Source organism: Mangifera indica, unplaced genomic scaffold, assembly GCF_011075055.1.
Source record: "Mangifera indica cultivar Alphonso unplaced genomic scaffold, CATAS_Mindica_2.1 Un_0075, whole genome shotgun sequence".
Lineage (NCBI taxonomy): Eukaryota > Viridiplantae > Streptophyta > Magnoliopsida > Sapindales > Anacardiaceae > Mangifera > Mangifera indica.
The window spans coordinates 39,022-111,110 of record NW_025401167.1 but is presented as its reverse complement, the minus strand read 5'-3'; the positions used below and the strand labels follow the sequence as shown (position 1 = coordinate 111,110).

The 72,089-nt window shown below is 31.8% G+C and overlaps 5 protein-coding genes and 2 long non-coding RNA genes across 21 annotated transcripts; 4 read left to right on the top strand and 3 right to left on the bottom strand.

Annotated features, from left to right (window-relative positions):
• Positions 1-11,781: 11,781 nt before the first annotated feature.
• LOC123207389 (glycerol-3-phosphate acyltransferase RAM2-like) lies at positions 11,782-14,186 on the top strand. Its single transcript, XM_044624781.1, has 2 exons — positions 11,782-12,396; positions 13,287-14,186. Exons 1-2 carry the CDS (start codon positions 11,785-11,787, stop codon positions 14,184-14,186), a joined length of 1,512 nt encoding a protein of 503 aa, XP_044480716.1. The 5' UTR covers positions 11,782-11,784.
• Positions 14,187-17,514: 3,328 nt separating this feature from the next.
• Positions 17,515-19,657, top strand: LOC123207401 (probable leucine-rich repeat receptor-like protein kinase At1g35710). Its single transcript, XM_044624797.1, has one exon. The coding sequence runs from the start codon at positions 17,562-17,564 to the stop codon at positions 19,521-19,523; it is 1,962 nt and encodes a 653-aa protein (XP_044480732.1). The 5' UTR covers positions 17,515-17,561; the 3' UTR covers positions 19,524-19,657.
• A 350-nt stretch (positions 19,658-20,007) lies between these two features.
• Positions 20,008-24,997, bottom strand: LOC123207402. Of its 4 annotated transcripts, none has more exons than XM_044624798.1 (9): positions 24,336-24,997; positions 23,062-23,145; positions 22,489-22,950; positions 22,158-22,323; positions 21,782-21,944; positions 21,535-21,663; positions 21,028-21,222; positions 20,309-20,431; positions 20,008-20,178 (listed from the first exon to the last, which is right to left on the bottom strand). In XM_044624798.1, exons 1-9 carry the CDS (start codon positions 24,505-24,507, stop codon positions 20,071-20,073), a joined length of 1,602 nt encoding a protein of 533 aa, XP_044480733.1. In that variant the 5' UTR covers positions 24,508-24,997; the 3' UTR covers positions 20,008-20,070. The 4 variants fall into 4 exon arrangements, with proteins under 4 accessions (XP_044480733.1, XP_044480734.1, XP_044480735.1 ...); XM_044624799.1 differs by having other exon boundaries at positions 23,062-23,142; XM_044624800.1 differs by having other exon boundaries at positions 22,158-22,293; positions 24,336-24,994.
• Positions 24,998-30,733: 5,736 nt separating this feature from the next.
• LOC123207390 lies at positions 30,734-37,386 on the bottom strand. 10 transcript variants are annotated; one of them, XR_006500325.1, is made up of 11 exons: positions 36,767-37,386; positions 36,591-36,691; positions 36,397-36,507; positions 36,084-36,236; positions 35,885-35,941; positions 35,013-35,484; positions 34,479-34,552; positions 33,127-33,229; positions 32,945-33,031; positions 32,364-32,533; positions 30,734-31,131 (listed from the first exon to the last, which is right to left on the bottom strand). It is a non-coding gene; the product is annotated as an uncharacterized LOC123207390 (long non-coding RNA). The 10 variants fall into 10 exon arrangements; XR_006500321.1 differs by lacking the exon at positions 30,734-31,131 and having other exon boundaries at positions 32,267-32,533; XR_006500322.1 differs by lacking the exons at positions 30,734-31,131; positions 33,127-33,229 and having other exon boundaries at positions 32,267-32,533; positions 36,767-37,384.
• A 711-nt stretch (positions 37,387-38,097) lies between these two features.
• Positions 38,098-39,558, bottom strand: LOC123207395. 2 transcript variants are annotated; one of them, XR_006500333.1, is made up of 2 exons: positions 39,357-39,558; positions 38,098-39,265 (listed from the first exon to the last, which is right to left on the bottom strand). It is a non-coding gene; the product is annotated as an uncharacterized LOC123207395 (long non-coding RNA). The 2 variants fall into 2 exon arrangements; XR_006500332.1 differs by having other exon boundaries at positions 39,378-39,558.
• Positions 39,559-43,324: 3,766 nt separating this feature from the next.
• Positions 43,325-46,761, top strand: LOC123207392 (transcription factor BHLH089-like). Its single transcript, XM_044624782.1, has 6 exons — positions 43,325-44,281; positions 44,562-44,756; positions 44,857-44,922; positions 45,169-45,237; positions 45,338-45,409; positions 46,205-46,761. The coding sequence occupies exons 1-6, from the start codon at positions 43,997-43,999 to the stop codon at positions 46,328-46,330; spliced, it is 813 nt and encodes a 270-aa protein (XP_044480717.1). The 5' UTR covers positions 43,325-43,996; the 3' UTR covers positions 46,331-46,761.
• A 1,302-nt stretch (positions 46,762-48,063) lies between these two features.
• On the top strand, positions 48,064-61,558 carry LOC123207396 (phospholipid-transporting ATPase 3-like). 2 transcript variants are annotated; one of them, XM_044624787.1, is made up of 27 exons: positions 48,064-48,476; positions 50,317-50,382; positions 50,583-50,644; positions 50,934-51,015; positions 51,217-51,327; positions 52,351-52,428; positions 52,563-52,659; positions 53,268-53,374; positions 53,748-53,813; positions 54,158-54,279; positions 54,405-54,501; positions 54,578-54,655; positions 54,743-54,859; positions 55,702-55,851; positions 55,945-56,049; positions 57,080-57,222; positions 57,429-57,530; positions 57,617-57,680; positions 57,767-57,979; positions 58,703-58,868; positions 58,982-59,061; positions 59,175-59,414; positions 59,630-59,851; positions 59,932-60,099; positions 60,202-60,564; positions 60,682-60,788; positions 61,114-61,558. In XM_044624787.1, the coding sequence occupies exons 1-27, from the start codon at positions 48,303-48,305 to the stop codon at positions 61,415-61,417; spliced, it is 3,684 nt and encodes a 1,227-aa protein (XP_044480722.1). In that variant the 5' UTR covers positions 48,064-48,302; the 3' UTR covers positions 61,418-61,558. The 2 variants fall into 2 exon arrangements, with proteins under 2 accessions (XP_044480722.1, XP_044480723.1); XM_044624788.1 differs by lacking the exon at positions 48,064-48,476 and having other exon boundaries at positions 50,318-50,382; positions 50,588-50,644.
• The last annotated feature ends 10,531 nt before the right edge of the window (positions 61,559-72,089 follow it).

Below are 72,089 nucleotides of genomic sequence, written 5' to 3'. Positions count from 1 at the left end.
ATAAGTTTATTAAAAATTTACCTTAAAAAAATTTAAACATAAAATTTTATGTATATTTTAATTAACATCCCAGCCAGTGTTTGTGTTCTGTAAAACCTTGATTAATTGTTTAGTTGTTGATGCTCTGATTTGGAATTAATGTAATTTAAGACTTAGTCAGTGGTGAGATCACGTCGTGTGCGTCACGCCATATAACCTATGAACCATGTAATCAGTTTCTAAAACAAATAAATGAATAAATAAATAAATAAATTTATTTATTTATTTATAATTTAGTGCAAATATATTTGGACATTGACCGATAGATATTGATGTTTCCTGATCTTAATTAATAGCGAATTCGATTCAACGATCACTTGTAATTATTACCTCCCTTGTGTCTTGCATAAATAAATAAAAAATTTGCTAACAGGTTTTTCTTATGGAAAAAATAGTAAGTGTACCGAAATTTCAGCCAATTGGTTGACACTTAAAATTTATGATCATTCACAAGTCCCTTTAAATTCGTAGATATAATAGTGGTAAAATAAAGGGAAAACGACTGTTTTTCATCTAAATTTTAGATCATTTTTAAATCTATATTCATAGGAGATAAAAAATCTCAATTCACACTAATAGTCAAACTTTTATTAATATTTTTTGTTAAAGGTAAGGGTAAAATAGTTATTTTACTATTTATATTAAAAAATTTTAAAGTTTATTACTCTCCGTCTCCTCAGATTTTAGAAACTAACATTTCACTTTTACCTAAAGTTTTTAAACTTAAAAAAGTAACATTTTCACCCTCAAACCTAGGGTTTTCATATTTTTTAAAACTCAACCGTCCCTCCATAACTTTTAAAAATAGCAGTTTTATCCTCATTATTCAACTTCATCTTCTGATGTCATCTTCGACCTGCTTCTTCTGGTGTGACGACGATGGTGCAATAAAGAGATCTTCATCTCCTCGTCACAGACGTCCTTTTCTGGGAGAACGATCGTCTTCTTAGACAAAGACAAGATCTTCATCTTTGTCCAGGAAGACGAAGAGCTTTGTCTTTCCAACAAAGCTCTTTGTCTCCTAAGCTTCATTTGACACCGATTAGATATCCAATTGAGTAGAAATAGATCGTCGGAGGGAGAGGTTGCCAACAATGGTGTCGGAGTTTAAAAACTAAACCCTAGAGGTAAAATATCATTTTTTAAAACTTGGCCTATGGGAAAATGGTTAGTTCTTAGAGTTTAGGAGAGGAGAAGTGATAAAATTTTAAGAGGTTAGAGTTTCGTTAATTTTAACCACCCATAAATAAAAAAATATAATTTTTAAAGTTAAACGAGTTAAAATTTACAATTAGAGGATACTTTACGTAAGACATAGTCCTTTGGCCTATTGATATATATTTGCTTATTTTTTGACATGACTGATAGATATTGATAATATGTGTATATATTTGCTTTTTTTAAGACAATTTTATATTTAAAAAAAATGTCATTATTTGTCTATTATTGATATATATATTTACTTATTTTCGGATAATATGTGTCATTATTTGTGTACTATTGATATATATATATATATATATATATATATATATATATATATATATATATATATATATATATATATATATATATATATATATATTTGCTTATTTCTGGACATTGACGGATAGATATTGATGTTTCCATGTCATAATTAATAACAATTTTAATTCTACGAACACTAGTAATTATTACAGCCCTTGTGTTTTTCTTATGGAAAAGATTTTGGTAACAGGTTTTTCTTATGGAAAAGACAGTATGCCGAAATTTCAGCCAATTAGTTGACCCTTAAAATTTATAATCATTCATGGATCTAGCAGTTTGAGAGGTCGCAATTGTAAGAGACCCCAAAATACCTCTAGGATTATGAGTATCCCACTTTTTCCACTGATTTGTATTGGTTGACATTACACAATTGATATGTTGCATGTTACATATGTACAAATCATGTAATTATTTCGAGCTAGCATCTAGGCTTGGTTAATTATCGTTATGATTATCATGCATACAAAACATTGTTGAATGAGGAACTTTTAGTTCAAAGAATATTTTCGAAATAAGATTGGATGTTGATTTGATAAAAAAATGGTTCAATTCAACTTATGGGTGGATTAGTTGATCAATGGTTGAACCAATTAATCAATTAAAACTAATATTTAAAACAATTTTGAATAAGTTATTATGGTATACATGCTCAAATTTGATAAATGAAGTTAGAGGTGTTAACAGGCTATGTCAAATTACATTAGACGGACTATGTCAAGCTGGGTCGGACCGATATTGATGCGACCCGTCATGCTCGCAGGTTGAGCCATGCCTAATCCCGTTACAATGTGGACCGAGTTAGCTCGCTAAGATTTGAAGGCTAGTGGCATGATCTAAGAGTTCTTGGGTTATGTTATCTCAATCCCTTAACAACTGTCCATGGGCTTTTGATGAGCCAACCCATTACTTTTTTGATAAAAAATATATTTTTAATATATAATTTAATAAAAATAATTTATATTCACTTTCGAAGTAATATAAATGTGGACAACACTTCTAAATTTTTATTTAAAATCTCTCATTTATAACAGAAAAATATTGTGGTTATATGATATAACGAAAAAGTCAAATATAATGAAAATAAATTCAACTATAAAATATATAAATTCCAATTCTTACTAGTGTAATTTTTTATTTACATACAACGTCAAAATTCTTGAATTGATAAAAAATATCCTTTGCTATCTAATTCTACAACTTGAATTTTGTAATCATCTAATCTTTCATGCACATTATTGTTTTCAACTATATTAGGGTATAAATTTGATCGTCTATCATTCAACATATATTCACTTATATTAAAAGCTAACTCCAATGCTACAATAGACATCTGAAGTGTTAGTGCATCACATGTCATGATAGAAAGCACAAGATAACTGCTTTGATGTGCTTTCCACCATGACAGAACATTAAAAGAGTCACCTTCTCGATTCATAATTTCAGAAAAATGATCAATATTAATAAAATTATAAAAGTCAGTATAACTGAAACTTAAACCTACTTATTGCTTATTTTTGCGGAGAATAGATCATATACACAACTTATCTTTATATAAACTATTTGAACTTACTTAAAGTTTGAGAGTCTGTGACGTTTTTCCATATTTAATTTAATAAACAATATACACTTTAAGTAAAAAATTTTAAATATCATATATTTTATAAAATAAAGGTTCTAATAAATTCACGTTTATAACTTCTAATAAATTTTGTGCTTCTAAAAATTTTTCTCTAAGGTCTAAAATGGTGGCTGCAAAAATAGTAATAGTGTTTCTTTCCAATATTTTTAAAAATTTTCCTCCATTTCTCTTACAAAATCATAAAAAACAATATCAAATCTATATTTTTTAAAAATAAAACTAATTTCTACTATATAATATAAAATTAAACAATAGGTGGGATAATAAACACATAAGCATTGATCGATGGCCGTTTTAAGGGGTCTAACATGTTTATTAGAGTATTAACTGTGTCTTAACATACTTAGTGAAAAAAATTGGATTTTCAAGATCTTTTGGTTAAGTATGAAAAAATTGTGTTATAGTTGTTTCATATAATTTACATAATTTAAATATAAGATATATTGAATTTCACTTACTTTTGACATCAATCTTTAATTTTTTTTGTCTACATATTTGATGATATATTTGTACGTGTTAGAGAAAATAAAATATAATCAATGACATGTCTAATTGTTTCTATATGAGTTTTTGTTAAACTCAATCCATCTTACGCTATTAATTCATAATAAGTTATGTGCGTCTAATATGAAATAATTTGCCACAAAACAGTAAATTTAAATGATTCGTCATTAACTCAATTATTTTTTTATTACTTTTGGCATTAAAAAAAAAGTAATTATAAAAATAAAATTATTTATTCTATATTCATTAAAAATGTTTATTAATGTTCGATAAATTGTGATACCAGAATGAAGATATTTTAACACCTTAAATATAATAATTTTTTTGCACAATTGTCAATCATAATTAATATAATGAGCAGGTGCATAAATGTATACTATGTCTTGATTACAGGTTGTTCATAAATCAAAAGTAATAAAAATAATATCATTAAAATTAAGTAGTTCTTTCATAATTTTTATAAGTAGTTCTTTCAAAATTTTTAATGATATCAGATCTAGGTATAGACTTATCAATTTTTAGAAGTGTTGATTGAACACTATTTTGTAGCATTCATTTTAATATTTCATCATCAACATAAGTAAAGGTTTGATCAAATGTGATAACATACCTAGTCATGTACTTGCACATTTTTTATTGATCGTATGTGAAGTTTGTCGTTTCCCCCACACTTGAAGCCCTTGGATTACCTATTTCTCAATTGATCGTGATCTAGTAAAAACAATTTGTTGTTATCCTCTTAAATGGTGTGATATTTATTTACAATATTCATTGATATGACAATGAAGATAATCGGTGTCATCTGAATTTGACATATGTTAAATAAGAAAATTCATGAGTTAGAGTTTGATATATTTAGATTGAAATGAAAACCAGAACAAAAGTAAGTGTAAGTGCAAAAAGTGTGAGAAATGCAAATCCATGCGGATATAAATATATGTATACATGAGTCTGAGAGCATTCTCCCACTCATGTATGTATATATATATTTTATTATTTTTATAATATAAATATATTTATTTAATAAAAAATATAAATATTTTTATATAAATATTATATTATATATTATATTAAATTTTATATATATATATACACACACACACACACATACATACATACATGAGTGCTTGCATTCCTGCTATAATATAAATATATAAAAATATATTTATAATAAATAAAGCATTTGTCATACTTCTTATATTTCATGTACCCTTTGTAGTCACACTCATATTTGTTCCACTTTTTGTTTGGATCTAGACATATCAATAATCAAATTAAAAATTAATCTATTTTCAAACAAGTTTATAAATGTTTTTATTCGTAAATTATCAAACTTATAATTAATATGATGATATTAGAGTATACTATTGATAGAAATACTGTTAAAGAAAAAATATGGCTAAAAGAAGATCATTACCAAAAAAAAGTATTATTAAAATAAATAAATTTATTAAAAATTTACCTAAAAAAAATTTAAACATAAAATTTTATGTATATTTTAATTAACATCCCAGCCAGTGTTTGTGTTCTGTAAAACCTTGATTAATTGTTTAGTTGTTGATGCTCTGATTTGGAATTAATGTAATTTAAGACTTAGTCAGTGGTGAGATCACGTCATGTGCGTCACGCCATATAACCCATGAACCATGTAATCAGTTTCTAAAACAAATAAATGAATAAATAAATTTATTTATTTATAATTTAGTGCAAATATATTTGGACATTGACCGATAGATATTGATGTTTCCTGATCTTAATTAATAGCGAATTCGATTCAACGATCACTTGTAATTATTACCTCCCTTGTGTCTTGCATAAATAAATAAAAAATTTGCTAACAGGTTTTTCTTACGGAAAAAATAGGAAGTGTACCGAAATTTCAGCCAATTGGTTGACACTTAAAATTTATGATCATTCACAAGTTCCTTTAAATTCGTAGACATAATAGTGGTAAAATAAAGGGAAAATGACTGTTTTTCAGCTAAATTTTAGATCATTCTCAAACTTATATTCATAGGAGATAAAAAATCTCAATTCACATTCATATTCAAACTTTTATTAATATTTTCTGTTAAAGGTAAGGGTAAAATAGTTATTTTACTATTTATATTAAAAAATTTTAAATTTATTACTCTCCGCCCCCTCAGATTTTAGAAACTAATATTTCACTCTTACCTAAAGTTTTCAAACTTAAAAAAGTAACATTTTCACCCCCAAACCTAGGGTTTTCATATTTTTTAAAACTCAACCGCCCCTCCATAACTTTTAAAAATAGCAGTTTCACCCCCATTATTCAACTTCATCTTCTGATGTCATCTTCGACCTTCTTCTTCTAGTGCGACGACGATAGTGCAATAAAAAGATCTTCATCTCCTTGTCACAGACGTCCTCTTCTGGGAGGACGATCGTCTTCTTAGACAAAGACAAGATCTTCATCTTTGTCCAGGAAGACGAAGAGCTTTGTCTTTCCAATAAAGCTCTTTGTCTCCCAAGCTTCATTTGACACCGATTAGATATCTAATTGAGTAGAAATAGATCGTCGGAGGGAGAGGTTGCCAACAATGGTGTCGGAGTTTAAAAACTAAACCTTAGAGGTAAAATGTCATTTTTTAAAACTTGACCTATGGGGAAAATAGTTAGTTTTTAGAGTTTAGGGGAGGAGAAGTGATAAAATTTTAAGGGGTTAGAGTTTCGTTAATTTTAACCACCTATAAATAGAAAAATATAATTTTTAAAGTTAAAAGAGTTAAAATTTACAATTAGAGGATACTTGATGTAAGACATAGTCCTTTGGCCTATTGATATATATTTGCTTATTTTTTGACATGACTGATAGATATTGTTAATATGTGTATATATTTGCATTTTTTAAGACAATTTTATATTAAAAAAATATGTCATTATTTGTCTATTATTGATATATATATTTACTTATTTTCGGATAATATGTGTCATTATTTGTGTACTATTGATATATATATATATATATATATATATATATATATATATATATATATATATATATATATATATATATATATATATATATATATATATATATATATATATATATATTTGCTTATTTCTGGACATTGACGGATAGATATTGATGTTTCCATGTCATAATTAATAACAATTTTAATTCTACGAACACTAGTAATTATTACAGCCCTTGTGTTTTTCTTATGGAAAAGATTTTGGTAACAGGTTTTTCTTATGGAAAAGACAGTATGCCGAAATTTCAGCCAATTAGTTGACCCTTAAAATTTATAATCATTCATGGATCTAGCAGTTTGAGAGGTCGCAATTGTAAGAGACCCCAAAATACCTCTAGGATTATGAGTATCCCACTTTTTCCACTGATTTATATTGGTTGACATTACACAATTGATATGTTGCATGTTACATATGTACAAATCATGTAATTATTTCGAGCTAGCATCTAGGCTTGGTTAATTATCGTTATGATTATCATGCATACAAAACATTGTTGAATGAGGAACTTTTAGTTCAAAGAATATTTTCGAAATAAGATTGGATGTTGATTTGATAAAAAAATGGTTCAATTCAACTTATGGGTGGATTAGTTGATCAATGGTTGAACCAATTAATCAATTAAAATAATATTTAAAACAATTTTGAATAAGTTATTATGGTATACATGCTCAAATTTGATAAATGAAGTTAGAGGTGTTAACAGACTATGTCAAGTTACATTAGACGGACTATGTCAAGCTGGGTCGGACCGATATTGATGCGACCCGTCATGCTCGCAGGTTGAGCCATGCCTAATCCCGTTACAATGTGGACCGAGTTAGCTCGCTAAGATTTGAAGGCTAGTGGCATGATCTAGGAGTTCTTGGGTTATGTTATCTCAATCCCTTAACAACTGTCCATGGGCTTTTGATGAGCCAACCCATTACTTTTTTGATAAAAAATATATTTTTAATATATAATTTAATAAAAAAATTTATATTCACTTTTAAAGTAATACAAATGTGGACAACACCTCTAAATTTTTATTTAAAATCTCTTATTTATAACAGAAAAATATTGTAGTTATATGATATATCGAAAAAGTCAAATATAATAAAAATAAATTCAACTATAAAATATATAAATTCGAATTCTTATCGGTGTAATTTTTTATTTACATACAATGTCAAAATTCTTTGAATTGATAAAAAATATCCTTTGCTATCTAATTCTATAACTTAAATTTTGTAATCATCCAATCTTTCATGCACATTATTGTTTTCAACCATATTAGTATATAAGTTCGATCGTCTATTATTTAACATATATTCACCTATATTAAAAACTAGTTTCAATGTTACAGTAGACATCAGAAGTGTTAGTACATCACATGTCATGATAAAAAGCACAAGATCACTGTTTTGATGTGCTTTCCACCATGATAGAATATTGAAAGAGTCATCTTCCCGATTCATAATTTCAGGAAAATGATCAATATTAATAAAATTATAAAAGTCAGTATAACTGAAACTTAAACCTACTTGTTGCTTATTTTTGTGGAGAATAGACCATATGCGCAACTTATCTTTATATAAATTATTTGAATTTACTTAGAGTTTGAGAGTCTGTGACGTTTTTCTATATTTAATTTAATAAATATTATACACTTCAAGTAAAAAATTTTAAATATTATATATTTTATAAAATAAAGGTTCTAATAAATTCTCGTTTATAACTTCTAATAAATTTTATGGTCCTAAAAATTTCACTCCAAGGTTTAAAATGGTGGCTGCAAAAATAGTAATAATGTTTCTTTCCAATATTTTTTAAAAATTTTCTCTGCTTGTCTTACAAAATCATAAAAAAAATATGAAACCTATATTTTTTAAAAATAAAACTAATTTCTACTATATAATATAAAATTAAACAATAGGTGGGATAATAAACACATAAGCATTGATCCATGGCCGTTTTAAGGGGTCTAACATGTTTATTAGAGTATTAACTGTGTCTTAACATACTTAGTGAAAAAAATTGGATTTTCAAGATCTTTTGGTTAAGTATGAAAAAACTGTGTTATAGTTGTTTCATATCATTTACATAATTTAAATATGATATATGTTGAATTTCACTTACTTTTGACATCAATCTTTAATTTTTTTTGTCTACATATTTGATGATATATTTGTACGTGTTAGAGAAAATAAAATATAATTAATGACATGTCTAATTGTTTCTATATGAGTTTTTGTTAAACTCAATCCATCTTACGCTATTAATTCATAATAAGTTATGTGCGTCTAATATGAAATAATTTGCCACAAAACAGTAAATTTAAATGATTCGTCATTAACTCAATTATTTTTTTATTACTTTTGGCATTAAAAAAAAAGTAATTATAAAAATAAAATTATTTATTCTATATTCATTAAAAATGTTTATTAATGTTCAATAAATTGTGATACCAGAATGAAGATATTTTAATACCTTAAATATAATAATTTTTTTGCACAATTGTCAATCATAATTAATATAATGAGCAGGTGCATAAATGTATACTATGTCTTGATTACAGGTTGTTTATAAATCAAAAGTAATAAAAATAACATAATTAAAATTAAGTAGTTCTTTCATAATTTTTATAAGTAGTTCTTTCAAAATTTTTAACGATATCAGATCTAGGTATAGACTTATCAATTTTTAGAAGTGTTGATTGAACACTATTTTGTAGCATTCATTTTAATATTTCATCATCAACATAAGTAAAGGTTTGATCAAATGTGACAACATACCTAGTCATGTACTTGCACATTTTTTATTGATCGTATGTGAAGTTTGTCGTTTCCCCCACACTTGAAGCCCTTGGATTACCTATTTCTCAATTGATCATGATCTAGTAAAAACAATTTGTTGTTATCCTCTTAAATGGTGTGATATTTATTTACAATATTCATTGATATGACAATGAAGATAATCGGTGCCATCTGAATTTGACATATGTTAAATAAGAACACAGTGTTTACACATTGTCTATCGAATTAATTTACCTTCAATTATTTCTTCGATTTAATCGAAGTGTTCCCACACCGTCAATTTCTTTTTTCTTTTTTATCGTATGACCTCCACGTGCCTATGTTTGAGATTATTTATTGAAAACATATTAAGTTTTTTTATTATCAAAGTGTTTAAACGAATTAAACTAATGTGAACTTGAATCTATTTGTATTGAATAAAAGAAAAATGGTTGACAAAATTGTAAAAACAAATGGAAACAAAGTTGTTGGAGAAAATAAAAAATTTATTAAGAGAGTTTAAGATTGAGATTGAGAGAGTTGAAGAAAGTTTAGACCGTGGAGTAATGGAAAATCTGTGTGTGCATGGGATGTTTATATACGAAATTAAGAAAAAATAAAAAAGTTCAACACCTACCGGCACTTTCAATAGTCGTTGCTTGGGTGTAGAACATCTTGACCCGTTACAATAGCGGGTTGTGTTATTGCCGGGCAAGCTGAAGAAAGGGTTCGAATCGGGTTTCAGACCAGCCTGACCCCTTATCCCTCTAAGTAAGGTTATGAGTTTAACTGTTTAAATCTTAATAATAAATTTAAAAGAATTATTTTTTATACTGATAAAGTTAAACTCGGTCTTCATTTCTCCAATCGTAACTATTTTGAATTAATCTAATTTTAAAAATAGTTTTTAAATAAAATGAAACTATTTTGATTAGCGATAGATGATTCAACCAATTGGACCAACTCCCTGAACCAGTTTCCAAAACCATGGCATGGAGACTTTCTTTTTCATGTTCATTTCATCTGCATATAATTCACTCTGTCTCTTCCTGTGCATGTAACCTGACATGGAATTTACCTTAATTACCTTGATATTTTGACCTGCGGAATTAGCTCGAAACAAAGGAAATCTAAAATTTTTCATCCTTAAGTTTCATGAAATGAAACCAACACCTTAATTTTCATTAGAAGATTTTTAAACTATAGCTAATGCCTTGGTTCCTATAAACAACAATCCGCAGGATTTAATTTTTCCATCCAATAAAGTTACGAAATTTTAAATTTTCAGTTTAGAAAAAAGTGATATATATAATATAATAAAACTATACGTATATATTTTTTATACATAATATTGGTATATAGATAACGTATTATCATGTGATTGGATGATTTTGAATTAAATAAAAAATAATATTTAATTATATGATGATACAATATCTATGTATCTAAATTATGTATAAAATATATATATATATTTTACACATAATTTAGATACATAGATAATGTATCATCATATAATTAAATATTACTTTTTATTTAATTCAAAATCATCTAATTACATGATAATATATATATATATATAATATTGCTCTATATTATCGAACATCATCACGATTTCATAGTTTAAGTGATGATAGAATAGAAATTAATACCTCTAACTACTAGAATTAACCTGGATTATTAATGTTAGTTTCACAAGTTTGCAAAATAAAATTGTTATTTTCAAAGAATTTCAAGAATGGAAATATTAAAATTTCAATAAAATTATGTAAACCTATTTTTGGTACACAATTTGTGTACACAGATGAGGTATTATCATGTGATTGAATGTTTCTTTATCATATGATGACACATGTTTTAAAATCACCTAATTACATGATGACACATTACTATATATATAAATTATGTATCAAAAATATATATACATAGCATTGCTCTTAAAATTTTACCCACGACCAACAAAATCAATGTTTTGGCAGGAGCTCCTTCTTCTACGCATGATAAAGACAAACCAAAGACAACAGAAGAACGGCGGACTAAGCAATAAAATTATACCAAATGCGTATAAACCATTGTTGTTTTTCCCCTGAAAACAAGAGTGGCAAACCCTCGGTTACACCCATATGCATGCACTGCCCCAAACAAACCTTTTGTCCATTCATATTTTCCTTCCTAATGCAGCTTCCATTTGTCTCACTATACATATTTTCCTCTATATGTAGCTAATGAACACCAAGAATTCTCTCAAAACCTAACACTTTTCTCTTCGAAATTAAGTTAATATCTAGGCTCGGCTACCTCCTAACCATGGATTTTAATAAATATCCAACTGTCTATCAATGTTTATCAGTGGGTCGAGAAAAGCACACGGTTGTTGCCGATATGGACGGGACTTTGCTAAGAGGACGTAGCTCTTTCCCTTACTTTGCTCTTGTTGCATACGAAGTTGGTGGGGTTTTGAGGCTTCTTTTCTTGCTTTTGGCTTCGCCAATCGCTGGTCTTCTATATTATTTTGTCTCAGAATCAGCGGGGATCCAAGTTCTTATCTTTGCTTCATTTGCTGGAATGAAGGTGAGTGACATTGAGTCAGTGGCTCGTGCGGTACTGCCGAAGTTTTACTCTGCTGATATCCATCCTGAGTCGTGGCGCGTGTTCTCTTCGTGTGGGAAACGGTGCGTTCTAACGGCGAATCCGAGGATTATGGTGGAAGCATTTCTGAAAGATTTATTGGGAGTTGACATGGTTGTGGGTACTGAGATTGCAACTTATAAAGGTAGAGCAACTGGGTTTGTTCGTCGTCCTGGGGTGCTTGTGGGAGATAAAAAGGCTCAAAGTCTTCGGAAGGCGTTTGGAGAGGCTCAACCAGACATTGGCCTTGGCGATAGGCACACTGATATTCCCTTCATGGCTATGTGTAAGGTTGGTGAATCCAATAACCACACACTTATATATATAAATAAATGACTGGCTGATATTTTATTATCAATTTAAAATCATATAATCATATAATAATATATTATATAAATATATAAAAGTGTGTATATATAATATTATTCTAACGAATATCATATAATTTTTTATCTATCATAATTATGGTTATTATTATACTGTGATCCACGATATTTGTTATAATAAGATATAATAAAAAAATGATTTGATTTTAAAGTATATCAAATTAATATAATATAATAGATGTATCTTATAATAAGATACATATCACTGGATTCAAACCGAACCCGTTTGAACTTGAGCTACTCGTCAAATTTATCAATTAAAAAATTATGATACAAAATAACATAGTTTCGATTAATATGTATTAAAATGACATCATTTTAATAACGAAATAGTTAAAAACTTGAGCTCGAAATGAATCAAACTGAGTTCAAATCGAGTTCGAACTTATCTTCCACGAGCTCTACTACATACAAACTAAGCTGAGCTCGAGTTTGGCTCGACTCGAGTCTAACCCTAATATCATATAATACAATACAATATATATTGATAATCTGAATAATTGATTACCTTTTAAGAGAAACAGCTAGTTAATAAAAGTGCATACGATAAATTTTAAATTTTTAGGATTTATTTGTAATATTTTTATATTATAATATGATAATTATAGTTTTTTTTGTTATTTTATTTTAAACAAATGCACTCTAATAAAAAATAAAATAAAATATTATTTTATAATATATAAAATTAAGTTTTTAAAATATAATACGATTCAACTATCCCATTCGAAATATATGAAGTATTTTTACCGGTAAGCACCATCTAAACCTTAATTACTTCTATTTGAAAACTTGTAGGAAGGCTACATCGTGCCATCCAAACCAGAAGTAAGGGCAGTGCCAAGCGAGCAGCTGCTGAAACCAATAATCTTCCACGATGGTCGACTAGTCCAAAAGCCAACACCACTCATGGCGCTGTTTATCGTTCTCTGGATCCCCATCGGCTTCCTCTTAGCCTGCTTACGTATCGCCGCCGGTGCTCTCCTCCCGATGCAGCTGGTATATTACGCTTTCTGGGCGCTGGGTGTTCGTGTCACTGTCAAAGGCACTCCACCTCCTCCAGCCAAAAAATCAACCGGTCAATCGGGTGTCCTCTTCGTATGCTCCCACAGAACATTACTCGACCCAGTTTTCCTCTCCACAGCTCTCGGCCGTCCCATTCCCGCGGTGACCTACTCAGTCTCGAGACTCTCAGAGTTCATCTCACCCCTCAAAACCGTCAGGCTGACTCGAGACCGAGCCAATGACGCCTCCATGATAAAGAAGCTACTCGAAGAAGGTGACTTAGCGATATGCCCAGAGGGAACCACCTGTAGGGAGCCATTTCTCTTGAGGTTTTCAGCATTGTTTGCGGAACTAACAGACCAGCTTGTGCCGGTGGCGATGGTGAACCGGATGAGCATGTTTCACGGAACCGCAGCTCGAGGCTGGAAAGGGATGGACCCCTTTTACTTCTTCATGAACCCCAGCCCGGCTTATGAAGTAACTTTCTTGAATAAGTTGCCATTGGAGTTAACTTGCAGTTCAGGGAAGTCTAGCCATGACGTAGCGAATTATATGCAAAGGGTGATTGCTGCAACTCTTTCGTATGAATGCACTAGCTTTACCAGGAAAGACAAGTATAAGGCTCTGGCTGGGAACGATGGCACTGTTATTGAGAAGCCTTTGATTTCACCCAACAAAGTAATGGGATGCTGATTTTTGGGTTTTTATGCACAAATGGAACTGTATTATTAATAAGGGGATTAATTACCAGAAGATGTATGATTTGGAAAGATGAGAATTTGAGGGAGTTAATATTGTTCATAATAAAATTTAATTGCGATTATTGGAGAAAATGATCCTGTTCTAGTGTAAACAATTTGAGTTCTTTCTCATTTGTATATGTATAATGCTTCATTTTAAAGAGGAATTTAAATGGTTTTTGTGAGATAGTAAGCAATACTATTTGGCTAAAGCCATTTTTAGAATCAGATTATCTCTGTTACCTATATGCATTACTGGGAAAAAACAGAAGCTCCAAAACAAGTGCCATTACATTTGGAATATCTAAAAGTTTTTATATTGAACTGGGCTAACTTATTTAGTACCAATGTTACTGTTATACTGACAAGAATTTTTCGATAATTAGATAGATATTTTTTAAATTTTTATTGAACACACAGCGGTGAGCATGCAGACAACTCATGCCCCGTGTATATGGATGACTCACGCTGATAAGATACCAATAAGCGAGGCATCCCCAAGTTTGTGGATGTGACCTCTGGTCTACGTGCAACGAGTAAGGTATTCCCATCTTTAGTATAGAGAAAACATAGCCGCTTAGATGTGCCTACGTGTCCCCTTTGAGTAAGATGCATGACCTGTGACCAGTTTACTTACTGAGAAAGAATTGTCACCGTAATGATTCTGTGATCCGAATCACCAAAAATACAGAATGTCAACATTATTTCTTAAATCCAAACAATAACATCCAGAGGAAATTGTTTGAAAATTTAAAGACCAGAAGAGAATGATAAGACAAGAGAGATAACAATTGATAGTTAGAGATAATGAATCATTGTTTATGAAAAAAAGAAAAATTTAAGGTATAATGATTATTTTTTAAATTTTAGATTAAAAAATTATAAATTTTTAAATTTAAAAAAGAAAATATGATAAAATTTTAATTTTAAAATTTTTTTTAATAAATAATAATTTTATTTTTAATTTTAACTATAATTTTTATAAAAAAAAAATTGATTTTTATTGTGTTTTTAAAATTAAGGTAGTAAAACTGAAATGGAAACAAGTCTTTTGGCCTTTCCTTAATCCTGATGGAACATGTGTCGTTCCTATCGGCAAAGGTGTTGAGTCCCATGTGCTTCAATAGTTGCATATTTGTTCTCTTCTCCTTGATCTATAAAAGGACGGTCACTTTGTAAGTTTTGGGGGGGCCGTGGGGGGTGGGGTGTGTGGTGGACTTTTTTCTTCTTTTCGGTCCAAATATGCAAGGCAACATCTTTGGAGCAAGCCAACCATCTTTGGATCTTTTTCTCTGGCGCTCCTTTAGGCAGTCTTTTATATAATTTTCAAAACAAAATCAACATTTGGAATTCTCTCCAAAATTCTTCTAAATATTCTCTTTATAAAAACACCCCTTGTAATTATTTCCAATAAACACATTATAAACAAAAAACTATTATCATTACAGTAAAAATAAGTATTGGCCAGACGGTTTAACCACTTAAAAACTCTTTTTTTGCATTATTTGTTTGATTGGTTTGTGTTTCACACAGATACGGATGGTCTCCATTGCAATCTCATCACATTCAGTCACACTTAACATTATCGGGTTGGTGCAGATTCACACATCAATAATTACTAAATCCATTAAGGAACTATTTTCCAAATTGAGTAGGATGGCAAACATTGCAACTGAGATGTCTGTGGGCGGAGAAAGGGTTGCAACTATTCTTTTTAACGACATTAACAGAAACAGTGGTTCCACTGTTTCTTTCTAATGACTAAAACTTCTGGGTTGAGATAAAGGAAGGGCCAAGGCCTCTGGGTCCTTATGGACTATAGCAGGTACAGAGGGAAACACGTATTTCGGCTCATCAACTGGCTTATTGTAGGTATTTAAAGTTTGGAATAACTGTTTGCCTTGTATGCAATTTTATCTGGATATGCAGTTTGAGATGCTTTTTGCATCCCTAGCCAAGGCCACTTACATCAAGTTATTATTAAAACCATTATAGCTAGAGCCATTGATGCTGTAGCTGCCATTGGATAAGATCTCTACTGGTAATTCATGCTTAGCAGAAAGACTGAGAGCATCATTTGCTCTGTTTGCTTATGAATTAGAATTGCAACAGAGCAAATGATGCGATGCCACGCCATGCCAAGAACTCAACATAAATTTAGTTTTACTTAAAGTGCTAACTGCACTAAAAATCAGCTCAATTAGATATCTAGCAAACTTTTCTCATGCGCATTCAACAAACACATGCTTCACATCTTCAAATAGATTCCAAAGCCTGGAGGTAATTTGTTGCATTGCAGAAATCGTTGATGATTCTATATTGTTTGACAGGTCTACCAATAAGACCTATTTATTTAGATGATAGCAGAATACTAGTTCAAAGACTAAAATATGGACATAAATACATTGGTTCGAGTGCTTGGAGGGGCATCAAAATTGACCATTGAATCTCAATCTTTAAATTTTTTTCTCTTCTGTTTAATGTTTATTAGAATAATACTTACAAATTACCCGATTATATGGATCAGAGATCTCTTCCTCTGTTCAAATTTTTGTCCAAACTCCCCACGGAAATCAAGAACTTTGTTCTTTTCTTTTTTAACAATGCTGACGACTATAAGAACCTTCTTGAAGTTCCTAAAATATACATACATGTCAGTTCCTGGGGTGAATAAAAATGGTGGAAATCCATTTTTTAAGCGCTAGGACCACCAGGAATCTAAGAAGATGAAAGTTTCCTTGAAAGAACAAAAGAGTATCAACTCATGTGCATCTAAATTGTCAAACTCGATGGACTGAAGGCAGGCAGTGGATTAGATATTTCGGAGACCCTAGAAAATGTTAGAAAATTTGAACTCTTACTCTCTACTTAGAATCCCTCTCCTTTGACACTTAAATTACCCATACAGACTACTTGGGCTTGCTTGTAGTTCAGTTGAATAATAGCAACTTCTTAGGGAAAATGTTTTGGACCTTTTGAACATCATGAAAAGAAATGAGGATTACTTTAATCATTATGAAACTTGGGTGAAGAAATTTCTTCATTTTTTTACGAATTAACTTAATGGGCAAAACTGTGATCTCCATTGACTCCTTTAACCACAAGCATGGACATCATGATTCAGACATATTAATGCAAAAGAGAAAAGAGAAGTTAAAAAAAAAAGAAACAAACAAACAAAGAAAAAGCAGAAAGCAATATATCTTTGACATCTCTGAGTTGTTCCCTTTATTTCAGTCCTTAACATGCGCAATCAATTTCAAATCCAAATATCAGAAAATTGTACCAGTGAGAGTAAGCAAGAATCTCATTCAGCAATTCGGAGAAAATGGGTTATCAGTTGCTGTTAATAGTTGCAGTGTTCACTGTCATAGCAGCTGGAGAGGGAAACATCAATGGAGGTGATGTATGCAACTCCAATGATCTGAATGGGCTAACTAGCTTCAAGGTTGGAATTCAAATTGACACATCCGAGCGTTTAGCCAAGTGGGTTGGGCAAAGTTGTTGCGGCTGGGAAGGCATTTCTTGTGATAATATGACTGGTAGAGTGACTGAAATTCATCTTCCAGGATTCATCTCCACGGATGATTTTGTCTTTCAGTCGCGGATGGAAGGCTCGCTGTCTCCTTCATTAACACTTCTCACCTCTCTTGAAGTCCTTGATCTTGGAGGACTCATCGGTCTTGCTGGAACAATCCCAACATCTATTGGTTTTCGCCTTCAAAAACTCCGGAAACTCCATCTCTATGGCAACAAGTTAAGTGGCCCAGTCCCGGAAAGCATTGGGAATCTTTCGAAACTTGAAGAACTTCACTTACACGAAAATGGATTATCTGGAGCCATCCCTTCAAGTCTGGGCAATCTACAAAATCTCAATGAGCTGTTTCTGTATTCAAATCAATTCACTGGTAAGATACCGGATTCATTCGTTAACTTGACAAATCTGGTACGTTTGGATCTTCATAGCAATAATTTCTATGACCACATGCCAGAAAAGATTGGTGAATTACAGATATTGGAAGAACTTGATTTCTCAAGCAATCTCTTAGGAGGAAAAATTCCAACTTCAGTGAATAATCTGTCTGTTATTTCAGTCCTCTACTTGGATGATAACTATCTTGAAGGGGCAATTCCATTTCCATCTAGCTATGGCCTAATGCGTTCCCTCAGCTTCTTAAGACTGAATAATAACAACCTTACAGGACGGATACCACCGAATTTCGGGTCTCTTGTATCCCTCCAGAGAGTCTCCCTGGCGAATAACAAGCTTCAGGGAGCGATTCCAGCTAGTTTGGCTTACCTACAAGATTTGACAGAGTTATATCTTTATGGAAACCAGCTATCTGGCCACATACCAAAATCAATCGGTCAACTCTCTAGACTCTTGATTTTTAGTATTTCTCATAACTTGATTAATGGGCCACTGCCTAACAAGATGTCTTCCCTGCAAAATCTTCAAACAATTGATCTATCGTTTAACCCATTAAACCTCTCTTCAATCCCAAGATGGTTAGCAGAATTGCCATCTCTTTCCCGAATACTCTTGGCAGGAGTTGGAATCGAGGGAAAAATTCCTGAGTTCTTAAGAAATACTGCCAGTCCAATACAGGAACTGGATTTATCAGCTAACCATCTGACGGGAAGCATACCGGCATGGCTTGGAAGCCTCACTCAGCTCTACTCTGTGAATCTCTCATGGAATTCACTTGTTTCAGAGATCCCCAATACAATTACTAACTTACAGGACTTGGGTGTACTTGATCTCCACTCGAATAAGCTAACCGGTCCAATAAGTCAGGTTTTTGAGATAGGGCAAAGGTTTTCTGGTGGTTCACTGACATACATAGATCTCTCAGCCAACAGCTTTTCAAGTGGAATAGAGATGATGGGTGAAGGACAAATTGGGATTCAGTTTCTCAACTTATCACATAATTTTCTCAAAGGGCGGTTACCCATTTCCATAGGGAGATTGAGATCACTGAGAGATCTAGATTTGAGCCACAATAAATTAGGTTTTGAGTTGCCCAACACTCTTGCAAATGAAAGCTTATTAGAGACACTGAAGCTGCAGAAAAACCAGTTTAGTGGAAAAATACCGCGACAATTTTTGAATTTGAGAAAGTTGAAGGAATTGGATTTATCAGACAATCTTTTGGTGGGGGAAATTCCTGCAGGCACTCCACTGAGTAACTTTCCTGAAAGCTCCTACTCTGGCAACAAATTATGCGGCAGGCCCCTTTCTCCCTGTAAAGCTAAAGCTTTAGTAAAATCCGTTGTCCCCACAAATTGATGTATTACCTTCTCAAGTTATAGCCTTTATCTTAGAACGACCTGTTCTTCATTCTTCTTCATATCCTGATATCACAACTGTATTACATGTAACCGTTTTGCAAATCATTTGATCCGACTAATCTTCTTAGTCTACTAATTGTGTACAAACAAGCAACTCAAAAGATGTTAATCATGCATCACTTGATTTTTTCACTAGCACGAACGTGAAAATTAGTATTCAATTACAGAGGGAGATACTATGCGAAGGACTATGTGATAAGCTGTGATTGGGTTCTCTCTTCGAACATACATTCTTTTAGACATTCCTTTTACGTGCCTGTTTCTGGGTTATAAGCCGATACTTATCAATGTACTGTGAAAATATTATCAGGCGATAAACCTGACTTCAGTGTGTGCAAGACTGGCGTGCAGTTCCCACTGACCCCCCTGATTATTGGATTGAAAAATTTATCCAGTACCAAACAAAATGCAAAAGAAATATCTGTGGAAATTAATTTTTCATTGAATGCTGCTTTCATCCTTGCATTGTTTTCGCAAACTTATAATCAGAGGGCCTCTTCACTGTGCCCCAGTTGTTGATAATTACTGTAGTCAATACCATTTAACCGTATACAACACAAGATCTGCTCTGGCAACTCTTCAACTTTGTTCCCCTGGTTTAAGATTCAGATATCAGTACAACAAGAAGAAAAAGAAAATTTAAAGCTAGCAAATAAAAGTAATATTAGTTTTATGAGCCAAAAATCTATTTATCTTGCTTTTGACAAAAATAAAATGTCATGCCTGAATTGTGAGGCCAACATCCAGGACGCACAGCTTCAGTCTGTCCAAAAATGCTTCAAAACCTTTCCTAGAAATGTAACTAAATCTGTGCATATCTATATCGATCTCGAAGTAATTTTCTCCCTGTAAAAAATTAATAGTGAGTAGTCTAGTAAATAGTGACCCCATAGACTAAAAGAAAAGGACTATGAAGGAGATTATAGAAAAACTATGTCAGTACATCTTTTATTCATCCCTCACAACAAAAATTATGCTGCTAGGACTTGATGCATTATTGCAAATCATCCAAAAGGTTAATTTGCTCTGGTTAAGTCAAACTCATCCATTTAGTAGCTGAATAGGTATATGCTGGCAAGCAACAACTTGTTGCCAAAAAAACAGATAAGAATCATCAATAATTTAGGTACGCATCATTAAAGCAATTCAAACTTCAGAAGAAATTATGTTTTTTTTAAAACAAGGCACCCAACCCAAACCTAAAATTAAATGACACTTGTCTAAAGTTGGTATGAGAAGGATTACATCACTAAACCTTTTGCCCCATCACAAGAGATCTAACCAACTAGACTAAATACTGATGCATTTGACTCATTTTAAAAAGGAGTTCATAAAGTTATCTCCTTGTTCGATATAAACTCAAGTCTTGCTAACCATAAAATAGAAAAAAATACATGATGATTCACTCTAAACCAATAAATATGAGTTAGATATGGACTTACAGAGAAAAACTCATGTTGTGGGCGTGAAAGAACAGGCTTTTCATTATATGCCTGCATAAGTTTTCTCTCAGCTGCACTCAAATGAAGATCTTCCACATTCACAACACGGCCCAATATTTTCAACCTTTCACGGAAAGGTACTATTGTATCTACAGGAAAGCCTTTGACCTTTTCAACCTCATCATCAATTAACCTCTGTTTCACAAATGGCTTCTATATCAGCTAAACTGAGATGTGTAACTACAGAAGGATCTTATATGTTTGACATCAGAAAAATCGAGGTCCACTTTCAGGTTGGAAAAATGGAAAAAAAAAAAATGTAATGATGCAAGAACTGTAAGCCCATGGCATGACAGTCGAGAAGTATACCGAAAACAACAGTGTATCACAGTGAATATTCTAATGCATGATTAACCTGATCAGTAACTCAGGAATATCATTGTTGAAGTTTGACATCTATAGGCAATAACAGAATGGTATTGAGATTTATTAGAGACTGCAACTTACTCTGAGATTTTCTTGGAAATGTGGTGAAAGTTCTTTGGCGTAACTATCAGAAAGCTTAAAATACAAAACAAAACTCATTCCTTCACCATCAGTTTCATTTTGAAAAATTGCGGCAGGATATAACGGAACCTGCAGAGCCCATAAAAAGTCAGTATCAAACATGATAATTAAAACAAGACATTCTTGAATTAAATTAATAAAAAAAGTCATTTAGTTATTAAAAGCATGTCTAAGTAGAAATAGATACCTGGACATTTACAACAAGGATAGGTGGAAGCTTCCCTTTCAAACTAACTGCAGGAAGTTTCACAAAACGAGCTATATGATCTATTTTTCGCTGAGCTAAGAATACATCAACACCAAATGGATAATATGCGGCATAGTTATGAGCAAAATCCTTCTTCTTGTCCCTATCATATAAAAAGTTTATTGCCAACTGAAGTTAGAAAAAACAGGTATTGCAAAACAAGAGAACACTGGCTAGGTGAAGTCCCGCATTAGAAGTCTGAAACTTTCAATAAATATAATGCTCACTATTATTAAATAGAAGCATTACTTTGAAATAGCAAACAAATTCAGGCACACATTCTCACACCAAATAAAAAAATTTCTTGCAGACTAACCTGAAGTAATTCTCAGCTCGAACTTTAAAAGAATTTGGCTCAATCTGTGACCAACTATCAAGCATCTTCTTCTCTACAGGGCAGAAAGGTACTTGAGAACCTGCTACTGGCCTTGACAGAAGCCTCTTTGAAGAAACTGAAATACAATTGCGAAAGACAAAACAAACTACTAATAATGATAATTAATAATAATAATAAATAACCTAATTAAAATTTCTATTTGAGTTCAGATTTATAAACACCAAGAACTACCACCAATTAAATTAACTATTGCAAACTCAAAAATGTATTCAGACGATAAGCTTCAATAAAAGTGGTATAAAACACTCACATAGAGTAGCATTAGCATGTGCATCCTTCCATTTAAAGGAAAGCTTTGAAGCAGCCTTTTTCCATGGCCTTGGTGGACTAGAGCTTAGTGATCTTCTCTTTTCAACTGAGGGAACGGTAGAAGCAAGACAAGGCAAACAGTTGCTAGGAAGAATCCCACAATTATCCAACAATCCATCATCCTTGCCAGAAGCCTCATCCACACAGGGTGTGATCTCATCAAGGAACACAGGTTGATTTCCTTCGTTAGAAAGCCCATCTGATTTTGATTGGGGATCAACATTACGAGAGCTTGGGACCTGAATATTTGAATTTTTGCCAACCTCACTGACAGAATTGCGAGCAGAATTTCCCGCTGATGAGTCCTCTGGCCTCAGCAACTGATCAGCTCGATAATTAGCATCTCTAGGAGAAGCATTACTTGATCTAGACAATCCTTCAGAACCGTTTAGAGATAACACATCTGCATCTCAAAGGTAGACACACTAACTTTAATTATACATGAGAGATTAATCAGAAAAATATAAAATAAAATATAAATAAAATAGACATCTGATATCCCCATATATCTTACCATCCTGCACACTCTGAAAATCATCATCACAATCAGACTCAAATTTTGCAGCTGTATCAAACCAAGCTTCATCAAGACTTCCTGCTGAAGGACTCGCAAAGTAACAAAATAAAAAATATATTAATAAACAGACATAAGAGAAACAGCATATATGTTTCCCTAGAACCAAGAACTGAGAAATACATTATTAAGATAATGGATAAATATAATTTTTCTAATATAAATTCCAAGTTAAGCATGATTGAAGCAATAAACTCAAAAGGAATCTAGACACAACATTTAAGATATAAATTTCTAATAGGCACCACAGAGTATAACAATTAACAAGTGCATCAACAAAACATCCATCAGAGGCTAGTTATACTCAAAGTATGTCTTTTGAACTTTAACATGAAGGTTAATATGAAGTTAAACCGACAACAATATTGAGGAATTTTATTTAACGCTTTCTCATAGCTTGAAAAAATTATGATGATGTAGAACTAGAAAAAGATCATGTATGATGGATTTCAAATGTAAACTTATCAAATATCATGAAGAACGCCTCCCATCGAAACAAAGAAATCATCAAAACCCAGAATGACACATAAGAACAACAGGCAGCCAACTAGTCAAATCCTGGCATGAGTTTTACAACAGCATTGTTACAAAGTCTCTAGTGCATTTTGAAGACCTTATGTGGTCAACCTCACAAACCTCTTTGTTCAGTCAGGAGATTAGAACCACCCAATGAGTTTAGCACATCAAGAACACGGTAATATTACAAACTACTACTACTGACGAGATATGCCATGACAGATTATGCCACAATCTACCTCAAGATCCAGAATAGAAATTTCACTTTGATCACAAAAATTTTAGAGGTACATTGTGTAAAGCCACCTCTCAGGGCTCCGATTGAGTGATAAACATACTAATAATCTCAGAAAGAACCTTTGAAATGAATCAGTATCCAAAAACAAAATGCGCATCAGTCCGTTCCTATCTACTAAATATCAGGCCCCATCTTTCTAATTATCACAAAAATAACAATTTAATTCAAATCTGCACAATCTCGGTAACAAAAAAATCTGCTGTGTGTAAACAGAATTGCGGTTGACCCTGCTTCTCAAGAACTACTTTTTTTTAATAAAAAATGGAAACTTCAGATTCTTACAAAATCAATTAAAAAAAAAATCCAATATCACATTTGAGAGTAAAAACGCGACTGATCAAATTAAAAAAAAGCAAAATTTACAGAAAACCAGTCAATAAAGAGGAAGATTACAAAAGACCTTGCAAAGCGGGGTTGCAGAAAGATGAACGGCGATCAAGTGGTGCAGGGTGTTCAAGTGATCCATCAGATAAGCGAGACGACACTCGTTTCTTCCTTTTGCGGTTCTTCTTCTTGGACGACCTCAATCTTCCACCAACACACCCCTCCGGCTTCGACACACAAGCTCCCATCTCTCTCACACACACAGGCTCAAAGATCAATCACCAAATCACCATCACAAACAACATTGATTTCTCAACGACAAAACCGAATAAACAGACTCCGTAGAAACACACGAAACTACCTAATAACTTCAAAGAAGAGGCTGTTTTAATTTAAAGAGACATTTTTACAAAAACAAAGCATTCAATAAAAATCGTAAATTTGTTTCGCAATCTCTCAAAGTCAAATTCTATATATAATAAATAAAAAGGACAAGCGAGTGAGTGACGGCAATTGTTGGTGATCGTCCGCGCAAGGCACCTGTTAATCTTCCCAGAAGTTGAGTGGGACCTCATTTAAGAAAATCATGCCCCACGTGGCTGCATACGGTTAGCCCACCCCCGGATGCGGTGGTTGCTGTGACGGTGATAATTTGCTTAGATTTCACGTTAGTTGTCGAACTTTATAGTAAAACGGTTATAAATAACCTCGCTTTTCCCATCCGTTCCGTTGTAACCTTATTTTCATCTGCCTAATTTATTATTATGTTTTTAACCTAAGTTTTCACTTTTCGTATTAATAAAAATATAATTATTATAATATTTGTTTTATTATGTAACAAAATTGTATAAAATACGACAACGAAGCGTGGGAGAATATGGGTAAAAAATACGAGGTCGGCCGAATCTGCAATTACAATGTGATTGGTCGGCTGACGTAACCCTTTTATCATTTTACTTTTCACATTGGTTCATATTACCAAACGTTCAATGTTAGATGGTGTAATTTTTTTTATCAACATTTTAAATATATAAATATATATATATTTATATGAATTATTATGTTATTAGATATTTTGAATTAAAAATAAAATAATATTTAATCATATAATTATATGATAACATATATAAATATATACATATTTGTGTATCTAAAATATGTACGCATAATATTACTTTTTTTATATAATTTGAATTTACAGATGATATGTTATTATGTAATTAAATATTATTTTATTTTTAATTAATAATCATATAATCACTTTATGAGATATCATTTATATACTTAAATTATAAACTAAAAATATGTATGTATAGTTTTATTGTTTAAATATTTAATTAAGTATTATTATATAATTGAATAATTTTAAAGTAAAGGTAAAATAATGATTACATATCATTCAAATGTCTAATTAATTACTTAAAACTGATATATATATATATATATATATATATATATATATATATATATATATATATATATATATATATATATATATATATATATATATATATATATATATATATATATATATATATAAAATATTGTTGTACCAAATATTATGTGAATTGGATATTACCTTATCGGAAGAAGAAAAATAAACAATATTATACGCAGTCACTTTAAGTACTTAAATGGGTATATACTTATGTCTGTTATTATGTGATCCTTAATTTAGATTCACCTAATCGTATAATAATATATATAAATATATATTTATTTGTATACTCAAAGTAGATACATAATTTTATTAAAAAAGATATACAAAGCTAATACATACTTCACATCTAATCAATAGGCATGGGGATTTTTGACACAATTTAATGAGTTTAAATTGATTTGGTTGTAGGTTGTACCTAATGACATAATTAATTAAATGGGTTAAGTGAACAAGAAAGGTTAAATATGTCACAAACAACCCAAATGATTTCAATATACATGTCACAAATAATTTCAATTGAATAGTGTTACACCATGAAAAGTAGTGTTATCTGTACAAATAATAATATGTCACTATGTGATTGGATAATTATAAATTAAAGATCAAACAATATCCAATCGTATGGTGATATATCATTATTTATGTATATTGTTTTATTGATATCATAAATATATTAAGATATGCACATGATATGTGTTGATGCAAAAATTGGTACACCAATGAGAGGATGTAAAACTAGGTCTTATGCAAGAAGAAAATAAAGACAATTAACATTAATAAAGTAATTTCATGTCAACCATTTAGGGTGATGAGTGGAATTAATGATGAATGAAAGAGATTATGTAAGTAAATATTAAAAACAAAATATTTTTAAGGTGATCTACTGCTTTGGAGTATACGTCTATAGTTATATTATTTATATTTTTGAAAAAATTCGATAGAATATCGATAAGTAATAAAAAAATTACTGAGAAGATTCCAGTATGTCATTCCTCCCTCTATAAAATCTTTTATGTTTGTAGTACAAATAGGTATGATTACATTGCTATCCTTATACAACAATAAATCCATATATTTTTTTTCTTCTTATTATAATTTTATGGAATAAGATAATTGCATCGGTTTCATAATCATGATTTGATAAAAGTGATTACTTTCTTATAATTATTGACATGGGTTGAAATAAAAAGATAATCTTATAGATATTAAAGAGTTAAATTGTCAAATTGTGTTCTCCTCGTTATATTTGGGTGAAAAAACTTTTATCCACATTCTTAGTTAATGTGTGGGTAGACAACATATTCGATCACTAAACGATTAATTTAGTGTTGGCTAGTTGTCTCTTGGGTATCGGTTTTATAAGTTTGGTCAAGGAAGAGTTTATTCCATAACAATTGTCCCTTGTTTCCATAATGTGAGTAAAATTTTAGAAACTCTTTGCATTTCTATATAAATGGACAACACCTGAAGACTTAGGGTAAGGTAGTAGAATGTTGTGATGATAACATTTGCATCTTGCATATAATATGTCACAAGTGCCAGTCGTTTCTTTAAATTTAATGGTAGAGATAACTTCTTGTTCAATAATCTCGAATAACTTATAAAAATATGACCATATTTTGACTTCTTTACCCTAGACTTTTTTTAAGTTCTTATATATCTTTGACACCCTAACATTTTCTATCAAATTGATCTCTCTTGACCTCATTGTCAAAGTATTATCTACATTTGATATTCCAAATGTGAGTTTTTCTCAACTTCATTTGTCTGTGTTTCTTGATGTAGTATTGTTAGAATATAGTATCTTATATAATATCTAAGAATAGTGTCTAAGTAAATTCTAACGTTTCTGGTGTTTATCAAAGTGAAAACACATTATTAGGATTTATGAGTTGTGCTTCTCATTAGGTTTGATGTATAAGAAATTTGTGGACTAATGTCATATACTTGTTGAGTTGGTTATTTTTCTCGTATATATTGAGGTCACCAACAATGGATTTGAAGAGATCATAGTCTAGATCTTCTCTTAGAGTCTAGTTTTTTGGAGAATATTTTTGTTAGTATGTTAGTGTAGGGGCACCGACATGTAAGAGAGAAAAGAGCTCACTTTCTAGGTATACACAAGAAAAAAAGGCCCTTGGAGCCAGAGAAGAGACCATGTGTTGTTGAACATGGTCGTTTAGGGTAGCCTCATGTAAGCAACTCACACCTCGAATAAGGCATGTACACTTCTTCTTCTTCTCAGTCTCAAGAAACTAAGTCGAGTGTTGAGATATGTTATAAACTCGCTCTGATAGCCTCAATGATGAGGGAGTGCATCTTTGAGCAAGCTTAGGTGTAGCTTCGGGGAATAGTCGTGCTTGCAAAGCTTAAAAAGCTTGTTAAGGATGACACCTAGGTAGTTCATTGTATCTTTCTCTCTTTAATTTTCCTTTGTTTTCTTCCAAGCATTTGTCTAATTGTTTCTTTGATTTTACCCACAAGTTCTGAGCATGTTAACCTTTCCTCTATAATGAGGTGTATCCTATCATTTTGGATAGTAATAAATATGAGTGAAAAAATTGCCCACTTAAGGAAAATCTAGCAACTCTTAAAAGACATCTCCTAGTCAAGCAACAGAAGCTTGAGGCTACTAATCAAAGCCTTAAAGGTGAGGTCAAGGCTTTGTCGGTTGAACGTGCCACCCAAGAGCAATGTCTACTAAATAGGGAGAACGAGTTTGATTAGTTATGTTCTCAACTGATCAAACTGAGGAAGCTCTTTAGACTTAAAAGGAAGTAAGCTGTTGAATTTGATAAACGAACGAATCAATTAAAAGTCTTACTCGCAAAGATTGCTTAAAAGAATAATGGAGTTGATGGATAATACATAGATAGATAATATATCCAATCACTAAGTAAATTGGCACAGACATGTTGTTATCTCTTGGATATTGTTACCATGAGTTTGATTAAAGAGTTCTATCACATCACATGTGACAATGCACATAAATAGGTAAATTCACATCCTTTTAAAACAAATAATTAAATTAGTTATATTGTTACCACCTACTAATTTCAAGTCCTTTTAAAACAAATAATTAAATTAGTTATATCCATAATGATTAGAATTTTATTACTTGTTTATAAAACAAGTATAAAGATACTGACACATCAACCTAGTTAGCTAACCTAATTACAAATTCTTTATCAAATAAATAATTGATGATTAAATTAAACACTTAGTCAATAATTGATAGATTAAAAGTAGACAGAAAAATATCAGTGGATATGAATTGGCATGGGACCCATATTGTGAGTAGATGAGTGATCAATGATTAAGATCATGAGATTTAGATTGAGATGCCCATCAACCAAAAACAAGGCTTAAGGGGCAAAAGAAGTAGCAAATTAGAAAGCGTTTGTGAATTGTTAGATATAAAGAAATGAGTGATAGGTAGAGAGGTAAGTTCCAAGAATATGAATTTCTTTACCAATATGAGTAATATTATATATATTTATTTTAGGTACATAAATAGATATATATTTATATATGTTATTATATAATTTAATATTACTTTATTTTTAATTTAAAATTATTTATTCACATAGTAACACATATTAAATATATACATATTTATATATCCAAAATAAGTATATATACTTCTATTGTATTAACATCGTATTCTATTTTAAGGTGTATAAATTTAGGGAAGAAACAAAGGGGCCCTTGATGGGTTTCTAATAATATTTTACAAATGAAGGGCATGCCATGGTTTCCACTAATTTTTGCAGTACAAGTAATGACCTTTTCTCTCGTTTAAAAGTAAGAAATAAGGAAAAAAGAAGTCCAAATATATCACTCTCAGAACAATGTTATATTTTCTCAACACAATTGATTGGTTGGAATTGCGTGGCTTTCCTTCAAATATTAGGTACCTTGACTGACCTTCCTTTGTAGAGCAAAGGCAAGAATAAAAAAACTGCCTTCACATGTAATCAATAATCATCAGTAGAGTGCAAGTAATCAACCATGGAAATTGGCACAAATGAAGTTGGTACAAATAGCCCCCAAGAAGATGGTTTGAGTAGTAATAAAGATAAATTCCAAAATTGTGAGTAAGCATTCAAATCCCTTTTTTAATATTTCAATATTAAACTTTTACATTGTTTAATGCAATAATAATATATTCAATCTGATCTAACCCAAATAAAGTTTTTTCATAAAAAAAATTTGTACAAATACATCTAGTTAGTAAATACGAAAACAGAAGAAAACAATATGAAAATTATAGAGGTATAATATAATAAATAGTAAAAAAATATGTTTATAAAATAAAAGTCATAAAATTCGGATTCGAAAAGGATATAGAACATATATATACGTGTTTAATACAACATATAGTTAATAATACATTTATAAAGATATGACAATATCAATCATAATTTTAATATTTTTTATAAATTTTATATTCAATAATTAAAATGTAAAGTATATAAATGACTATTAAACATAATATAACATAATACATAATCAAATTTTAATCATTGTAAAAAATCATTAGAAGAGGTTAAAGATTTGAATAACAAAAAATTAAAAATTTTAATTTATATAATTATAATATTATGATAATTAATTAAAAAATAAATAATATTTTTATAATTTAAAAAATATAAAATATAAAAAATAATAAAAAAATATATATTTAATATATTTTAAATTTAAAAATTTAAAATAACATATTCAAAATACGAATAATTGATGCTTCCACTTATTTGACAAATAAAAAGTAAGAGAGTCTACAACTTGTTTATTATCACAGGAATTTTCGGATCTTTGTCTAACGCTATGGAGCCTTTTCAAAAACTAATCATATTTGCCATTGCTTTGACTACACTAAATCCAAAACTTCAAAGTAAACCCAACCCACCCATTTGAACGAGTCTGAGTAGCCGGTGACCATGAAAACCCACCAGACCACAGTGTCTGGTGGGGGGTTTTTTCCTTTTTTAATTTTGCTATTAAATTTGTACGTGTCTCTATCTGAGAACAGCTGTTCGAAATTGTCCTTAACTCATTTGTTTTAACCTGGCTTGAGTTGCCTTGTGCTTAAACTCAAACAATCAACGTTAAAAAGAGTAAAAAGATAGTACACCTGAACATTGACTGACAAAACTGTTTAAAAGACGCTGGGCTGTCAGTAGAAAATTTAATTTCAGGTTTTCAGAACTGAATGCTCCCCTGACCCTGACTTGTGGCTCAGACTCTGAGAAAGATATTAATTGATTTTTGGGGAAGCGGTCAGGTAACGTGCCGTCCCTGTTAACCTCTCAATTTAAGAGGCCCAAAACCAAATGCCCATCCACTCTTGTTTCTTATAGCTATAGGCCTAGCTAGCTTCGCGCTATACAAAAATCTGTTTCTCTCGTCCCTCTCCGCAACACGAATTTTCCTAGAAATAAAAATCAAAACCTGAATAATCAATCTATCGATTTGTCCATTTTCGAAACTAATGGATGATTATTTAAAAAAAAGAAAAAAGGCTAAACACGTGAAGACTTAAAGTCTCATTTCTTAATATATTTACTTAAAAAAAAAAAAACTCATTAATGATCCAATTGATATTAAAAAAAGTTACACATCCACCAAAAAAGTTGATAAAACCATTGAAGAAAAACTTTGAGGACTAAAAGGACTTGTTCCCCTTAGGTATGATGTAACATCCATTTACTTTTTTTTTTTTTAAATTTAAAATCTTATTCATAAACAAATTTTTAATAAAATTTTTAAGATATTATTTTAATAATAATACAAAACATATATAATATATTTTCTCATAAATTTTAAAAATTAATAATTATATATCTATCTCAAATTTTTTAATTTTAAAAAATTACATTCCTTCTTTCAAAACTAAAGAGTTTTTTCCCGTTATCATCTCCATCTCTAATGATCTCTCATTTCCATCATAAACCATTGTTAACAAGATTGGTCACAAGATCTTTGCCTATCTAACATGATTTTCCACTATTCATTAAAAATTATATATAAAAATTTGAAACCCTAAGAAAAAAAAATTTTCAAAGTTTACTTTTAAAAAAAGTTGCTAATTTTTAAAGTTTATAAGGAAAAATAATATAAATTTTATATTTTTCAAAATTACTTGTTAAATAATAATTTTATCCTTAAAACTATATAAATTTTGTTAACTTTAATAACTTATAAGTGAAACTTTAAGTTTTTGAAAGTTAGAAGGACAGAATTTATAGTTACATTGAACCTTGGGTGGGAATAAGTCTTTTGACCTTTCTTAAACTAACAGGTAATTCTTACGTAAGGCCAAACACAAAGGATTTAACAATAAAAGCCCAAATCTGTCTGACTAATATCCATCACCCAATCTATACAATTTAATATTTGACAGACGGATTAAGAAATATGTGAAATTGTCTAAGCAGACCTATTAAAGAATTATGTTCTTCAATTAGGCCAACAAATTTTGGAAACGTTTTAAACAAGTTGTACAGTTTCAAGAGTCGCATCCAACTTAACTTTAAAAATGTTATCTAGATAGCATTTACATTTAATTTTGTAAAATGTGAAATGCATTTATGAGATAGCATTTATATTTAAGCCCAATTCATTTCCACAATGACTTTCCGAAACACAAGACAAGACCCTTACCTACAAAAAGTTTGAAGTTTTCCTCATGCGCTGTGATGACAATGACAGGCATTTCAGTTCTCTCCCAAATCTTGACCAGATTGATACTTCTAGAATATTTAGAAAATATGCAGACATCTTCATACGCCATCAGAACACGATGTAGGAAGACGATCTCACGCTGAGCCTGGCTGAAATCAGCAAGAGTTCAAATATTCAAGAACAACGCAATAATCATAGGTAGCTCCAATCACTATTCGAAAAATTATAAAATATAAAAAAATAAAAAATAAAAAGAAAGGCAGCTTCAGCCTACAATGTTTGCAGAATGAGATGATTCTCTAGTGTCCAACCTGATATAGGTTCACTTTATGGAATTGGTATCCAATCCTCAAGCCAATTAGAATATATGCCGGTATGTCGGTCACAATATAGGTTAGAATTTTAATGTTAATATGCTTTGTAATAACAAGAAAGAATTAAATAATATGTTTCAGGCATAAGAATGCAAATTGTAGTAATATCTATACACAATCATGTTTCGGCCTTTAAAATCAATTAATTAAGCCAGCGTCCAAAAATCAAACTTAAAACTCTCTTACTGGAATTCTAAACTGCATCTTCTGAGCTCTCTGCTTGGATCATCGAGCACGCAGAATCTACATGCTGCTTAGAACAGTGCAGTTATCCTATACATCAAAATACATAAACAGTTAAAGTCTTGGAAGTTTTCTGCAATTGATAGATTCTCTCAAATAAATCTATGGCTGAAGCGATTTGTTACCTAATGAACTTTGGTTTGAAACTCATCCAATCAAGTTCATTATGAAAGAACAAAAATGGTTTCAAGTTATTGTTCTCCAACTGAATGTCAAATGTTTGTACTCCTGACATAGTGGTGAAACTAAACTTGAAATTCAAAAATACCCACAAAAGAAAAAAAGAAAGAAAAAAAAAACATTAAAATAACCAAAAGGCCTTATATCTATATATTAGAAATCATAGTTGCCACAAGCATAAGAAACAAAGGAAAGCTTTCATGTGTGTGTATTTGCTTCTATTAATCTGAAATGACAATGATTCACATCTCCCAGAGTCACATTTCAGTTAGCCACAATTGCACATGGAAGCTGTCTTTAATCTTAATATGAACCTCTGCCAGCAACTACCATTATGGGAAACACAATGCACACTACAGCCCGTTGAACGTCACACGACCACAACCGGTGGTTTGATTTGTTATCCAATACAGATCATGATGCTTGCTTAACTATGAAAATGCTATTGCAGGGCAAAGCATTTATTGTTGAAAGTGAAAAATAAATATACTAAACCAACCCATTGTGCTGCTAGATAACTCAGGTTTTACAGAAATTCAGTTCTCTGCTATGACACCAACAAGCTTAAGTTGTCTTTTGCACAAGTGCACATGTAATACATCAACAAGATTATGATTATATATCAGAGCTGAAATTTCTGATGATGTTCCTGGTTACTCTAAGCTTAAGTCTAAGCCTAAGCATAGTGAAAGAAAAAAACAGAGAAAGATGAGTAAGCCTCTATCATCTGAAGCAGCTATATTTGGCAACTTAGTTGGTGATCTTTCTCCACTATTTTCTTCCACAATGACAATCCTGATAAAACATTGCCAAAAAATTAATAAAAAAAGAAAAGTCGTGGAGAATTTTTTCAATTTGTTAGTCAAGATGACAGGAAAAGAGTATTATTATGACCATGTTGCCATTCAAGACTGCATCTTCTAGGAAAACGTAAAAACTAAGATTTTAGTATGCTTGCGAGGAATTTAGACAAGATTACTCTTTTTTTACATAAATTAATTGCAATTTATAGTTTTGGAAAAACATAAGATGTCAAATGTAAACAATACAGTATGCAGACAAAGACATATCCACAAAGAAACACAGCCTTGTATGGATGAAAATGATCAAGAAGTTGTGGACCAGAATGATCTGATCTTGACCATCCAGCATAAAACATGATTAGTTATGGTACATAGAATGCTGGTTTCTTACAGAAGCAGTGGCAAGTCTGATAACAATGCATGCTAGTAAGTTAAAAGTTGGAAAGTGTTCAACAACTTGAACCCTAGATTTTGAGCAGTTGTCAATGCTTTACCTGTTATAATCGTTTGGTGTACCCATGTTACACTCTCCTTTAAGCACTAATGTTTTGCGGAATACCTTCTTATCCTGGATTAGAAATCAATTACTTTTCACATAAACAAGCGGACAAGTGGCACAGCAAGTCATGAGAGGAAAAAGTCTACAGAATCAAAAGGTACTTTAGAAGGAGATCCATTGAGTTTATATATAAGTTAAACTTGATAAAAGGAAAAACAAGTCTCACATAGAAATCAAGAGATCAAACCAAGAAATAGATTACACAGATTGATCAAATTGACAGATTATATCACCCCAATTGCAGAAAGGACTTTCTATTAGACATAAAAGATGAATTTTCAAATTTATGTAAACCATCATGTTGTAAGGTTCCCTCAGAGAGCCATTAATGTGGCACAGGTAGATATCATCAACTAAAAAAGGCTAATTACAGTGATAAGAGTTTCATGAGATTTAAGAATAAAACCTTAGAGCAGCTATTAGTCTAAAGATTGCAATATCAAAAGCCAGAATTTAACCCTCGACTGACCTCTTGATTCATATTAGCAACGGTGTCATGAATTCTCTGCAAAAGAATTCCTAAACTCCTGAACTCCATATACAAGGCCCAATTATAGTGTATTCGAACATATAATTAGAAAGACCATCAACTCAGATACACAGAAATTTAATGAAAATAGAATTTTAAATTCACGCCTCTTTCTCAGAGATCAGGTTTTGTATGACAATATCCTTTGCTGATACAGTTTTCTGGAGGTAAGGCTGGTTAAGCTCACAAATTTAAGAAATAACTTTGGCTGACAGTGTAACTTGATTCTTAAGAATATAAAGAACAGAAAGATCTCGTAATGCTTCTTTGGATCTCTCTTCAATCTGACTTTGGCGGTCATTACTAACTTTTGCCACTTCGAGCTCAGCTTCTAGTTCTGAAATAAGTTTATCCTTTCTTCTAAACTCATCCTTGTCATATTTTAGTTTACTTTCCAGGAGAGAAATCTTTTCTTCATAATATGACATAAGAGTGATGAGTAACTTTTATTTTCAGAATTTCACATTTATGCAACCAATTATGTTTAACGGCATATACAATTCAGGAACACTGCTATAATAAGTAGATCATAGATTGTGTTATGATCCTGAATTTCGGACTAATGCACATTTAGAAATGTTAACTTCAGTGTGATATATTTACTACTTGGTGAAACTCTAGCCAGTAAATTTCAAATAATCAAAATCATTATACAAGTTCCCACAATCTCAAGCAATCATATGAATAATCAACAAGTGTCATTACAGAGTTTATACAAAAGACAATTTCCACATACATTTATAGAAGTAATAAATTAACATTTTCATAGAATAAAAACGTAATTGAGGCAGTTAATAGCATAGGGAAATTACCAACAAAGACTTTTTCAAACAAAGAGGCCTTTTCCATTTTGCTCTTTAAGCTAGCAACTGAAAACAGCAGAGTTTAAATGAATACTACACCGCAACTTCAATAAAATGATGAGTGGTTTATGCTAAAATTCAGACGTGCATACACCTGAAAAAGGAAAAAACTTGTAAACTACATGCCTACTTCCTCTTTTTCACTCACAAGGAGTTCCGCATTATCCACAAATTGCTTGATGGAAAATGTCTCCTTTTCTATTGAATCAAATAATTTCAAGTGAGAGTTCATCTTCTCATATAGGAAACTGAACTTTCTATCTCTGGTTTCAATTGAACGTTTCACATCACAAGTAGATTCCTGCTCAAAATAATTACATCACTGAATAACATATTTACAATACAAACTTTCTCCATAATATGAAAATCCTATAACAAGAAGAACGATGACTAGTTTAACACACATTTCAAGTTCGCTAAAACAATGATAAAATCAATACAACCATCATAAAACACAAAACCTTGTAAGCGTTAAGGAAACTTTCCCTAGATTGAAGCAATCTATTTATAGTTTCCTTCAACTCCTTTTGCTTGTTTTCAAGCAATGCATTGTCGATTTGAAGGAAACTCACCTATAGCAACAAGGAAAACAAGATATTAATAAACATCTCCAGCAAGCATTCTTACAAAGACTTGGGCAACGAAATTCACAAACCTGTCTATCAAGTTTTTGACGAGAGATTCCTTGGACTAAGCTAATTCCGCTTGTAATTCCTGTAACTTTCTAGAATATTCCTCCTCAGTTTGCTTTTGTTTCTGCATAAAAACACCAAAGTCAATCCTCCAGAAAAAGAAATCAAGCACATAATAAATAAATTTAAAACACTTAACCTCGAATAAAACTTGAATTTGTTCAGTCGCCGTGCGCTATCTTTCTTATATTTATTTATTATAAAAAATAAGTGAATCATTTAATAATAGAGATTAGCGAGACTTGAATATGGATAAAGTTTACTCTGACATGTCGAGCTTCGGTGATTAGGACTTGACGATGGAGCCTGAATTTGGACAACTTCAGCAGCTCCATTATCAACTGTAAATTGCTCAGATGTCGTATTAATTATTGTAATGATTGCTTTACTTTTTTTATTCTACTTTTTTCATTCTTAACTCTTGCTTGAATCCCTAACATTGTAAAAAAAGCTGAACTTCCAGAACTTTGTTTGGGCCTTCCCGCCAAGTAAAGAATTTGACGAAGACCAACGTACAACCTTGGCACTAGTATCTTCTTATATTGGTGTTTAAGAACGCCCAATCAGACGTGTCAATGGGCCATTAAAAGTCACGGCCTAGGGGCCCGGCCCGCAATTTTACAAATCTACATGGTCTTTCTTAGCCCATACAAAGAACTATCATTATGTTATCTTACAAACAAGAGAAACACTAAATATGGAACAATTGAGACTAATGGTTAGAGTATTATTTTATTATTAAAACTTAAATATTACAGTAAAAATATATTATTTAAAAGATTAATGGGTATAGATAATTATTATATTTATTAAAATATTATTTTATTTAAATGTTATTGAGTATAAATATTATATTACTTATTATATTAATTGAAAAAGAGAGATTTTTATCATAAAAAATTAATAAAGATAGAATTATAATAAAATCAAAGTTATCTTACTAATTTTTTAATACTTACGATAAAGGTAGCAATCAGATTAATTTTTATATTACCTATTACATTTATATCACCATTGGTAATAAAATATTATCAAAATTTTTTACTACTTCGTAAACCAAAAGTAATGTTAATAATAAAAAATTGATCACTATAAACCAAACACCCCTTAAAAGTGTTATAAATTGAATCATATTTTGTTTAGGGTTGGAGCCAAACCCAGTTGGTTTGAGCTCAAAAGTTGACTCAGCTCGTTTTGGTGCAATTCAAATTCGTTTAACTCAAATTTGAACTGAATTCGAGTTAAGAGAATTGACTCTTTCTTTAAACTGATACGAACTTGAACTAAAGAAAGTTTGACTTAATTTAACTCACACGTTGAGTGGATAACTCAATTTGATTTGAAAGGATTGTGATTCAATTTAAATTATATTAAATAATTGTTAAAACAATTTTTTTTACCCATTATAAGATAAAACGATATCGTTTTATCAATAAATCATGAATTTAAATCATAAATTCAGACCATATATTTGAATAATAAATTCGAGTTAAACTATTTTTTATTCGAATCGAACTCGAATCAAAAAGTGTTTATACTCAGTTCGGTTCATATCCACCCTTAATCCGGTTGCTTGAGGTTGAATATGAATCCATTCTCGACAGATGCAATTTTCTCTTAACCCCCTTTATAACTCAATCCACATTCCACACCATTGGCATTGTCTCATTATTTTCACTTTTCATCGAAATCATCTCTTCAAGGTTCCCTTTCCGCATCACCTCTTAATCATCTTCACCATGAAACCAACTGTTGGTCATAAGGTTAAAGACCTCGTAAAATCAGATCACTTAATTGATAACCCTCGAACATTTTCTGAGGAAACCAATTGCTTAAATTTTTGGAAACCAATAATGAATGGAGAATTAAAGGATAGTTATGAAAAAGTTGAAAGAATTGATTTGGTTGGAATTCTTATAAATATTATTTAGTTTAGTGCAGGACTCTTCTTCTATTGAGTAATCATAGCTTCTTCTACCAATGCCTTGGACAATAAATTATGGCTACACCAGCGCCACACCAATATTTGAATTATTCCTGCAATCAAATTCAAGAGATCACATAACCGTATTGAGTTTTGATGATACCAAATTTAATTAATTTAATAAAATATTATCAAGTGCTTAAGATTTTTTCTTAATGAACAAAAAGGCAACAATTCAGGAGCAGTGTTCTGAAATCTTATCTCAGTGTTTTCCATTTCATCAACTGTCCTTAATTTTGGCCAGTCAAGCAAGGTATATATCTGTCAATATATTCCAGTCAGGCAGGGTGACAGCTCAGGTTCAACAATATAATAGTGGAAGCATCCAGAATGCTGATCCATAATACTCTAAAAGGACATCCCAATCTTCAAATAATTGGGTTGTTGAGGGACCATTCAAAGGGGCAGTGTCTTCCAATAAGTCAGGTTGTGGGTCTTCTTTGCATAAAAACTGCCTCCAGCTGAGCTTAGATCCCATTACTGTCCCATTTCTTCTTCTTCTTCATCATTGCAGTTGGCAGCATTGTCAACCCAGATGCCATTTCATTCTTCCGTGGCTTCTGTCTCCATTCATATCAACTTTAAACCTTAAACCATAAACCTTAACATATTGGTCACGGAGATCTCAGCAACTTGTATTTAGGATAATAAAAGCTGAAAAGACAATCATGTTTTATGGTTGAGAGGATCATAAAAAAGGCTTTTTATTGAAGAGAGTTAATCACAAAACGTATCCAAACAATACCTTAAAAGATATAATAAATACCAGTGAAATGTACCAGCTGCAGGCCCCTCAGTGAAAGCTCAACTTACTAGCATCCTTTTCTCAGCACAAGCATCTGTGTTTACTGGCAACTAATACTGCAATTGCAGGATAGTTGGCTACGTTATGAAACCAACCCAACTTCAGTTTCGGACAGGTTGGACTTATTACCATTAATGGCCATTAAATTGGCACATGACATGTTAAGTTCAAAATTTCCCACGATGTAACAATGAAATGGCCTCTAGTTATTCATTTCCCACGTGGGTTTTACAAGAATCAAAGTTGCTAATGCCTACTGTAGCCTGCCCACATGCCTAAACACAACCATCATCTAAAAATGGCAGTTTGGTAACAAGCTTACGGATAATAAAGCTCTACTTGCTTCGGTTATTACCATTTTTATCCATGTGGATTGGACAAAACACTAGGGAATGAAATTTAAAAAAAAACGTGATGGAAATAAACAGTCTGCAGTATTTGGTTAATTTTCTGGTTTTCTTTTGGTGTTTTTATCTTTGCCTAACTAAATAAGATATTGAAATGGCAAGTTTTGGCACCAGTCACCACCTGTGCATAAATCATTTTCTGTTCACATCAACCACTTTGACAAGAGACTTCTAGCATTAATCAATGGCACCAAAGTAGGTCAGGCCTAATGGAGGACACTGTTGAAGTGCTTTTAAGAAGAGAAAACACCATTGAAGACTCCTACCAGTATAATTATTTTATGATTTCATATTTTATCTGACTAGAACATGCAGGCGGCTGTATACTGAGCAATTTCAAAGGTAATCGATATAAGCAAAGAAGAAAAATTAGCAGCACAGCCTTTTCAAACACGTGAGAAAATATAAAGATATTAATCATATAGAACACTGCTGGCAAGCATATAGTTTCGTGCTGGATACAGCATCTGATCCCCATTTTTAAGGACATGTGGAATTTCCAGTTCTGGTGTTTGATGGCATGTCATGAAAAATTATCCCTATGTTCTTTCCTAAATTTGTAATGCTTATCTTGCATGTTACGCAATTTGTTTTTGTATAATGGTTTTGATTTTTGATTTTGTTGGTTAGATGCACTAAGGGCAATATTCTTGATTTCATATTTAATTTCCACCATAGGAACAACTAGATTTTGAATACAAGTAGTTTAGTTTGAATTTACCCATATATCTATATAAAAAGAGAAATACTATGTGTACATACTTTTAATACATAATCTAAGTATACAGATAATGTGTCATTATGTAATTAGGCGTTATTTTATCTTTAAATCAAAATTATTCAATCACATAATGATAAATCATCTGTATATCTAAATTATATACAAAAATATGTACGCATAATTTTATTAATTTAAAAGACTCATTGTCACCCCCGTTAATTCACTTCATATGAAAAAACTTGTGTAGTTTTATAATTTATAACTATTCCCCTTCTAGTTATGCCCTTCCAAGAGTTACCCTACTTTGTCTTGACTATTTAAACATGATAAAAGATTGAATAAAATTATGCATATAAATAAATTATATAAATTTATTTGTACCAATTGATGTGATAGTTCATAATTGAATGATGTCATTGTTCATTTTTTTCTCACTTTAAAAATGTTATCATATCAGTTTGTATAGATAAGTTTATACAATTTATATATACATATAATATTACTCTATAATATTTATTCAAACATCCATAATAATTAAATAGCTTAAATACTGAAAAAACCTTTGTGTAAAGGTCAAAAGATGTCATATCCGGAAATAAACTAATGAGTGTGGTGCATAATATAAACTCATAAATAAGCGAATAATATCACCCACAAGTATCAAGATAATTCATCAATTAAAAGTAAGTCTCTCTCATACACCTTATCAGCTGATCTATCGTTATACAATCGTTATATTCACCTATCGCCTATAATATATAAGGAAAATGAATTAATGAAAATCACTAAATAAGTAAGTGTTTCTATAGTTTTACATGTTTTCTCTTGGTTTCTTTCAATATTTTTAGTATTTTAATCATATTATTTTCTCTCCTAATATTTAAGGCAAATCTATATGGACTAGGACTCTAATGACATGAAGTGCAAATGCATATAAAACATCTTTTCAAAAATCATTTGGTGAAAACATTTTTTAAAATCAGTCTAATAAAAATCATCAAAATCTCTATGTTAATCAAACTAGATTGAGGTAAGATTCGACACCATAGACACCTGAATCTCTCAGGTTATCGTAATTCACATTATAGATGAATTTATCCTATCACCTCTGTGCAGGTGCAAATCTATAGGCCATTTCATAACACCTTCTCATGGGTGCACACCTTTTAGTGGATGTATATAGTGAACAATGTGTTATCTTTATAGGTATAACACCTGTATATGGATACATAATCTATATCACTGATGCCCCTTCACAACAACCCCCTAAAATATAGTTATTAATATCATACAATATGATATAGATAAAAAAACGACACGTATTATAAGATATATCGTAATTAATATGATACAATGAATATCGTATGATACGATACTCATCTTACAATACGATATATATTACTGATACGAATTAATACACTTTTTAGAGAAAATAATGATGTAATAGGGGCATATATGAAAATGTTTAAATTTTCAAAAGTGTTTGTGATATTTTTTAAAATGATGACATGTTAATTATATTATTATATTATTTTATTTTTTAAAAGTTATATCATATAATGTGATACGATACTCAATATACGATGCATAAAATTAGGTTTTCAATACATAATACAATACATGATTCAACTACTATACTCTAAAAAACATATCTTGCAAAAAATTATTGTGAAAACATGTTTTTATAAAAGACACAAAATATCTCCATCTATGGGATATCTATGTCCCAAATATATTATGGGGAATCTCTACGTCCCACATATGCTTTATTAGATCTTTTTGTCCCAAAACTCATCACTAGAAATGCCCAAAAAACTTGAAAATCACTTCTGAAAATCATAAAAATCAATGATATGTTTTCTTTAAAATCATGATCTCAAGCTTATATAACTCATCTCAGGCTCATTCTCACTTTTACTGATCATATACATATGTTCATGACTCTAAAACCTTATCTTGTATTCTTTCTTGACACTTTAATGTATTTTAGTGTCTATTAAATTCTCATGGAATAGCTCTATAGACGGGTATTCTCTTTGTGGAATAACCATTCAACTTCTTAGTCTCGTGAATGATCATTCAATATCAAAAATAAAGGTTCATCATTCTATCCCGAGCATGTTTTACTCTTTCTCAGTTATGACCATTCAGAACCTATAAGTAATTTTGTCTTTTCATCTAAATAAATAAGGTTCATGAGCACCTAATCTACATAGTTTGAACGACAATATATGTTTGATGGACAATTATCCATCGTGAATCGAAATCTCTATTCTAATAGATGAATAACCATTCCATCGCGCCTGAAATGAAAAGTTTCATCTATTTTGGTTGGATTTCTTTCCACAACTAGACCAAAACTTTATAGTTCATTATTTCTTTCCAAGTTCCAAATGGGCTAGTAACTATGGTTAAATATTTCTCAATAAATATATTAAATGTATTTGACCTTTTAATCAGGTCCAAGTTCCAATTAAAGATAGCTTACGTTCAATAAATGATAAAGAATTGGATAATATCTTTTAGTTATTTAATAAATGGAAAATGCACGGCTAATGTTGATTTGGCCTGGTAGCTTAGATTATGACCAATCAAAAAGGGTTGAGAGAACACCATCATTATTGATAGCTTTTACGATAAATAGACCACTCCCTAACTAACTAAACTAAACATCATAATCATAACAATGATCATGAAAATCTATTAGTGTTGGAACTTTGTTAGCAATCACTAATACTCACTAATCACATTTAGTTGATCGCCAGAAGATCCAGAACCCCATCAATTCATCTCAATAACGCACCTTCTAATGTTGTACATTGTACATGTACTTGCGCCAGCTAACGTACGCAGTTGGCGACCTCATCGGGAACTGCTCCTCCGCCTCCCTGTCGACTGCATGGTCCATCTCTTCACTAACTGTTGATGAACCATCATCTGGTTTTGATCAAAAAGTAATCTTATCTAACGGTGAAGAACTGGAGTTGATGTGCACGTGACAGAGATGGACCCCATGAGAAAACCTCACTGGAAGTGACTTAGTTTGCAACTCTCGAGGTGTCACTGTCTCTCTCTCTTTCAAGACTCATCAAGTTGTATGGTACTGCAAAGATAAAAATGAGAGGTTTTTAAAGGAGAGAAGTTTAAGCCAACACAGCGCATTAGTCTCCATTGTCCATGGAGATCACACAAACACCTATCTTTCTTTAGACGTGATCTCTTTATATATCCATCGCTAAAGCTTATATTAAAGAAAAAAATATGTTCTTTCACTTGCCTTTCGTTGCACAGCCACTCAAATGTTAGAACCAAACTTACCCATTTAAAGAATATTGACAAGTATTTTACAAGTTGTAAGCTTTTGAATCAAAGGTTGTATTTTTATTTGGAATCTTTGTGGATGAATGTTAAGACCCTTCTGAGGGGAAGTTGAGTAGTGTGAATCTTTAACAATGGATCCGCCAGCAATGATGAATGAGGGTTCGTACAACTTTGCAGAGATCTGGCCGTTTCAGGTTCATGGAAGTGGAAATGCGAATGAATCTGGAGGTGCGTTGGGGCTGAGGGAAGTTCAGTTTGGGCAGAATTTGAGTCAGTTTGTGACTAATCGAGAAGTTTCTGGTGAGGATCCGGCGAGTTTGGAGCACAAAGTAGTTCATGGGAATGGTTCGAGGAAGCGATGTGAGGTAGAGGATGAGTCACCCAAGGTTGTATCAACAAGCACTGGCAATGGAGTGGTATACTTATTCATTTATCTGTTTGATTGTATATTCAGTTTCTATTCTGACTTTATTTTTCGTACAATCTTAATTCTTCTTAGGAGGGGTTTTCTTTATCTGGTTACATGATACCGAATGCCAACTAACACACGCTTAATGTTGAATATAGGATTTTAAAGAATTGGTCTATCATTCTAAGTTTTCTAATCTATGGTGTTTATGTGGGATTGGCATATAGAAATTTGATTGTGAAACTATGATGGTTACATGAAAAATTCTTATGTTTTAATATGTGCAGAATGATTCTGATGGAAAACGGATTAAAACATCTGGAAGCAGAGATGACAATCAGAATTCAAAAGCTGATATTGAACCCAGTTCAGGCAAGCCTGTGGAACAAAATAGCCAACCACCAGAGCCACCTAAACAAGATTACATCCACGTTCGAGCAAGAAGGGGCCAAGCTACTGATAGCCACAGTCTAGCGGAAAGAGTAATATTTCCAATCCTCTTAAACTCAATTGTAATTCAATTATCGATCAAATTAAGTGCTGTTTAACGAGTTTTCATGGTTTGAAACATTTGACGGATAGGCTAGAAGAGAAAAGATAAGCGAAAGGATGAAAATTCTACAGGATCTGGTCCCTGGCTGTAACAAGGTAAGCATTTGATTATTTATTAAGTCGGATGCCAATTGTGCACAGTTTGTGAAATTATATTTTGCATTCAATCAGCTGCATATAGTTCTAGTCCAATTTCACTTCTTGATTTGTGAGTTACTAGTGTGTCATAGTTGGCACTCATGAACATACATCATAAACCGGTAGTGTTCGGATTTCTCTTCAGTTTCCATGTGACACGGTCTGTTTATGCAACTCTGTACTAAGATAGTTTTTTGAATACAGGTTATTGGCAAAGCACTGGTCCTTGATGAGATAATTAATTACATCCAGTCGCTACAGCGGCAGGTTGAGGTGGGAAATTTTTTACTTCTGATACGGCTTTACCTTTTGATTGGATACTTTCTTTTACTAATTTTGAACTTGAGCCAAAAATTTCACTGGAAAATTGCAGTTTTTGTCCATGAAGCTTGAAGCAGTCAATTCGAGAGTGAACCCTGGTATTGAGGTGTTTCCTCCAAAAGATGTAAGTCCAAATGTTATGAATCCTTACTGGACGCAATTTTGGTTGACATTCTATTAGTATTGCACTTCTGTTTTAGCCTTACAAGGATGGTTCATATCATGTTAGAACTCATACCACAAACCTCTTCACGTGTGTATCATCCTGCTCATTTGATGGATGGACTTCTTTGAGAGTCCTAAATTACAGTATTGAAGTAAACTTCTGAAACAATCTCAGTATAAATTCATTGTAGGAGATGGGAGATTTGTATGTTCTTAATAAGAAAAAGTGAAAAACTATGCATGATAACGATCATGTTTTAACAGGGTGAACTGTATTTGGATTGCAATAGTGTCTGTAGACAAACAGGTCCAAAATTTCATACTCTTGAACCTTATTCAGATTCCTGCCCATGGCCTTCCATTGTTATGATTTCTGCTCCTCTGCATAGGCATGACTTCTTGCCTTAAATTTAATGGTTTCATTTTCCATTTGGTAGTTGGGACAAGAACCTAACTGTTTACTTTTATGGTGAATCATTATTTTTGGGGTCTTGTTCTCTAATCCTTTTTTTAATCTCCACATTTAAAATTAAAGAAGCAAAGAGAAAATCTAACTATGCATTTATATATGATTTCGTCCAGGTGAATCTGTCCATTGCTTTTTTTCTTTTTCACCTAAATGAGATTCTGCTAAAATTTTGTATAGCATTCTATTCTGTTGGTCGCTTATTTATGATATGATTAAGTTTTCTATGGATAATTTTGTTTATTATGGGTGAATGGTTTTTTTAACAAACTGATTTGGCTTTTTCAGTACGGTCAACAAGCATTTGATATCATTGGCATTCCATTTGGCTCTCAAGCTTCAAGGGATCTCAACCATGGTTCATCATCGGAGTGGTTGCACATGCAGGTTGGTGGTTTTGAAAGAATGACTTAAAAAATAAAAGGAAAAAAAATCCTCATCAATTAGTAATAAGAGCATTAAATGGTGAAGCATCCTCCTCCAGTTGTTGTTAGACATTGCACCCCATTATTCTACATTAAGAGAGTTCAAATTCCCAATTTCAACATCAAGCATGGAGAATATGATTGATGTTCAAAGACTCCTCAAGTTAGTAAACAAAGTTTCTATCTTGACCTCGTCATTTGTTTGTATGTTGGAGACTGAATTCTTTACTCCACATATCTTATAGAAGGCTTTATGCTGTACTAATACGTGAACAGAATTCGAAGAACAATCATTTTCTTGTATAAGAATGTTGCATATTCTGAATGTGTGATGCTTACTTTAAATTTTAAACTGGGTTTGTTAAGAAGCTTAAGGTGTATTAATAAATTAAGCCATTTTGGTGTGATGTTTTCTGGAAATTTTCCTTGATTTGACAATGTTTCTGCTCTGCATAGTATAGTGTTTAACATGGATTATGCTTGAATTTCTATAGTAATTTTCATCATTTTGACATAATAACCTGCATTATGTGATAATCATGGTCAGTTTGACTATGATTGCTTCATTTCTCCTGTGCCAGCGTCAGTTGTCTAACTAAAGTTTTTTGTCACTGCCTGATATGCGGCAATATCAGATGATCTGTAAATACACCATGCCTGTTCAGTGATCTTGGAAAATAAATAGGATCAATTGAAATCATTTTACCTTGTCCTTGGTGGTTTTCCTTTTTAATGTTACAAGGTTGATTCAATATTGAGCTATAGCGCAGTTTCAGGGGTGTACTCTGAAGAAATCTAAAAGGGCTAGCTCTAATTAATATCATAATGTGTTTTTAGTCTTAATGTGATCGAATTGGACAGTGATTAAACAATGCATGATAAATTGAACACGAATGATGCTCAAATTCACCGGTGGGCAAGATGGAACGGGAGGCTTTCTTGGCCCGCTTCGAGCTTTATAAACAAAGGCTTGTAAGAACATAATTAACAAATAGAGACTGCTCTCTGCGTTATCATCCATTGTTAAATTGTCGAAAAAAGCTTCATCGCTAATCTCACGAGCCTCTGCACTAGCTGAACCATACAACTAATGATGACAACATGCCTAATGTTATTCACATAGTTAGTAAAAAAACGAATTATTCACTTTTATGTCAATCTCAAGTTAGATTTTTTTGAACTAAATCATATTCAAGTAAATCTAAATTTGATTTCGATTTAATTTGAATTTACCTTTATTTCAAATATAATTTTTTTTTTTTTTTGGTTGAATAATTGTTGGATATGGCATCAAGGTGATTTATTATCAGAACAAAGTTTCGTTTCAGTTTAGATACAAGAAGTTCCCAAGCAGCAAGAAAACAATATAACCCTGAAAGGAAATTTCCCAGAAACGACGTCGTGTAACTCTTTCCGTAATTCCTTCAGAGGGACAAATCATCTTCTTTTTCTTTCAACCACTCCCCGTTCATTAACCTTTTAAAGTTCACGCGCCCAGCTCCACGTTTCGCTAGATCGACCCAATCCAAAGTGGTGGGTCCCATACCCACGTTTTAAAGACGCGCTGGCGTGTGCAAGCTGTGGTAGGGATTCAAGAGGAAAGTAAATTCCAAATCAGCAGGCTAGCGGAGGCAAAAAAAAAAAAAAAGTAACGCGCTTCTTGTTTTTATTTGATTAACAAAGAAGGAACACACAAAACATAAATAGAAATAGAAATAGAAACCGAAAAAAAAAAAAAAAAAAAGCAGGGCGCAAGTAACTGCCAATTTATGGGAAACAGGGAATGAACAACAAGCCAGGGTCATTATCTGCTCCGTGGTCCGTACAAAGAAGGTTCTATTAACGAACCTTAATTGAATCTACAAGATACAGGGAACAGAGTCGATCCAATTGAGGATTGTTATCGATTTCGGGTTGGGAGTTGCGATTGTTTTGCTTTTGGTGTTTGGATCGGGAAGAAGATGAGCGGATGGGATAGGGTTAGGTCGTCTGCATCGAGATTGGGCCAATCATCGAACGGTTACCAGCGCATGCCACCGCGTACGGTTACACTGGGCCGAGTCCAGCCGCAGGCACCTGGTAGCCGTAATATACACTGTAATGACCGCGAAGCCAATGAACCTTTCCGATTCAAGGTTATCTCTTTCTTTATTTCTTTTATTTTGGTATATATTTATAAAATATGCATAAACAGGTTACTGAAATCTTATTATTTTCTTGATGATCCGAGAAATGAGGAACTTCACTTAACTTAGTATAATACGAACCTTTGAAATTAAGTGTTTAATGTTTGGTTTGATGGCTGCTAAGTAGACAATGGCAAGCGCGAAGTGCTGAAGCAAAGTAGAAATTAGGTTCATCAGACCATAAACTTTAATCATTTCAAGAGGTGGTTGACAATTAATCAACACTTTGTTTGGTAAGAGGGAAAAAACAAAGAAGGAAATGTTTTGGGAGGAAAAAACCTAGCGGCTTGAACGAAATATAAAGAGGAAGAAAGTCTCAAGCCCCTAGAAACCAATCCTTCTATAATTATAATGGTCTTAAGAGGGAAGTGGAAAACTGAAAAGACATTGAGTAAAGAAAATTAATTTAGTTACTAGTTTCTTGTTGAGAGAAGAAAATAAAAAAAAGAAAAATTAGATTATTTTTTATGTTTTCTAAGAGAACAATGACCATAAACATACAAACTTGTAATGGTAATTTTGACCTGTAAAGATTATCTCTCTTCCCAAAGGATACCAAATTGTCAAAATTGAAAGTTCTAATCTTTGTCTTTTCTCTTATCTGCATGATTTTAACCAAATGGACGGAAGGGATAATAAATCCTCTTCCCATCTTTTTCTCTCTTATTGACTAGTAATTTCAGTAATTGAACTTGCTACTTGCTGTCTCTTGTTTGGTAGGTTTCTTGCATAGGCTGCAGTGCACAGAGTAAAAATGTTTTTCTTGAAGCGTACAAGTATCAACAAGTAAATAAACCTATTTGATCACCAAATATTCTAAAATTAAAATAAGTTTGTTTGGAGTGCACTCAGGAATTAGGTCCAGTGTTTGGTAAAGATAAGTCATAGGGTCAAATTTAAATTTTGCTAGTAAAGAAACAAATGTATTTTTAAGGATGAAACTTGAGCAAGTCGCAGTCAAATACAACTGAGCTCTATATATTAGGTGCAACTTAATCCGTAGTCATAATCTGTCCTTAAAGTACTTAGGTTTTCCATTGTTCTATAGTCTTAATGTGTCCTTAAAGTACTTGAGTATTCCCGTTTAACTACTTCATTCCATTTCTTTATAGACCATGGTAAATGCAAACATGGAAGTATTTTCATTATATTTGGTCCCAAGCACTTCAAGATTGATCGACTCATGAAGTTTCAGCAATGCAGCTTTTCTGTCTTCCATTGTTTTATCCAATATGGAAGAGTAGTACTGACAATGAAAAAACTAATTATTTCTTATCAACTAGTTTGAAAAATGATTTGACGATCAAGTTTATGCTCCAGAACTGAACACGCCAGATAGGATTTTCCTAACTTTTGAAACACATGTTTTCTTGATCAATAATTTAAATGTAAACTGACAAGGCAAGTAATTTACTAAGAGATTTGCAAATAATTTTGCAAAAAATGTATGTTCTCACCATCACAGACTTGCCTTTTTTGGTTCAAAGCCTATGCTCATAATGTACTAATCTACAGAGGGTATCTTAATAATAGCAATCAGAGGATTGGGACTAATTAGTCATAAAAATTGATGTATATGAATATTTTTACTTGATCCAATATGGTAGCTCTGTCTATTCACTTGCATACACATGTTGAATTTATAATTTGATTTGTAAACTACACTTTTAAGAATGTGGTATCTAAAAAATGAATAATCTTAACTGTTGTGATGAAATCTTAATCTTTTGCTTGCTTGCTTCTGGTTGTAATGGTGTGGTTTTGATTAGTATTGAATCATTTGTTTCAGGGGAATTCTATAGCAACTACAAAGTACAATGTTTTAACCTTTCTACCAAAAGGATTGTTTGAACAGGTAACCTGGATTTTAAGCTTGCTTATATCTGAATTAAGAGGATAAGTTTTATTTTATCTTTTTTTTATGCATTTAATAATGTTTTGTTTGAAGCCAACTAAGTCATTTCTATATGAAACAGTTAGGATAACAATAAAAGATTTTTTTTTTTTTTTATTGATTTCTTTTGTTCCTGAAAGAAATTGTGTTTACTCTGACAGTTCAGGCGGGTGGCTAATTGCTACTTTCTCATGATCTCTATTTTGTCAACTACACCAATGAGGTATGGCCATTTAAACCTAAGGTGGGGAGTTTCTTTTAAAATATGTTGGGGAGGTACACATATTCTGTTGACTGCTTAAACATGGTTTACGGTAGTTGTGACAATTTTCCCAAACATTCCTGGATTCAGCTTGGCTCTCATAATTTTCACTTTCAACTAAACTACTCTTATTTTTTAAGTTAAATAATGCCATTTTGTGATGCTCTATTTAATTATTTATCAAACAAGAGTAATTTACATCCTGATGTGTCATAACGATTAACTGGCTAACAATTTTTTAATCATGCAGTCCTGTGAATCCTGTGACAAATGTGGTTCCTTTGAGTCTGGTGCTTTTGGTCTCACTGATTAAAGAGGCATGGGAAGACTGGGTGAGTATTGCAGTTTTTGCTCATGGAAGTATGCCATCTTAGTTGTTTTTTGTTATAAAGGCATGGGAGATATGTGTAGCTCTTGAGACACACTATAGTTTAAGTGTTTGAGTGGTTTAACTTGAGGAGCGAAGTTTGTCTGTCACTTACCGCTATTTCTACTTGTGTGTTTATTTTTTCCTTTCAAATTGCGTGCAACAGAAGCGTTTCCAGAATGACATGGCAATAAATAGTACTCCTATAGAGGTACTGCAAGATCAAAGGTGGGTGCCTATTCCTTGGAAGAAGCTGCAGGTTGGAGATATTGTCAGGGTGAGTTTGTTGCACTTTTTATGTATTTTAGCATTTGTTGATTTGTCATATGATGAGATCTGGTTTCTTAAATTTTAATATAATGCAGGATATCTACTGTACATTGCAAGGGATGTTGTTTATCAACTCCACTGAATTTTTTCACTGTGTCCTAGACATGTCATTTGGCGTTGTGATATTTCCTTTCGGAGATAAATTTTTTATTGGGCTAGTTTAAATCTGTTTGTCTTTGTTCCCCTAGTGCATGTGATTGGAATTCCTAGTTCAGAATGAATGCTGATTAATTGACCATTTGTGTACAATTTACCCTGTCGAATCTTATAATTCACCTTATGCTTCTTTTCTCCTTTCTTCTAAAACACATACCTGTTTACTTACATTTGGTGTTTTGTTTTTTATCTTTTAAGAGTCCCATGCATTTTAGTTTTGTGCCCCCTAGGTACTGTAGTAGTCACTTGGATGTGAGTAAAATATTATTAATGTTATTCTCTTTTGGCATATTAAGTTAGGATCTCCATTTCTTCTTATTATTATTGTTATTTTTGTTGTTTTATGTTTTGATATATGTGATTGGCTAAGCTATATGGAAACCTGTTTTTGCCTTAGCATTGGGAGGTTTGCCACTTTTGCATGAATTCAACTCCACTTTGATGGGTGAATCCTGGGCTTTCGGGTTTAGCCAGAGTTTTTGTCTCCAAGTTTCTTCCAAATAATTGATAGTGTCAACATTTAGGAATAATATAATATCACGTGCAAACCTTATCTTGTAGGTGTAGTAAAAACTGATTGCTTGTTATATGTATTTACTCCAGTTAACATTATTCACTTTGCCAATATGGAATTATGAATTGAGGCAAAGCAACATCATTTTTTGACTTTCAATGCTAAGATTTTTGAATTATGTATTCTGCTCGTTTGGGTAATATAAGATCTCTATTTATTTTGTTTTGGTTAAGTATGTGAAAATCATCTATAGTATCAAATATGATATCAAATATTAGTGGAATTTTGTATCTTTTGCAGGTAATGAAGGATCAATTTTTTCCTGCAGATATCCTTTTCCTTGCTAGTACAAATGCAGATGGTGTTTGCTATATTGAGGTTCAACTATTCTCTGTTGTACTATTTGATATGGTTTTGTTGACTTTTCAGTTTATCTGATAAAAGTTAATTCTCTGTTATGTTATGTTTGATTCCATGGTTTATGTTTCTTCAAATTTTCATTTTGGTTGCAGACTGCAAATTTGGATGGGGAAACAAATTTGAAGATCAGAAAGGCATTGGAAAAGACATGGGATTACTTGAATCCTGAAAAAGCCTCTGAATTCAAAGGTTGAACCTTTTTAGTTGTTCTTCTAATCAGTTTTGTCTCTTCAAAGACCTATATTATGCACACTTTAATATTACGCTGTTCAGCATTTTCTCAAAATTTTATGGTAAATAGGAAGAGTTTTCATTCATGAAAGATACAAATACTGGCTGTATGAGTCCCCGTGGAAGTTATGTAAGAAGATGATGTGACAAAGAAGATAAGCAAGTGAATGGGGAGGGTAGGACTATTGTAGCTTATGGATTCTGTTATTGTGTTGATTCAGTCATAGAAATATTGAATAACATATAAATGTAAATTCTACTCTATTGAGTTCCTGAGGTCAATCTTTACTCAGTTATCATCTATACATCCTATAGATTTTCCTTGGCCATCTTTTATGATTTTATTATTTTTCTTGCTGTAGACTTTATGCTTGGACCATTGTTTTATTTCATGTGCTGAATCATCAGTTGTTGCCTCATATATCTACTTGTGTCTTGGAGTTAATACAGAACTGCTAGTTTAAGCTTTGTGGGAGTTGGTTTTCTCAATCCATTTGAAGCTGATTTACTCTGTTATTTCCCTCGCTATCTAATTTCTTATTATTAACAGTCAATTTTCATGGCAGGTGAAATTCGATGTGAGCAACCGAACAATTCATTGTACACTTTCACTGGCAATCTTATAATGCAAAAACAAACCTTACCACTCAATCCAAACCAAATTTTGCTAAGAGTATGTTCCCTTTTCTGTGCAGTCTACTTTAAGCGTATTGAAACTTAAGCCAGAATGTCTTTCCTGAACTTTTTTATAGAATTTCACAATTCTGCTAATAATATGTTATGTCAGTCCTTCAATCTCTTTTTTATTTAATCAAATTAGTTTTCATATTTCATTGTCTTTTCAGCTCTTTGGAATTCTGTTAGAAAGTATGCATTTGTGAAATTCTCTTTGTTTTTTTCTGGGACCAATCATTGATTATGCATTTTCTGGAATCTCTTGTTTTCATTGTCACTGTTGATCCTTTTTTTTTTTCACTAATAGATGCTGTTTAGTCATTGCAAACTAGAATTATATTTACTCAGTAACTCAAGCACTGTGGTTTCAGGGATGTAGTCTCAGGAACACCGAGTACATCACTGGGGTTGTCGTTTTTGCTGGTCATGAAACAAAGGTTCGTAATTGTGACGTGCAATGCAACAGAAGATGCTTGTTTGCAATGATTTTATTTTCATGGTGATGGAAATTTTCTATCTCAGTGGAAGTTACACATTTTGTAAATGTTGTCAGCACAATGAAGTTTTTCAATAAGTTACTAATTGGATCAATCCTGAATCCTGGGATTTTAAGTGTTACTTTTTTTTCTAAACTTGTTTAACAGTATGCTTTTTCCAGAAGTTTCTGATTTTGTTTCTATCTGATAAGCATGGGTTGTTTTGCTCTTAATTCCCTGACTTTTGTCCCTAGTTCTGATTATTTCATCTCTTGGATAATTGTGATTTGGGGTTGGAACTGTAGGTCATGATGAACTCCATGAATATTCCTTCCAAAAGAAGTACCTTAGAGCGGAAACTTGACAAGCTTATACTCGCTCTTTTTGGCACTCTCTCTGTAATGTGTCTGATTGGATCTATAGGAAGGTTTGACATTTCTTCTGTCTGTACTTCTATATTTAATTGCTATCATTTTTTCCCTTTTAGTTATCTTTTTTGTTTTTCGTTTCATATATTTTCCAATGCAAGTTTTTCCACTTGAAATTCTGCAGTGCTATATTCATTGATAAAAAGCAGTACTACTTAGGTCTTCAGAAAATGACTGGAAGTGTGGATGATGATCAATTCAACCCTGACAACCGTTTTCTGGTACCATAAAGTTCCTAAAGTGCCATTTGTTGTTAATCTTGATTTACTTAGTTGATTCTGTTTCTTGGTTCTGCAGGTTTTTGTGCTGAATATGTTTACATTAATTACTCTCTACTCCCCAATTATCCCCATTTCCCTGTATGTTTCCATTGAGGTAGGTTTCTTTGCAAATTACAATTTTTTGACTGCTCTAGCTGTGCATGAAGAGTATGATTGAAATGTCTCTCCCATGCAATTTCAGACAATCAAGTTTTTCCAGTCCACTCAATTTATTAACAAGGATTTAAGCATGTACCATGCTGAAACCAGCACTCCTGCTTTGGCTCGGACATCCAATTTGAATGAAGAATTAGGACAGGTAAAGTTAATCCATGTATACCTTTTTTGTTTTTTTTTTCAAAAAAAAAACTGTAGAGGAAGTTTCTTAAAGTTATATGCTATGAGATAAGTGAAAAGAGGATTACAATAGATACAATTAAATATCAGTTGGTGGAGAATTTCCCTGGAAATAGAAGAGCATCATGCACCACTTCAGTGTGAGATTAAACAGTAATTGTGAATGAGGGATGTAACAAACCTATGTTAGCAAGAGTATTTGCTAGTTAATTCCACTCATTTAATATGAGAAAATAAGTTGTTCAAGTTCTGAAGACATGGAAGAGACATACGGTATGATGAGGCCTAGGAAGAAACATGGACTTCTTGTGAAGACGAAAAGATAACTAAAAGGGAGTCAGTCTCTGTCCATAAACTGTGTAGCGTCTAGAGTATGTGAACTCTATTACAAGATCACTGCCTTGATGTTTGCATAGATTATAAACGCCAAGAGTCATTGCAATACCTCTATGAAATCATTTGTATGAGCTTAAGAAAATCCACTATTAGCAGATATGCCTGCCCTTAGGGGGGACTATAAGTTTTCACCTTTATCTAAGGAGAGGGGAGAGATTTCTGAAGACCTTCAATATTTAAGGGTCTTTGGGATAACTAGGAACAAAACGTAATAATAATATACGGCAGGATCATCAGAGTGCAATATGTTCCTTGACAGTCTTTGCCAACAAAATGATTAACTGCAACATGTTTCTTACCATGTTGACTTTTGTAAATGAGCTGTGACAAGCTATTTTATTTATTTTATTTAATTCTATGAAGATTGTATAGTCAAAGTCATGATTCCTTATGCTGTGAATTGGTCAGGTGGAATATATATTTTCTGATAAAACTGGAACTTTAACAAGAAACTTAATGGAGTTCTTTAAGTGTTCAATTGGAGGAGAGATCTATGGAACTGGTATCACTGAAATAGAGAGGGGGGTTGCAAGGCAGACTGGCAGAAAAATTCAGGAGGTACACTTTGTCATCAATATGTGATTTCGTCATGACACCTGATTTTTATGTTACAAAGGTCATGATATGTCTAATGTTATTGTACTTCTACAGCCAGAAAAGCCAGCCAATGCACCTAATGAGAAAGGTTTTAATTTTGATGATCCAAGACTTCTTCGGGGTGCTTGGAGGAATGAGCCTAATCCTGACATTTGCAAGGTAGCTTGTTTTGTTTCTTATGAACAGAATGTGAGATCAGCGGTTATATTTCATATGATAGGAGTACTGTTTCAACGATGAACTTTTGTAATGGCAGAAATAATAAATCTTTTGTTCCCCACTAAATTTTATTTTTTCATGAAAAAAATGATTTTTGATAACTAATAAATGTGATGGTAAATTAGAATAATTTAATTCTATCTACTTGTATGAGTTTCTATCTGATTTTTTTTTCCCTGGATAAAATGATGAAGGCAATGGTGAAACCATGAATTTATTTGAAAGGGCACTTTAAGAGTATCAAGATATAGTATATTTTTTTACAAACCTCAACAGTGCAGGGGAATTTATTAAATAATTTTGGAGTAGGAAATGTAAAATCTTGTTTTCTATTTTGAACTTCATTTATTAGATTTATGTTTCAAATTAATAATGTAAAAATTAAAAAAAAAATCTAGACAATAATTTGAAGTTAATGATAGCATCCTACCTGCGCCCCCTTCCTAGTGTAGGTTCACCTACAGCTGCAGTCACTCCTTCCAGTAGGTTGATGTCAACAGATTCTGCTATTGAAATCTCCTTGTTTTCTCAACATATCAATTTTTCTGCTTTGTGTGATCATGAGTTTTATAGTTTTGTGTCAGAATAACTGGTATGTTGCCTTGGTGGAGCAAGCCAAACCTGTTTTATGGTTGAGCTATAAATTTGGATTCTTATTTTGCTTTGGGTTGCTGTTGAGGGAGCCTATTTATTATATCACAACTAGTAATATTTTAATCTGTTATTAATGCTTATCAAGTTAAATTTCTTTATTAGTATTATTGTTGCAAATGAGGGGATAGGGACTGACCTATAACATTTTCACAAAGAACACTTTTGGCTCTTCACAAAGCTTCGAACAATTTATGAAAATATATTTTATTAATTCTGATGTTGCTTGATGCCTGAATTGTGCAATCCAGAACAAAAGTATCCTTGAACCCCAAATTACCTATGGCTTTTCAAGTGAGATTTTTTGCTTGTCATGTAGGAATTTTTTAGATGCCTTGCTATTTGTCATACTGTGCTTCCAGAAGGTGATGAATCCCCAGAAAGGATCACTTATCAAGCTGCCTCTCCTGATGAGGCTGCATTGGTTACCGCCGCAAAAAAATTTGGGTTTTTCTTTTACAGGTTTGTAATCTTATTCTGTTTTAGACCTTTTCATGAAGCTTCTAAGTTTTATAGTAGTTATCAAACATGGTATTTAGCCATTAGCCTATCAACTAATTGATCTTGGATGAGGCACTCTCCCACAACCTAATGGCCTTGAGGGAATTTGACATCTGGTTTTGGTATAAATTGAGGGAGCTTTTGCTAATCCTTGTATCTGTTCTCAGGCGTACACCTACTATGATTTATGTTCGTGAATCTCATGCAGAGAAGATGGGTAAAATGCAAGATGTGTCATATGAGATTCTCAATGTTCTTGAATTTAATAGGTTGGCATATATTCTTCCTTGAATATATTCATCTAGCATGTTCTTGGTTGATAAACTAAATAACTGTAATCCTTGGTGCATAATAGTACGAGGAAGCGCCAGTCTGTTGTATGTCGATATCCTGACGGTAGGCTTGTTTTGTATAGTAAGGTAATTGTGTCGTTTTGATTCTTACATATTGCTAATTTCATTTGATGAAGAAATTGACCTTTGGCTAGAAATGATGCTTTTCACAGGGTGCTGACACTGTCATTTATGAGAGACTGGCTGATGGAAATGAAGACTTGAAGAAAGTAACTAGGGAACACTTGGAACAATTTGGAGCTTCTGGGTTGCGAACGCTTTGCCTGGCCTATAGAGATTTGAGTCCTGATATGTATGAAAGATGGAATGAGAAATTTATTCAGGCTAAGTCCTCTCTGCGAGATCGTGAGCAGAAGTTGGATGAGGTGAATTCTGTTTGGAAATGTTGTCTTTTTGTTATAATAATTGATAGCTACTTAAGAAAATATGCTTACAAGATTAATATAACGTCTAAACAATGGACATTCTAACATATTCATTTTTTACTTGTGTGATGCTCTACATTTTTTCTTTTCGTGGTTGGCATTTAATATTTATTTGGAAAGAAGCATGTGTATGTGTATATATATCTATATATATATATAGTTTTGTGTTTCATCACTTACAGAACATTTTTTTTTAAAGTTGCTTCAGTTTTTTGTGAAATAGTTTGATGATCCATACTCTTTGATTTCGATGATTTTACTTTTGAGCTAAAGTGTGTGTTCATTAGAAGCTACATATTATTTCTTTAGTTAATTTGAAGCTATCTTCATTGCCAGTTTTACTTTAATGATTTATTGTCTTGAGAGGGAAGTGCTTATAATTCGGAGTTAGTGATTAGTTTCAGTTAAATTTTATTATGTTCTGCTAAATTATCTACGTTATTTGGCTTCAGATATGGCGAAGTGAAAAATGCTTCTTTATATCATTCTGAATTAGTGTCAGAGGATTATAGTCAAAATATAGAAAGAATGGAGCATGATCTTTAGATGCAATTTTGAAACAGTTTATCTGTTTCTTTATTGCGAAATATTTTAATCATGTTTTTCTTTTACTGGGATGTCATTCTAAGTGTGTATCACTGAGAAAATGTGAAAATTATTCAGGTGGCAGAGCTTATAGAGAAGGATCTTGTTTTGATTGGTTGCACTGCTATAGAAGATAAACTTCAAAAAGGAGTACCAGCTTGCATAGAGACTCTTTCTAGAGCTGGAATTAAGATTTGGGTGCTAACAGGAGACAAATTGGAAACGGCAATAAATATTGCCTATGGTGAGTCAGTAAATTTAGATGACCTGGTTTGGCTCTTTGAAATATATCTTGAATTAAGATATTTTGTGTTTTTTGCCCTTGAGATTTATATCTCTGCTTTTAATTTGCTTTAGCGTGCAACTTAATTAACAATGGAATGAAGCAGTTTATCATCAGTTCAGAAACTGATGCTATTAGAGAAGTTGAAGAAAGGGTAAGTAGCATTCCTTAGCTAACAATGGTTTAGATGTAAAGGTAGTATTTTTACCAATTGTCAATGTCTATAATTAGCTTAATGATAATTTTTAATTGAATGCCTGGTGTCAGGGTGACCCAGTGGAAATTGCACGTGTTTTGAGGGAAGAAGTAAAAAGAGACCTTAAAAACTACCTGGAGGAAGCACATCAATATATGCGCTCTGTATCTGGACCAAAATTAGCTCTTGTTATTGATGGAAAATGCTTGATGTATGCATTGGAGCCTAGTTTGCGTGTAATGCTGCTCAACTTGAGCTTGAATTGTAGTTCTGTCGTCTGCTGCCGAGTTTCTCCTTTACAGAAGGCACAGGTAAGGTTCCTGAGGGAATCTAAACTCAAGAAAATTGGCTGTGTACCATGCAATTCTGAACACTTCATTTCAGTCTTCCTGTTTTTGGTATCTCTTTCTCTTGAGATGTGCTTTTCATTTAAATTTACTCATACTGAATTGTTCTTGGTGTGGGAAAATTACTGTTTGGTTACAGGTTGAACCAGTGGTAATACCTTAATGTGTTTCCTTCTCAGGTGACAAGTATGGTCAAAAAAGGTGCAAAAAAAATAACGCTTAGTATTGGCGATGGTGCCAATGATGTTAGCATGATTCAAGCTGCTCATATTGGCATAGGAATAAGTGGGCAGGAAGGAATGCAAGCAGTGATGGCTAGTGATTTTGCCATTGCCCAGTTTCGCTACCTTACAGATTTACTTCTTGTGCATGGTCGTTGGTCATATCTTAGAATATGCAAGGTTTGTGTTCATTACACATTCAGAACTCTGTTAAATACTGTGTTTGAGTGATAATTGTTTACAGTAATTTCTTATTTCAGGTTGTGACATACTTCTTCTATAAGAATCTTACTTTCACTTTGACTCAATTTTGGTTCACCTTTCATGCTGGATTTTCTGGTCAAAGATTCTATGATGATTGGTTCCAGTCATTGTTTAATGTTATATTTACATCCATGCCCGTTATAGTGCTAGGACTTTTTGAGAAGGTACTGCATCCATTTTAATGACTTTTGACTAGAACTTTTTACTGCACTGAAGCAATTACCATAATATCATGTTGTTTCTTTGTTAAATTTTCTTTTTGTCAGGATGTCAGTGCAGCCCTTTCAAAAAACTACCCTGAGCTATACCGGGAAGGAATAAAGAATGTCTTTTTCACATGGAGAGTCGTGGCAGTTTGGGCCTTCTTTTCTGTCTACCAGTCTTTAGTCCTTTATTACTTCGTGGCCTCTTCCAGTTTTGGTGGTCAAAATTCATCAGGCAAAATATTTGGTATTTGGGATGTCAGCACGATGGCTTTCACATGTGTTGTAGTAACTGTCAATTTGCGTCTTCTTATGATGTGCAATTCAATCACGAGATATCATTATATAACTGTTGGGGGCAGCATCTTAGCATGGTTTATATTTGTTTTTTTATATTCAGGTATCACGACTCCACATGATCGACAGGTGAGTGCTCTGCCTCCTCTGTTTCTCTTGTGGGGGGTGTCTATCACCAGTACCACTATTGTATTTTTCTATGTTCTGATTTGCCTTTTTTAAAATCTTTTCTTATATTCACTGCAGGAGAATGTTTATTTTGTCATATACGTCTTAATGAGTACATTCTATTTCTACTTTACACTTATTCTTGTTCCAGTAGTTGCGCTTTTTGGTGACTTCATTTATCAAGGGTAAGGTTCAGAAACACATGTTGAAGTACTACAGTTATTCTTGTGAAATGTCATGTGTCATCAGTGTGTGGTCATGCATTCTTGATAGTTGTTATCATGCTTCAATTTGCTGATCTTAAGCATGTATGATTGTTTAGTGTTGGATACTTCCACCCAAAAAAATAATTTTGGCACAAAATGCATTCGCGCATGTGATCATAATGCCCTGATAATTTTCTTTTTGTTGCTTTTCATGGCATTGGCTTATTTGGTTTTTGATTTTTAATGGTGCCTAAAGCTACATTTTCTCAATTATATTTGACACTAAATGTTTGTTTCAATGCAGTGTTCAAAGATGGTTTGCACCCTATGATTTTCAGATTGTTCAGGAAATCCACAGGCATGAGCCTGATGAAAGGGGGACAGGCTTGTTAGAGGTTGGTAACCAGCTTACACCAGAGGAGGCGAGAAGCTTTGCAATAGCTCAACTCCCACGAGAATTATCAAAACATACCGGATTTGCATTTGATTCCCCCGGGTATGAGTCATTTTTTGCGGCACAGCTAGGTATATATGCACCACAGAAGGCATGGGATGTTGCTAGAAGAGCCAGCATGAAGCCGCGGCCGAAGTTACCAAAAAAGAACTAATATCTCAGAGACACTACTAGTGTACAAAGTTTTGACGGTCCTCTTTAGAGAAATTTGTAAAATTAGCTTGTTCATATTTTGTTGTTTCTTCAATCTCTATCACGATTTCTTTCCATTTTTAGTTCCACACAAATCTGTTAATTGTTTTCTCTTTTTTTTTTTTTGAGGAAATCATCCTAGTATTTATCAGGTTTTTCATGGTTGTATAGCTACTTGCAAGGTACCGAGGGGATTGTTATTGATGGTGCGGTGCAATTTAATTAGGCTAAACTCCTGATTCAAGTTGTACTTGATGAGTTAAATAATGAACTCTAATAGCACAAAATCTCACGCATCTCTGGAAACATGACGAAATCAGAGTAACCAGCATTGTTGGATAATTTTGTTCCTTATTTTTATTTGAGTTATGCAACACTGTCCACCTCTTAGTTTTTATAGCTAGGTGGTGTGAGCATTATCACTGTGCAAGGATAAGTGAAACTTGATGCTTTGTTAAGTTTACATTTCCTTTTGTCCTGGGTGATACGTGTATGGTTAGAATCAACTGTTGGGTATGACACTAGGGATGGCAATTTGGATCTGATTTTAGGGGTTCTAACCCTCTCCGACCTTAATGGAGAGGGGATTCTCCGATAAAAACGGGAAAAAGGGTGGGGATGGAGGCGAAAAAAATCTTCGTAATCAAGGACAAAGATTAGGGTTGGATTCGAGCCAAGCCGAGCTCGACTCGCAGCCAGCTTGGGCTCGGCTCGGGTTTTTTATGGTCGGTTTGAGTTCGACTCGTATTTGGCTCGGCTCGGCTCGTTTTTCATATCAAAATGATACCGTTTTGTATATATATATGGATCAAAACGACGTCGTTTTGTATAAAAAATTTAAAAAAAAAATATGTCGAGTCAACCCAAGCCTGTTGGGGCTCGGCTCGAGCTCGATCGAGCCGAGCAGAGCCCGACTCATTTCGGGCTCGAACCGAACCGAGTCGAGTCGAGCTCGAGTCCAGCCCTAACGGAGATACATATGTCCTTGCCCCGCCCTACCCCCCTCTATTAAATCTAATATATTAATATAATAATTTTTGAACTATTAAGTTCTAAAAACTTTTACATTGTGATTTATTAAAATTATAACTTCAATTTTACTAATTTTTGAATTATCAATTATCAATTTTTACTAATTTCTAAACTATTAATCTAATATATTAAAAAAACCTCTAGAGTCTCATTATCATAAAATTCAAATGTACCAAATTAATTCTATTTCAAGTTCAAAACTTAGTTACCCAATCTATTAGGTTTTACAAAAAAAAAAAAATTATAAACTTGATAAAATCAATTGAAATGAATGAAAAGTGTTAAATTTAATGTTACTACAAAATTACCCTAAATCACATACATATTTACTAAAAACTATAACCTTAATAATTTGTATTTGAACTAAAATATCACTAAATATTTTGTAGCTCTTGTAGCAAGTAATATTTTGGGAAAATATGATTTATATTATTTATTAAAATATAAGAAGGAATTAAAACTTATATTTACAAGTTTGGGAAAGAGATTTTTCTCCGTGGGGTCGGAGAGGGGATTTTTCCCCGTGAAGAGAGGAAGGCGATGGGGAGTAGATTTTCCTTCTTGGGGAGGGGATGGAGATTTTTTATTATCTCCGTAACAGAGATGGAGCGAAGACGGGGATTGATATCCACTACAGAGATGGGGACGGGGATGGGGACAGGGACGGGGATATCAATTTCCTCCCCGCCCCTCCCCATTGTTATCCCTATATAACACCATTATTTGCATTTAATGTGATGTATACCGTTCAATTGGCCCAATCTTTTTACATTTAATGTAATGTGACACAATCAATTTAATTATATGTTTGGTTGCCTATTATGATGGTTTGAATACTTTGTCCAATAGTGGACACGTGGTCATGATGGATGACTTCAATCTTTTTTCACTTGAAGGAGATTTACCCTCTCTGTTGCTTCGAGGTAAGTCCCGGCATATTTGCACTATGCGGCAATATATAACTTAGGTGTCATGAGTTATTTACACTAATATTTTGAAATTCAGATCAAACCAACTAATTTAACCAATTTGGTTAAGACCCACCAACAATGGTGGTTTTGGGTGACAATCCAATGACTTTCTTCAACCAAGAAACTCATGTCAATTGGCAAGTAAATCACTAGTCTAGAGCAAAAATGAGTTATCGAAAATGAATCAAATAATGAGATTAATACTAAAATGATTAGATCGATATTAAAAATAATTAGATCAACATTGGAAATAGATCAAATGATGAAATCAGCCCTAGGAGGAGATGAAATGATGATTTCTTTGCTAGGATCAGCAATAGAGAGAAATTATAAAAAATTAGTGTGTAGTTAGATTTGTTCGATCTATTTTTTATATTCTTAAAGAAATATTTTTGCTTTAGTCCCTACATAGTAGACTCGGCCTCGCCTCCTTATCAGATTAATATTTAGTTTGAAAATGAAAACTATGATCTATATACTCTTGGTGTGAGGTATTTGCACACTTTTAGTGATATATGTGACATTGAGACTAGACGGACCAACTAGTTTAGTCGTCAAACACTACTTAAAACACAAATTCCGAAGAATAATCTTATCTTCATAGCAATATGTCACATTCCAATGCCCATAATTAGATCATTGGTGCAATTATTATTCTTCAATATATACAAATTGTCAAATATATCCGGACCATGGAGATTCTCACGCCCATACTCAAGAGTGAATTGGGTGGTGATATTTATGGTCTTAACAATATGTCTCATAATGTAGATGGATAATGTTCATTCCATACATGTAGTAAATTTGGAAGTGTATATATGAAGGAATTAAGTAGGCTTGATATTGATTTCCTTAGAAAATACTTTGTTCTTTGCATGGGGAGTGGCAAATTGTTCTTTCTTTTCCTACCCGACTGATAGTGTGCGGAAAAAGAGATAAATAATATAGAACTAGAGTAAGACAATATATTATAATAAGGAATATTAATTAAAATTGATAAAATTTTTTCCGTTTAAACCTTTTTAGACAAATGTACAATTGTTTTATCTTTATAAACAAATTTACTTTTAATTCCAAAAATACCTTTCCTGGCTTATTACGTCACTTTTTACAACTTTCGTGTGTGGGACGTAAAGAGTCGTACAAGATGTGTAGGTGCGTACAAGGTGCGTGGGTGTCTACAAGGTGCGTACAAGGTACGTAGGGTGCGTACAAGGTACGTAGGGTGCGTACAAGGTGCGTGGATACGTGCAGAGTGCGTGGGTACGTGCAGAGTGCGTAAAAAATATAAATATATAAATATATTTATATATATTTATATATATTTATATAATATTTAAAAAATATAAAATATATATAATAATATAATATATAAAAATAATAATAATTTTTAAATATATATTATATTATTATATATAAATATATTTATATTTATATATTTATATTTTGTACGCACCTTGCACTTCGCACCCTTTACGTACCCTGCACTCTACACGCACCTTGCAAGCACCCCGCATCCTGCATGCACTCTATACGCACTCTGTGCGCACCCTACACGCACCTTTTACGTTCCATACGTATTGTAATACAACATCAGTTCGCACTTATCATTCTCCTCATCTATATTATTTTTTCGTTACTATCTGTATTTGAAACTTAAACAAAAATTTATCAATTTTTAAGTATGTTTTTAGTCTTTAGAACGTGAATTAGTAATAGTTCAAATAAAAAATTATTAAATTTGTTAAGAAAATTTTAGACAGTCAAGTATGATGTAAATCGCTGGGAGTGACGCAATAAGCTGAGAGAGGGTATTTTTGAAATTAAAAGTAAATTTGCTTATAAAAATTAAACCGCTATACGTTTGCTTAAAAAGGTTTACGCGAAAAAATTTTTGCCGATTTTAATTAATATCCCTTATAATAATAAGTATTAATTTATGTAATAATAATGATATGTCATGGTCAAATATTATTTTATTTTTAATTCAAAATCACTTAATTATATAATGATACATATATAATTAATAAGTAATACTATATATACTCATTTTAAGTACACAAATATATATACTTATATATGTTATCATGTGATTATATATTATTTTATTATTAATTCAAAATCACTTAATCATATAATAATACATATAAGTGTGTATCTAAAATAGGTATATATAGATTTATTGATAATGAATACACAAATTAATACTTGTTATTAATACGTATAGTTTTATTATATAAAAATATAAATCACAAACACAATATTGACATAATTTGTTTGGATTCTACTATTGTATTTTCAACACGAATATATGAAAGTACACCTACATGAATATGAATATACTAGAATGCTCATACAACAACACAAGTATATATGTATAAAAGTATTCATATGCCAACATGGATATATAAGAGTACTCACATATCAAACCTAGTACGTCTATATGTATGAACACAATGAACCTAGTACTTGTATGTAAGAGTACTCACGATAAATCTACTACTTAACATAGTACTTGTGTTTAATTTATCATTACATAAAGGCCAAAACGATTATTCCCACCCAAGGTATAGTGAACTCCCAATTCTCACCTAACAACTTTCAAAAACCCAAACACCCATCCATGGTTTGAAAAACTAACACTTAACCTCCAAAATTAAGTTAAGATTAAGGACAAAATTGTCTTTTAACAATAATACTTAACATTTATATCATTTTACCCCTTAATTTAAAAAACTAACAATTTTGTCTAAAATTGAGTTTTAAAAAGTGACATTTTCTTCTATCTAGGGTTTCCAATTTCATCGACGAATTTCTGGCCAACGATGGCCGATCTCTCTCCCTCCTTGTGTCCTCTCTCCCTCCGGTGTTCAATATTGGGCTAACAACGTCTGGATTTGGAGAAATCCAAACGAAATCCAGACGAAGAGTCGAAACTCTTTATCCGAATTTTCATCATCTAGACTAAGTTGGCTTTGTTTGGATGACGATGACGGTCCAGAAGAGACCAATCTCCTCATTTGGACTATCGTCATCATCTAGACGAAACCAACTTTGTTTGGATAACGAAGATCCAAACGAAGAGTTTCGACTCTTTCTCTAGATTTTATTTAGATTTCATCAAATCTAGATATCGTCTATCCAATATTGAACACCAGAAGAGAGAGAGATCGATCATCGTTGGTCGAAAATTCATCAACAAAATTGGAAACCCTAGGTAGGGGGGAAAATGTCACTTTTTAAAACTTAATTTTAGACGAAATTATTAGTTTTTCAAATTAAGGGGTAAAATGATATAAATGTTAAATATTATTGTTAAATGATAATTTTGCCCTTAATCTTAACTTAATTTTGGAGGGTAGATGTTAGTTTTCCAAACCATGGGTGGGTGTTTAGGTTTTTTAAAGTTGATTGATGGGAATTTGGGAATTCACTATACCTTGGGTGGGAATAAGGCTTTTGGCCTTACATAAAACACTCTTCTTCTCACACTTGTGCTTATAGGTAATATGTGAGATATTACGTTGTTTAGAGATATAGTATTATATTCAAACTCTCAAAATTTTATTTTTATTTAAAATTGGATTCTTTTTTAGATAGTTTTTATAAAAGTATTATTATATATACATATATTTTTTATATAATTTGAATACACAGATAATATGTTATCATGTATTAGACGTTATTTTATCTTAAATTCATATTCTTAAATGTCAAAAGTGTGTATATATAGTTTTATTATTTTTATAAAAATAAATAATTTTATATAAAAATATATAGAAAACCAAACCTCAGAGATTAACAAAACCAATGAAACACTAAAACTATCAAAGAGAAAACTTGAGTTTGAGTCTCTATCATGACTTATAAAATTCTTACTTACTCAATGTAGTAATTATAAGTTTAATTATTTAGAATTTACTCGTACAATTAATCCAGATGAAATTTTTCTTATTTCAAAAAATATATATATAAAATAGAAAAACAAATTATAATATTTCGGCAATCAAGAATATGTTGTAATTAATATGTTATGGGTAATTATTGATGCGATTCATAGACACCATCAACTTTTGAACAAGGAATAGAAACTCTTAGCATCCAATGACCACCTATTTGGATACCATCCTAGATTTAAAAAAAAAAAAAATTAAAAAGTAGTTGGATTTTATATTATTAATTTCTAGATGTCACAAAAAAATAACTTATTAAATATGCTCGCAACCTTAGCCTCCACCCTCCTGCTCTCTTCTCTGTTGCTCTTATCTCAGTAAATACATTGTAATTAAATCTAATTAATTTATTTCTTTGCTATCATCTAATATATGCAACTAGTTAGAAGACAGACGTAAAGATTAACAAAATTGGTAAAATATTAGAATTTTTATAGAGAAAATATAAGTTTTTTTAATTATGTTTGTAAAACTTTAACTTACCTAATATAATAATTGTAAGTTTGATTACTATATCTGTATCTCAGATTTATCCGTCTAATCAATATGAACGGAATCCCGGTTAATAAAAAAAAAAAAAACCTAACCGAAAGACTTTTATTTTAATCACATGCAACGTGATGAAAGAATGTTGGGAGCCACCATTGAAGTTGAGTTTTGATGAGCCAGAAGGTAGATGTGATCTTTTCTATCATTTAATCATTATATAATATAATTTATATTAGCTTTTGATGTTGATTTTACATAACAAATATCGGGAATACATTTTTTAAAAGGTCTATATATTCAGAGATAATTTATATGAAGCTGCAAAACTTAATGCTGGGTAAGATGTCTAGGTGTGGGTTGAGTTTATAGTGATGAATAAATAGGACAAAAGGCTTAATCAAGAATGAGAATAAAGAAACTTGTATAAGGAAAGTGTATGAACGTAGCAAGTGATACTTTATATATAAAGTTATCTGTATATACAAACTTATCTATATAAACTAAGTTAATAATATTTAATTGGGTGTGAAGTAAGAGAATCGAATCACAAACTATCACTTTAGTTTATATATATAAGTTTATACAGTTTGTTTATTCGGATAATTTTATTTGGACATAATATATTCCCATTGCCTCAATTTAATTAACAAATATACTTTCTTTACCAAGGGCATAGAACAGAAGCATGCATGATTAAGCATATAATTAACTTGGTAGGCCCTCCATATATCGGGCTGCTGTTAATAAAAAATGATATCATTTTGTGTGGGAACATTTAACAAAGTTGTCTTGTACGAATCCATAAAAAGAAGGTCGGATTTTACCTTTTTTATATGCATGATTCTATGTAGGAACAGTACAAGTTCATTTTGTAAGGCTGAAGCAAGTATAGATTATAGTTTGCAGACTAGATGAGTTCTGTCAGATTAAAGAGAGATTGAATTGTTACAAATTTACAAGCCAGGGTGGGCTGTATTTGATAGGACGTCTCGATTTGTATTCTGGTTCTACAATGGCTAAAATCCAACGTCACAGCAATTGTTTATAGTGGCTCGATTAAAGAGATCAGATTCTTTCGTAGAGCTGAATTCTGGGAACGCTGCATTAAATCATAAAACTTATTCCGCCCTCAAGACTGTAGCAATGATAAGGTTTTACTGGGTAAGTTTAAAACACTCATACTCTCATTCTCCTATTCGAATTTATTAATAAAAATATTATTTAATTAAAATTATTTAAAAAATTAAAAATTTATCATATTATTTTATTTAATTTAAAAATTAATAATTTTTTATTCAAAATTTGATAAGTAATAATTTTTCTTTTATATTTTACTTTTTAATACTCGTCTCTTTTCTAGTCATGGGTGTTTTTGTCATCTTTATTGGAGAAAGACTAGAGGGAGAGAGAGTGTTGACAACAAAAGAGGTGATGTTCATCATAGAGGAGAAAAATTTTTAAAGGGAAAATAACCACTTTTTAAATCTTGAATAAAAGAGAATTATTAAATTTTTAAATTAAGAGAGAAATCTGATAAATTTTAGTTTTTTAAAAATATATTTAATTAAATAGTATATTTATTTTTAACTCTAACAATAAATTTTAATAAAATAATAAGTATTTAAATTTTTTTAAACTTAACAGATAAAATTTTGTCATTTTAACAAACCTTAAGTGGGAATAAGTCTTTTAACCTTAAACATCCACAAATAATCATCTTTGAGCTCGTAAAGTAATATAAATTATGGTAGTAGTCAAATTGCATGCATTTTGTATCATAAATCAAAATTTTAATTTTTTTTGGTATTGTATATCATTTATCATATAAGATACACATTTTTTAATTGTAATAATAACATAATAAAAAAGTTTTAATTATATATTATCATTATAAAAAATATCACAAATATCATTTAAAATTTTATTATTTTTCAGATATATTTCTACTATATTATCACTTCTCTACAAAAAAATATTAATTCATATTAATAATATTAATAATACTGTGTATTAGATTATTTATCTATTATATTTACCAATTTTTTATATTTTTTTTCGTATTTATCATATTATATCTTATCATACATTTCATGTATCAATAAATATAGATAACTATGATAACAATAAAATTATGGATACATATTTTTATTACACAATTTAAATATACAGATAATATATTATTATCTGATTGAGTGATTTTAAATTAAATATAAAGTAAAACTCTAATCCAATAATAATATATTATTTATATATATAAATTATGTATAAAAATATATACACATATTATTACTCCTGTGTTAAATAGTTGCCTTCCCTAAATGCATGTCCATATTAAAGCTTTTTTCAAAAAACAAATCCTCTAAGATACGGAAAGTCTAATTACACAGAATACTATTCTTATTGCTCGAGTGTTTGGGGGATGGACACAACTATTGTTTATACTGAGAATCCATCTTCTTTAAATGAGCTTTTCATATCAAAGCTTCATTCCCAAAACTGTGTCAATTAAGTTGATTAACTTGATGGTGGAATGAGTACAAGCATGATAAGACAAAACAGATTTTCATATTAAAAACCTACTTTTATGATTGCTCAATGTCTTATATCTACTTTTCTTTGTTCTATTATACCCTTTTTTTTTTTTCTTATTTTCTTTTTCTTTAATTAGTTTAGTTTGTGTGGGATTTGGAAAGTTTTGTTAAATCTCTCTTGTTCCAAAAGTTAGCTCAAGGGATAAAGTTTTCCCTCATACTTATATACCTACTCTTCACTTGTTTTCTAACCAATTAAGGATGTTTAATAATCTTTCTTTAATCATGTATTAAGTCGTTAGTTCAACACTACTTACAACAAACCCAACACTAACCTTCCCTCAACTTGAGTTTCTACCCTATGAGGAGTGAAGAAGGTGAGACCTCCCCTTTATAAGCATTCGAGAATGAGATTTTACCAAGTTTATAGCTAGAATCACATAAACCAATACCTTCCCATGAAGGAAACGCTTTTAAACATTGAGTTTTGATACTTGTTATGCGAAAACACAAGATATTCGTAATGAAAGCCAACATTTTATGTGGAAACTGTAATCAAGAAAAACCACAAGCAAATGATAGAGAAATTCAATATACTAAAGTTTAATTACCAAGATAATGCAAGAGATTGATAGTTCTCTTGAATGTCAAATGCAAAAACTTTAAAATACTAGCCACTTTATTAAGTTTCTCTCAAAACTTAATAAAATTCACACACTGCATATATTTATACCTAGAATAAAATGATCATTCCACTCTATAAAACATCTCATTCCAAATGGAACAACCATTTCATTCTATGGAACAACCCATTAGAATAACCAAAGAGCTTACAAAACGACCAATGAACAACTAGTGGAACAACCTCATTTTAATTTGGTACAACACTTGTCATGCTTGTTCACTTTATTAGAATGTCTATTCTGATACTAAAACTCCCAATTTTTTCATTTGGAATGTCTATTCCTAAATTTGGGTCATCATATCCAATAATATCTACCTTGACATGAATTCATCAACACGAACCAATTCAAATTTAATCTTCAACATAATTCTTTACCTTTTTCACAAAAAGTCCTTAAGAGCATACTCAACGCTGAATAACAATCAAGTTTAAGCAATGCTCAAACTTGCTAATTGAAAAATATTTGGTGAGCATGTCAACTAGATCATTTACAGTACAAATATTCTTGATGGAAATATCTCCCTAGCAAACACATAATATACAATGTAATACCTGACATCTATATGTAAGATTCTCTCATGGTATATCTAGTTTTTGGTCAAGTGAATACTTTAATTGTCACAATAAATAACAATAGAATTCAACCTAAAAGTGATTTCACTCACCAAAATTTTGAGTCAAATTTCCTACTTAATGTCTTTGTTAAGACCATGTGTTCTACCTTTGTGGTCAACTAAGCAATAGTAGATGGAACAATAGCCTTCCATTGACTACACATCCTTCCAAGGTGAACACATATGTGGTCAAAGATCTTTTCTTATCAAGATCTCTTGGATAGTCTAAGTTCACAAAACTCATCAGAATGTCACTACTCCTACCATACTCCAACCATGCATCCATGCTGCCTATCAAGTATTTAAGGATCCACTTAACAATTTCCTAGTGTTGTTTGCCTAGATTTGCTAAATACTCA

Excerpts from the sequence above, each read along its gene's own strand:
- LOC123207402 (XM_044624798.1), bottom strand. The coding sequence starts at position 24,507 with ATGGGAGCTTGTGTGTCGAAGCCGGAGGGGTGTGTTGGTGGAAGATTG. Across the intron at positions 23,146-24,335 it reads CTGCAACCCCGCTTTGCAAG|CAGGAAGTCTTGATGAAGCT; the intron begins GTCTTTTGTAAT and ends CGAGTCCTTCAG. Across the intron at positions 20,432-21,027 it reads CACAACATGAGTTTTTCTCT|GGAGAAAATTACTTCGAGAT; the intron begins GTAAGTCCATAT and ends AATTTTTTACAG.
- LOC123207392 (XM_044624782.1), top strand. The coding sequence starts at position 43,997 with ATGGATCCGCCAGCAATGATGAATGAGGGTTCGTACAACTTTGCAGAG. Across the intron at positions 45,238-45,337 it reads CGCTACAGCGGCAGGTTGAG|TTTTTGTCCATGAAGCTTGA; the intron begins GTGGGAAATTTT and ends GGAAAATTGCAG. Across the intron at positions 45,410-46,204 it reads AGGTGTTTCCTCCAAAAGAT|TACGGTCAACAAGCATTTGA; the intron begins GTAAGTCCAAAT and ends TGGCTTTTTCAG.
- LOC123207389 (XM_044624781.1), top strand. The coding sequence starts at position 11,785 with ATGGATTTTAATAAATATCCAACTGTCTATCAATGTTTATCAGTGGGT. Across the intron at positions 12,397-13,286 it reads CCTTCATGGCTATGTGTAAG|GAAGGCTACATCGTGCCATC; the intron begins GTTGGTGAATCC and ends GAAAACTTGTAG.
- LOC123207401 (XM_044624797.1), top strand. The coding sequence starts at position 17,562 with ATGGGTTATCAGTTGCTGTTAATAGTTGCAGTGTTCACTGTCATAGCA.
- LOC123207396 (XM_044624787.1), top strand. The coding sequence starts at position 48,303 with ATGAGCGGATGGGATAGGGTTAGGTCGTCTGCATCGAGATTGGGCCAA. Across the intron at positions 56,050-57,079 it reads CTAATCCTGACATTTGCAAG|GAATTTTTTAGATGCCTTGC; the intron begins GTAGCTTGTTTT and ends CTTGTCATGTAG. Across the intron at positions 60,565-60,681 it reads CGACTCCACATGATCGACAG|GAGAATGTTTATTTTGTCAT; the intron begins GTGAGTGCTCTG and ends TATTCACTGCAG.